Below are 71782 nucleotides of genomic sequence, written 5' to 3' on the forward strand. Positions count from 1 at the left end.
TCTGTTGCTTTGATGTAAAGGCACGATCAGTTAAAGGTTTTTAATGCCGACCTCGTGTCAAGCTTTTATCCTTGAATAAACTGATTGTAGACTAAACCGCGTAACTGTACATTGGGTCCTGCGTACCTCTGAACCACCTAAATAAGCAGGAAACCACCGAGACGTGTAGCCTCCCTAGTCGGCTAATAACCGACGGCCTTCTATCTCTAGAAGGGGCGGCCACATGTCGAAAATGCAGGCGTCATTTGTTTTTAAGAACCAACCACGTTTTGTGAATAGCAGTCTTTTTTTTCAAAATTGTTCCTATGACAAAGTTCTCAATCGAAGCACAATAGATTTTTGCAACTTCACTCTTAGAAAATATATCAAAATGTGAGTTTAGAATGGCAAAAACTAAATTTACAAAGTTTATGCACAAAAATGGAGGTTCTAAATTGTAAAAGAAGATTCTAAAATAATTTAATGTCTTATCTGAAACCGTGTATTATGTTAGTATAAAACAAGAACAAGAGAGGATTTTAAATTTGTTTGAGAGCAGAATTTCACAGTTTCTGTAAATCTACGTCGTGTATGAAACAGTTTTATACGTATAAGAAAACTATCGTCGATTCTATTATTATCGGAGTTTCATCATTCCGAGTTTTTTTTGCGGAGTCTTGCAAAAAATTTGGTCCCAATTGGAGAAATCGGTATAGAAAGATTATTTTTACCACTTTTTTTAACTCATGTTTACACAACTGACCTTTATTTATGACATTATTAGGTTTCATTATTGACACAAAGTAATATACTCCAATAAAATAACGGCAATTTTTTGGGAATTTACTTCAGAATCTTCCCAGATGCACTGACATCTCTATTTCGATTTTCTATTTCTAACTCAAAAATCCGAAAAATCCTTTTTTCATTCTTCTCAAAATCCAAATAATTATAGTTTGCCCTGCCGAATTCACTGCCGTTAGCCAGTTCACACGGTGGCTGATATCTAAATTATAATCTCAATTTTGCCGTCGGGATATCCACGGAACAGATTTCAACGTGTTGAAAATTCAAACGTTTTCAATATCCACTTTTTTTTAAAAATAATAGCCATTTTTTGTTTCCACAGTTGTTTGGTTCCGGATTCATGAAATTGGTATTAAAATAAGAAAAAGAAAGGATTCTCCAAGTTTCGATTTGAGATGGATACCCATATCTTGAAACTGAAATTTTCTGTTTCAGTTGGGTTTTAAGTGTGAAGTCAAATAAATTTTCAATCAATTTGTCGAATATTTTTAATTTTTAAAAAATTCGGTAAAGTTTTGACAGTTGTTCACCAGAATTGAATTCCGACTTCCGACTTCCGGCTTCCGACTTCCATTTTCAAAATTTTACTTCCGACTTCCTTTCTAGAAAAAATCACTTCCGCGCAACTCTGTTGTTCACCTATCGCACATTCAATACTGAAGTTTCTTAAATTTATATAATGGAACAGGAAATCTGAAAACTTGAACCACGCAGTTTTGACATCTTAACTTTGTTCATTTTTTTTTTCAAAAATTGATGTGTGGGGAGTTTAGAAATTGCTCTAATCGTATCAGTTTTCCTGGAAGTTGCCCTCATAACTTTTTCAATTCCAAAATCTCATCCTGAACAACAATTCATCCTATTAAAAATGACATTCATTTAAAACAAATCTTCATTTTCCATCTTTCTCTTCCTTTTGTTTCAATTCTCAATTCTTCCGAGAACCGTCTACCTACATATCTACCGTTCTCATCTATAAGACCCTCCCTCTCTCTATTTTTTTTTCACCGTCGGAGAATAAAAGAGACTAGAATTCTATTTTCAGGGGTAGAACGAACTAGGACACTGATACCATCTATTTTCATTTAATATGGTGAGTTTTCGGTGGTTTGACCTACAAAGAGTATTTACATAAAATCTGTTTCACCATAGTCATTTTCTACACACATTTTATTATCTATCAATTGTTTGTAGATGTGCCGCTCAAAAATGATCTACAGTCAGTCCACTATCATAATCAGTCTGCTTGCATGTATCTTGATCATAAACATATTGAGTTGCTTCTCAGTATTCAGGTTGGGTAAGTATTTTCACTGTTTTGGATTCTTCTTAAATCTGAAAATTTTTGAAATTTTTATTAATATTCTTTTTTTTAGAACAAAAATTCGAAGCAGACGAGCTAATTGATATCTACAATCCTAATGCTCTGAAAGACCTCCGTGCGAAGTACAATCTGAAAGCAGATAAGTACAGTCTGGAACTGTCTCAAGTAGCTAGAGGAGCAGATCACAAGAGATTCTTTGGAAAAGTGAAGCTGGAAGCATTCTGTGCGATAAAAGAGAGGATAGGAGATGTTGATGATGGAAGGAAATACGTTTGTAATCCAAGAGCAGTCAGGAAAGATAATTGCACGTGAGTTTGTAAAAAATAGTGCGTAGTAATAGAGCATTCTGATTTCCAATGTAGTCTTCAAATCAGAAATGTTAATTTCAATGTTTATAAACAGTAATTTTTTGAAATTTCACCAACTCTACTTATGACCAATTTCAATCTAAAACTAATCACACTTGTGTCTCAAAACTATTTTCTCTTTCAAATTTTTCGATCTATATCTCTATCGGACAACCAGTCTGACGGCATCAATGTACACACTGAGACGATTTTTCGGATCCTTGTTCAGAAGAATATCTCAATTCAACATCTTCCTGCCATTCTCCACTTGAATAGAACAACAAAATAGACAGTCCTGTTTTAATTTACAAGGGAATGTTGAAGATCTTTTCAGGCTTTTGTCAAAAAAATAGACTGAAACCCATAGTTGTCAAGGCCCGGGCCGGCCCGGCAAGGCCCGGCAAGGCCCGAAGGCCCGGGCCGGGCCGGGCCGGGCCGGGCCGGGCCGGGCCGGGCCGGTGGAAAATTTTCAAGGCCCGGCCCGGCCCGAAGGCCCGGCTTCAAAAAATGACCCTTTTTTTTCCATTTTTTTTTTTCGAAATTTTTTCAATTTTTCATCGGAAATGTGACCATTTTTAACTATTTTTCAGAATTTCTTCTAATTCTGACTGATAGTCGAAAATTTGACTTTTTCGCGAAAAAAATCAAAAAAATTCAAAAAATTTAAAAAAAATTTGAAAATTTGACTTTCGCGCCAATTTGCCCGGGCCTTCGGGCCGGGCCTTAAGCCCGGCCCGGCCCGGGCCTTAAGCCCGGCCCGGCCCGGGCCCTGATTTCGCCGACAAGGCCCGGCCCGGCCCGGCCCGGGCCGGGCCTTGACAACTATGCTGAAACCTAAACGTCTACTACAATGGTTCTTTGTGAATTGAGTCTGATTTCTTTCATTTTTGAAACAGTTCAAGTTTTGACTGTTTCAATACGTTTAGTAATCCACAGTGACTTGTTATCAAGAATATCTTTCGATCTTCGTATTGTTTCGAAAATAAACATATATCCATTCCAGATTGATCTCCCTCGGCCTCAACAATGCAATTTCCTATGACCAGCACATTCAAAATGTGACAGGAGGACATTGTAGGATACTTGGAGCTGATAAGGATCCACAGAACATTACAATTCAAGAAGCATATGAGAGAATAAATGGACAACTGTTTGTTGGAATGATTCCGAATGAAATATCCATTTCGAGTATGCTGAAAAAGGCAGAGAGAAGAGAAGTTGAGCTATTGAAGATTGATATTGAAGGAGGGGAGCATGAGGGTCTTGAGTCATTCATCAGAGAGTATCGAGTTTGTCAGGTAAGAGCATTTCACCATCTGAAAAATTATACAGAAAAAACGTTTCTTTTCCAGATCTTCATAGAAGTCCACGGAACCCCATCTGAGCACCTGAAAATGCTGCAAACCATGGCAAAGTGAGAAACTATTCTCCAGATTTCAAAAAATCCAACATTTTTCAGATACAACTTCCGAATCTTCAACGTCGAACCCAATCCATACTGTTCCAATTGTTGTGAATACAGTCTGATTCAGGACAGTTGCATGGATCAATATGGAGTGTATCCGTTGGTTCCAATTGTGCCGAAAGTTGAATTTTAGGTTATTCAGTTGTTTGACAAGTGTAATAAATTTACTTTTTCTGATCCTCTCATTTCACAAATTGAATGAATTGTTCAGCAAATGTTTTTTCGCTTTTAATAATGCTGTTTCTACATCATGCTATGTAAGCTAGCGAGTTGTATGTTCCAGTTTTTTTATTCAACAATTTTCAAACTTAATCTATGTGACCATTGTACTTGCGTGTTTTATGTTTCAGCGGTATTCAAAATCTTCAACGCTGAATCTAAGTGACCAAGATCCAAAAAAATGAAAGAAATGATAGTATTCCGTGATAAAATAATTGCGAAACAGTAACCTGTCCATATTTATAATAGGGATCACTCTCAGTATTCACAATCATTTCCAAATAAAAAGCAGAAAATAAAAACAATCGTTTTAATAAGAATATCAAATACAAGCAGTTCTCATTTGAAACTTCCAATATTTTACATATTATATTTTTCCAAAAATAAAAGACTTTTATAGAAGGGCCGCACCCATAATATTCTCGGCCAATAAAGTGTTGAGATATTTGAAATCGAAGGGTGTGTCTCGGTTGGTTCCGTTACTTTTTCAATTTAATTGACCTACAAAAGTCGTATAAATATTGGAGAACAAGCTGACATATTCAGAATTTTTCTGTTTCATTCAGTTTTTTTCTAAAATTTTCAAATGGAAGATATGTTTCTTTGTAGTTTTTCTTACAAAAATGATCGATAGTCCGTCTACCGTCATCATCAGTTTACTTTTATGTTTCTTGATCATAAATATCGTGATTTGCTTCTCAGTATCCAGGTTGGGTGAGTATTTTTCACCGTTTTGGATTCTTGTAAAATTTGAAAAAGTTTTGTTATTTTATTTTTACGATTCCTCTTTTTACCCACTTTTAGAACAAAAATTCGAAGCCGACGAGCTAATTGATATCTACAACCCTAATGCCTTGAAAGATCTCCGTGCGAAGTACAATCTGAAAGCGGATAAGTACAGTCTGGAATTGTCTCAAGTGGCTCGGGGAGCTGATCACAAGAGATTCTTTGGAAAAGTGAAATTGGAAGCATTTTGTGCGATAAAAGAAAGGATAGGGGATGTTGATGATGGAGGGAAATATGTTTGTAATCCAAGAGCAGTCAGGAAAGATAATTGCACGTGAGTTTGTAAAAAATAGTGGGCAATAAAGGTAGTTATGGATTTCGAACAATGGTCTCAAAAAAGAAATTGTAATTTCACCGTTTTGGAGCAGTGATTTTTTGAAATTATCCGAAAAGAGTTAGTGTCACATTTGTAGAACCAATTCTCAATTTCATCAAATTAACTTTTGTCTTTCTTGAAACAAACTCATTTTCGTTTTTTCAACTGTCTCGCTTTCAAATTTTTCGATCTATATCTCTCTCGGACAACCAGCCTGAAGGCATGAGTGTACACACTGAGACGATTTTTCGGATCCTTGTTCAGAAGAATATCTCAATTCAACATCTTCCTGCCATTCTCCACTTGAATAGAACAACAAAATAGACAGTCCTGTTTTAATTTACAAGGGAACATTGAAGATTTTTTGAGACTTATGATCGGAATTTCATCAAAATTTAGTAAAAACTAGTATTCTTTCATTTTTCGTCGGAAAAATAGGCTCACTAAAATAGTTCTTTGTGAATTAAGTCTGATTTCTTTCATTTTTGAAACAGTTCAAGTTTTTACTGTTTCAATACGTTTAGAAATCCCCTGTCACGTTTTATCAAGAATTTTCTTGAATCATTGAGCACGTTTTAAAAATAAACATAAATTAATTGCAGACTAATCTCCCTCGGCCTCAACAATGAAATTTCCTATGACCAACACATTCAAAATGTGACAGGAGGACATTGTAGAATACTTGGAGCTGATAAGGATCCACAGAACATTACAATTCAAGAGGACTATGAGAGAATAAATGGACAACTATTTGTTGGAATGATTCCGAATGAAATATCCATTTCGAGTATGCTGAAAAAGGCAGAGAGAAGAGAAGTTGAGCTATTGAAGATTGATATTGAAGGAGGAGAGCATGAGGGTCTTGAGCCATTCATCAGAGAGTATCGAGTTTGTCAGGTAGGGGATTTCAACATCTCGAAAATCTGAAACTGACAAACTTTGTCATTTCCAGATCTTCATAGAAGTCCACGGAACCCCATCTGAACACCTAGAAATGCTGCAAACCATGGCAAAGTGAGAATCTATTCTCCAGATTTCAAAAAATCCAACATTTTCCAGATACAACTTCCGAATCTTCAACGTGGAACCCAATCCATACTGTGTCAATTGTTGTGAATACAGTCTGATTCAGGACAGTTGCATGGATCAATATGGAGTGTATCCGTTGGTTCCGATTGTTCCGAAAGTTGAATTTTAGGTTATCCACATGATTTTTTTGACAAGTTAAACTTATTTTGTCTGTTTTTCCTATTTAACAATCAGAATAAACTTTCTCATAAATGTTACTTCGTCTGATTTAATTAATATGTTTCAACAGTATTTTATGTGCATAAGCGTCTTGGATGATGCAGTGGGGGAGATGGAAATCGTCATACTAAAAATTACTACATGTTCCTCACAAAATTCTTGAGTTCTTCCACGAACAACTGTTTACAGCTGGCAACAATTTCAACACTAAATCTACGTGACAACAAGATCATCTCTACACACTTCGTGACCTCAATTTTTTAATCTATCTTATTCAAATCGATTTTCGAAAAGTAACTTGACCACTGATACTTGATAAGGATGAATCATGGATAGACAAATAAAGCACCTCGGAGCTCGGTACCCATATCAAATTTGTTTCATGTTTAAATTGAAACTGTAGTTCGGTTTTTCCCAAAAAGTTATTTTCTTATTATTATTATTTTTTAATTCTAGTTCCGCTCCGTATCCAGAAGATAATCTCGATTTGACATTTACCTGTCATTCTCCAAAAGGATAGAAAACAAAAAAGACCCTGATTTTATTTTCACAATGGAAAGAATATTAAAGATCTTTTGAAATTTTCGTAAAAATTAGTTTGAAAATGTAGTAGTCACAGGTATTTTGGGATTCCACTAAATAAATTAATAATATCAAATTTCTAATATCTGATATTTTTTTATTTTTGAAAAGGGATTTGTTTTGAATGTTTCAAAAAGTTCAGAAGTAAAAAAAAGAAACGGTTCTTAGCGATTTAGCGATGATCCGTTTAGGAGTACTATTATGGAGCTATCAATGTACAAAACAAAAATGAGCCCGCTTTGTAGAGCCCTGAAACCAGAATATTTGTCAATGGATTGTTAGAAATGACGTTTTCACTTCGAACAATTTTTGTTTTGGGAATTTATTACAAACTAAACCACCTCGACCATTCTAACCACTGTACGAAATTGGACGTCAAATCAAATTCGATCAAATTCGCACATTTTCACAATACTGAGAAACAGTAGCAACTTTTTCCTTTCCAGATCTTCATGGAGGTGCACGGAACCCCATCTGAACACCCGAAAATTCTACAAATCATGGCAAAATGAGGTTTTAAGATCAGATCGCTACTTGACATTTCTACAAATACTCTATAAAAATTTTTTGCTACATTGAATCTAAACCTGAATTTGAGAGACTCACAAACGGAAGTTAAGAAATCGAATTAACTGATTGATTTCTGTTACAAAATTATAGCGAAACAGTAACTTGAACATTGATATCTGATAACGATACACATTATGATTTTAAATTTTTGTGTGCAAGGAAAGCTCGCCACACCCCCTTGCGGCGGCAACGCGACAGTTTTCGAAAAGGGGCGTGACCGCCGCTAGTGAGCGGGGCGAGTTTTCCTTTCACAGAACAATCTGATGTCATAACTTATCTTCATAACATTTTTTTGAAACCAATACTCAAAATTTTCAAACTTTTCGGATTTAAGGTATCCATAGAGTTCATTTAACTCAGAACCCATATAAAATGTATTTCCTGTTTAACTGTAGTTCGTTTTTTTCCTAAAAAGTTAGGTACTTTATGGTTTAACGGGTGTTTATTTAATTAACGGGTGTTTATATAATAGACGGGTGTTTTGAGAATTAACGGGTGCAATACCAAAATCTAAGAATAAACGGGTGTTTATAAATCATTTTTTCAGCAGTTTTCATTTTTTCTATTCATTCACTGGTTTACCATTTTTTGCTATTTTCTACCGTTTTACATACAGTGCTGGCCATAATTCTATCCCCTTTTGGTTTTTTCAGCATAACTTTTTATTAGTTATCCGATTGATCTGAAAATTTTTCAGCCTACGGTAAGCATCTATACGCAAGATTGCAGACAGAAATTGCATCATCCAATAAAAAATTTTTAGCGTTTTTTTCGATTTTTCGATATTTTCACTTTTTCACGTTTTTCACTTTTTCCAGTTTTTAATTATTTGTGTTTTTCTGAAAAGTCCAAAGTGCATGTTCTGACTTGAAAGTTGATGTTTAGGTATGACTAGACCAACAAACAACAAGAACTTCCCGCTTTCTGTCAAGACCGCCATCTTTCGTGGTCATCTGAATGGACAGTCAACCAAGATGCTTGCTGCTCAGTTTCAGTGCTCACCTTCAGGAATCCGTAAACTTATCAAGAGGTGTCTTGATCAGGTAAATGTTAAAAAACACTTGTTTAAATCATACAAACGTTTAGAACACGTTTGAGCTGGCAAAACACCCAGGAAGACCTCGAAAAACCACCCATGTGATGGATCGCAACATCATCCGAGCGTCAAGAGAGGATCCTCGTAGGACCTCAACGGACATCCAAGTCGTCGTGACTTCTCCGAATGAACCAGTACCATCCAGAAGAACAATCCGAAGACGTCTCCAAGCTCAAGGACTTCATGGAAGGCGTCCAGTCAAAAAACCGTTCATCAGTGAGAAGAATCGCAGAAGCCGTGTTGAGTGGGCAAAAGCTCATTTGAGCTGGGGACGTCAGGAGTGGGCAAAACACGTCTGGTCCGACGAATCCAAGTTCAATTTGTTCGGCAGCGACGGAAACACATGGATTCGTCGTCCGATTGGAACCAGATTTGATCCAAGTATCAAACACCGACAGTCAAAATGGGGGTGGATCGTGCATGGTTTGGGATGTTTTTCCAGCCAAGGCATGGGTCCTCTACGAAGAATCGTTGGTCTCATGGATCGATCCAGTATGAAGATATTTTGGAGAATACGATGAGACCATGGGCACTTCAAAATGTCGGCAGAGCTTACGTCTTCCAGCAAGACAACGATCCGAAGCATATTCTCCATGTTCGCTCGTGGTTCAACGTCGTCGTGTGGACTCTCTGGAGTGGCCAAGCCAAAGTCCGGACTTGAATCCGATGAACATATGGGGAAGAGCTCGAACGTGACTATCTGGAGTTAGAGCACAAATGCGGACCAAAAATTCGCGCAACTCGAAGCCGCCTGGATGGCAATCCCGAAGTCGGTGATCGACAAGCTTCTGGACTCGATGCCGAGACGTGCCAAGCCGTTATGATTCTCGTGGATACGCAACGAAAGTGTATTGAACTTATAAATTTTGTTTCTGGTCATTTTCTTTTTTATTTTCATTTCCGTGACTCTATTTAGCCGATCTCTTATTTTTGTTGATTTTCTTGGTTTTTTGAAAAAAGATGAAATTTTTAAAATTTTTAAAAATATTTTAAAACCAATTTGTTTTTACATATTTTTTACCTTTATACACATTGCTGCCAAGTTTCAGATCAATCGGATAACTAATAAAAAGTTATGCTGAAAAAACCAGAAGGGGATAGAATTATGGCCAGCACTGTACATACTTTCAATTATTTTGTACGCAATCACTGGTAATAGCATCCTAGTATTGCACACTCAAAAAGGATGAAGGGTTGTTACTCAATACGCAGTACTGTATGTGTGGAAACATTTTTAACACATCATTTTTTATTAGAGGAGGATATCCGCAATTTTTTAAATGATAGACCAGTTTCAGAACATTGTTGATGCGAATCTCTGAGCTGGAGCGTAGTGCTGGATACTTCAGTACAAGAGTGAGAGACTTGCTATTGGAATTATCTAGCTTATTATCTAGTTTCGTCTAGGAATTATTTAGTTTCCATCCAGAAATTATCTAGTTATCTAGAAATTATTTAGTTTCGTGGATTTTTGTTTTTCCACCATTGGTAGCGGATTCTTGTGTGAATCTGGGAATATAGTTTTATTTAACTGATTTCGTGCATTTTTCGAGGTATGAGTGTCTCCTAGAGGTTGCATTCGTGGAATAGTAAGGTGCTCATTGTTCCGACGCTTGTGGTAGGATGAAACCACGTCAGGTTTAATACGAGAATGACAACAAGGGAGAGGCCCAACAACAATAATTCAACGGAAATAATAATTTATCATTTGGAGGATTTTTTGCTTTGGTAGACTGGACCATGGACGGAATCCTTGGAGACGGGAGAGCCGAAACTGATGTAGTGATAAGCCAACGGTAAAAAACACACTCGGTGAAGGTTGAGAAGAGTTGGGAGAGTGGTTAGACTGACGATTTCCCTTCCTTATATGCACAGCAAATGTAGGGCAGATTGTTATCGTCAGGTTACCAGGTTCAGGTCAGTGACACGTCCAGAATAGTGATGGTCTCAGTTCATGAGTTCACTGGTCACGTTGACTGTTGTAGTCGGAGTTCATTTCTCAGACATTGGTGACATTCTCTTTCCATGACTCTGGGGGCCGGCAAAAGTGTTGACTACCGAGAAGGTAGTCGCGTTACTTGATTTGGCGTCAAGTAGATTTTTAATGGATTGTACAGATCAAAAGTAGACAGGGGTGTGCGGAACGGAATTCGGAATTCCGAAAAATTCCGAAAATCGGCTCATTTTCGGAACGGAATTCCGATCGGAATATTCCGAAAACAAAATTTCGGAATGAAATTCCGATCGGAATATTCCGAAAACAAATTTTCGGAATGGAATTCCGATCGGAACGTTCCGAAAAAAATTCGGAATGGAAGAGAAAGTACTGTATTAAAGGCGCATGCGCACTTTTCATGACGGGTCTCGAACAGATTTTTTTCCGCAGTTTTCAGGCGGTTTTTTTTTTAAATTTTCGTCTTTTCGCAGTGTTTTTTTAAACAAAAAAACGGTTTTCAGCATTCGATATGGGTAAATGGGACAGTCTGTTGAAAAAAAATTCCGAAAGTCCGAAAATCGGAATATTCCGACATTCCGAAAATTCGAAATTCGGACAATTCCGAAATTCCGAAATTCCGAAAATCCGAAATTCGGAATAGTCCGAGATTCCGAAAGTCCGAAAATTTGAAACTCGGACATTTTTTAGTGTCCGAAATTCCGAAATTTTCCTGTCCGCACACCCCTGAAAGTAGAGGGAACGTTTGCTTTATGCTCTCTTTTCTGGTGGAGTTTGCTATGGCACGACTGGTGGGTTGGTCTGCCTGGACATATTTCTTATACTAAACGTTGGTCTGCCTGGACATATTCTTATACTAGACGCACAAATATTTTGAAAAGCAGAGTCAGAAGACGGATATTTTTACTGTGGAACTATTTAAAAACTGAAAAAGCGGCGAAATTTGCTTTTCGTATTGCTGTACTTCAGTCTTTAAAGGTGAGCTTTTTGTCAACCAAAAATCCGAGATCTCGGACACACCTTTTTTTGTAAATTTTCTATACTCTGTAATTACCGTAAAACTACAGTAACCCACCCAAATTTTTTAGGGATATATAATAAGGTGTCAAAGTTGTTACCTCCTAAGTCTAGTCACCCCTTTTTTTAGTTTGGAACCGTTTTCTATGTTTTGGGTTCCGGTACCTACAGTAATCCTACAGTGATCAGGTACCCGTAGTTCAAAAAATTGCTCGGTGGTTCATGAGTATAGCCACGGTTGCGATCACGATTGGGCAGAACGGCAGTTGAGTTATTGTCCGAGCGAGCAAGAGCGGTTGAACTGACGATTTTGTTTCCTTTATGCGGCAAACCGAGGACGATCGTTATCTTGAGGCCTGCACAATCAGAGGATAGAACCACGCAAGTAGTGGACAAAAGTTGTTGAGTATTTCCTCCGAATGGTAAAAGGTCATGTATCACGCATTGAACCTATTGCTAAACTTTTCAAAGCCACTTTCGTTATATATTTTCGAATTTATAGAACCCATAGAGTTGTGAGGCTGGTTAATCAAGGTCGTAAATCGATGGCTAATTAATTCCACGACAAATAGACTATTACCAGTGATTGCGTACAAAATAATTGAAAGTATGTATGTGAAACGATAGAAAATAGCAAAAAATGATAAGCCAGTGAATTAACATAAAAAATGAAAACTGCTGAAAAAAAGATTTATAAACACCCGTTTATTCTTAGATTTTGGTATTGCACCCGTTAATTCTCAAAACACCCGTCTATTATATAAACACCCGTAAATTAAATAAACACCCGTTAAACCATAAAGTACCAAAAGTTATTCATCACAGAAATTGAAGATTTCCATTTTTATGTCAGTTTTCGTTTTATACTATTTCAAGCATCTTTTAAACTTCAATGACCTGTCTAAAAACAATAAGCCGCAGCATCCCCCCTGCAATCGTAAATAAACAATGATTTTTCTCTTCCAAAATGTGACAAACATTACTGTATTGTTCTAACAAAAATAGTATTTTTTCACTGTTTCACCAATGTCTTTTGTTTGGAAAACTAATAAGAAATTGTTATGACTAGAAAACATTGTTCAAAATGAAAATTGACATTCAAAATTTTTCTTGAAATGCAATGCGCATGACGGAAATGAAATACATTTCACGGAAGACGGTAAAAGTGGAAAAACGAAAATGCTCTAGTAATCATTTCTCAAAGATCAAAGCAGTTAATAAATCCATCACCGCAACAATTTTTACGGCTTATTGAAAACAAAAAGCAACAAGAATTTGTAACTATTTCAAATTATCCGTTAAAGATTGGACGAATCATGAATAGGCATTAAGTCCAGTCCACTTGTTCGTGACATTCTGCATTATTAAGCGTTTGTTTAGATGCTGGTATATATCACTTCATAGTTATCAGATAAATCAAATTCAACAAAATTTGTTTCCTATTACTCATAATAGAATATTCTAACTTTCAGGTCAATAAACATTGCAGTTAAATTTCAAAACAAGAGTGAAGTCTCGGCAAAAACATACGTTGAAAACTGAAAAGCAAAAAAGCAAGAATTTCTTCTGAAAATGATATTGCACATTTTTTCATTGATTTGAAACCAAAAAATGAAATTTTCAGTCTAGCAATTAGTATTTGAATTAGTCGGATTTATGTTTGTTCTGAAACATAAAGTTGTTGGTTTTGTTTAAAGTAGTATCACAACTTGGTTATACGTTTTGCTTGATAATCCCTTCATTATGAAAATAATCTTAAAATGATTACTCAGCAACATCACTATGAACCAGATCCTTAAAAAAACGTATTGTTTCCCACTGAATGAAAACTATTAAATAAGAGAAATGCATTCAGACATTAATTTAATGAATCTGATAAAAATTCCTGCTACATCCTTTTTATGTTATTTCAAAATATAATTTATTAACATTGATAAGATCAAATCTTCGTTTGTGTACGAAAACAAAATTGAAAGTTCCAAAGGACAGAAAAAAAAGAAAGTTTATTAAAATGGAACGCAATTGTTTGTATTTTCGCTTAAAACATCTGTCATTAACAATAATCTCATTTTGTAATTTAATAAAACACTAAAAAACATCAAAAGTTACAGTTGATGGCTTGAGGACAATCTCAATATGTGAAAGGTTTTCTATTGTTTATTATTTATTTTCTCTTGTTATACAGCATTAATTCCTTTTGACGATAAACTTTTATCCCAATTTCTTGACCATTTTTCCTTTTTTTTTATATCCCAAAGTTCTCAACACTAAAATCTTCTTTCCAATGTGATAAAAACACTGTTTCCCACTGTTTCAAGCTATTCATTAGTGTTATACAAAACTTGTTGTGTATTATAAGTCGTCATAAGCTCAACTTAATTTAAAGAAGCATTTGATAAATTCTTTTGTTCCATGCTGAAAAATAGGAAAAATTTTAAAAACATCTTCAGTTCCACTTTCATTTCTAATGAGTCTTTTTTTTATTCCCAGGATCGCTCCCAGTGAAAACATTTTCAAACATTATTAAAAGTTTATTCGTACGGAATGAGATTTTTTGAATCCACCAGTCACAAAGGAAAAGTAAAACATTAGGGCACAATGTGAATCACTAAGGTTAGTGTGCTAACTTCCGTGATTAGGTGCCACCGCGTCTGTCACGGCCCTGGCCGGACTGATTCCCAAATGTTCATCGACCCGATCGACCCAAATGAAGCGACTTTTTCCTGAAAAACATGTTTTTTCAACCGTCATTTTTGAAAAATGAGTTTTTGAGCCATTTTGAGCTATAATTCCAGTAAATAAACAAAATTGAGTACGTCTACAGTGAATTTAGTGATAAAAAGTACTTGAAAATTATTTTTGGGGATATTAAATTCAAAAAACCAAATTCTCCCCGGCCGACGGGCTTCTCAAATGACAAGTATGGGGCAGAGTTGCATGGAAGTGAAAATTTCTTATCCGGAAGTTGGAAGTCGGAAGTGATTTTCCTTATCCGGAAGTCGGAAGTCGGAAGTTGGAAGCGATTTTTCTTATCCGGAAGTCCTACTAGAAAAAAGTTCTAAACTCAAAATATTCCGTTTCGTGATCAAAATGTATTATTGGAAAAAATCACTGGTGTTATTTTCAATAGATATGTATGTGGTTTCACTAAGTATGGAACAGAGTTGCGCGGAAGTGATTTTTTCTAAAACGGAAGTCGGAAGTCGGAAATCGGAAGTAAAATTTGTAATCCGGAAGTCGGAAGTCGGAAGTAAAATTTATAATCCGGAAGTCGGAAGTCGGAAGCCGGAAGTAAAATTTTCAAAACGGAAGTCGGAAGCCGGAAGTCGGAAGTAAAAAAACGCCCGGAAGTCGGAAGTCGGTATTAGATTTTTTCGCAAAGATGCAAAAATTCCTAGAAAAAGTTCATAAAATTCGCGAAAATCAGTGAAAAATTAGTTTTTGGCTGAAGAAAAGCCTATTTTCTGCCCTTTTAGACCATTTTTCCTTGTATTTCTGCAAAATATACTTTTCGGAAATTCCACAATTATGGAATGACGGAAGTCGGAAGTAAACATCCGAAAACGGAAGTCGGAAGCCGGAAGTCGGAAGTAAAATTTTCAAAACGGAAGTCGGAAGCCGGAAGTCGGAAGTAAAATTTTCAAAACGGAAGTCGGAAGCCGGAAGGCGGAAGTGAAAAACAGCCCGGAAGTCGGAAATCGGAAGTCGGAATTCCGCGCAACTCTGGTATGGAAATTCAAGGCATGCAAGTATAATCCCATTGAGCTAATTTTCTAATGTTTTTTGATACTGATCTGCTGTAAAGAATAGGTTACGTGAAAATTCCTTATCTTCTATATTTTAATTTCAGCGAAATACCACAACTTATCTAGAATGTATAGTTTGTTTTTTTTTTTTCAAAACTTTAGGTTTCAATCAACTATCTACAAATCAGAGCGTTTCATAAAACGATTAGTTTCAATTTTTCGTTCCTATCTTACTCGTTTGAGGCTTTTTTTGATAAACAAAATGAAATCGATTGTGATTGGTGTTGTATGAAGGTTTCATACAAGACAAACACAAATTTAGAATACAGAAAGGTAACCCGAGAATAAATACAAACTAAACAACCAAGTCACGTTCATAAAATGATTAATTAGACTTTTTGCATCAACTGAAACAGTAAGTATTTCCATTTTTATTGCGTGGACAGTTCCACTTCAGTATGTTCTCCGTTTCATGTCTGTGAAATCAAAGCTTGGTATATTTTTTAGAGTAAATCTTGTCTATTCAACTCGGTTTTATAAATAAGTCATTTCTCGAGTGCGCACGGGAAAATTGGGTTTGAAACAGTTCCAATTCTTGATGTATTATTTTTAGACAACAAGTCCAAATCCGTACGCATGACACTAAAAAAAACTAAACCTCTTTTTTCTTTGACCCGAACGCAAACCTTCATGTTTGGTCCTGTTTTGTGCTCACAAGAAAATTTAAAATTTATAAAACTTTCAGCTCAGTACAACACGATAGTAATGATTGCAAAACTACAGGAAATAGAAATAATTCAACCAGGTATCTGTAAAAAGTTTATTTATTTGAAAGCACTGAAACATAAACTATGGTTCAAAACATTTTGGGATATTATGCTCGTGTTTCGCAAAAATTTATTTAAACTCCTAATGGTTACCAAAGTATCGGTCGATCTATATGAAAAGTTTGAAGTGGATTAATAGTTTTGTTGAAACTGTTCATTCATTCTCATAAAAATTATCTTCGATTTTAAGCTGTGCTAAAACAAGCAAATTGGTAACAAATTTATCAAACATTATAGAATAAATCATTATCTGGATATTTCAAACAAATATTTACCCAGTTGGAAAACTGCAAAAAAATTATAAATATTGATAATCAAGATACATGCAAGCAAAGCGATAATAATAATAGTTGGCGTACTGCATATCATTTTTGTTTTCTGAAAGTATAGATGGTCAATAAGTTCGGCTAACAGAAGAACATCTAAACATTTTCAATAAGAATAGATTGAAACAGACAGCTTTTATTTTTGAACAGGTTGTTACGGGTAATAAACTTACTATTATCAGATTTTTAGAACTGATGCGTTTAATTTCTTCCTAGTTTACATATTTGGTCTTAAAAAGTGACTGCCTATTCTCTAAGATAAACAAAATAGGAGGAGGAGAAGGAGGGATTTCAGATCCGGTATAGAGATACTCCATTTTGAAACTTTTTTGTATTTTTTATTTGAGAACAAAACAGGATCAGATATGTCTAGTTTGAAGTTTGATACAGATCAGAATGGTAGAGAGATGTCGCAGGAAGATAGTCTTTCGATCATATGAGAAAACTATTTGACACTCAAAAAGACAGAATTGTGTGTACATTGATGCTAACATTCTTGTTTTCTTGAGGAAAAAGTATAACAAGCCGAAAGGCGGTACATATTTGTGGAGATTACAAATCTGTAAATAAATCAGTTTCTAGTTTTCAGTAAAAACGGATAAAGATTTGATGAAACTGAAACTAATTAGCTTAATGTCTTTCTCATGGTACTCAACACTGTGTTGAAGCAAATTCAATCTGATCGGTAATCAGACGAAAATTATAGTCCAAATTACAAAAACAGAACAAAATAAACGATCTTTTTGAACTTCAAGCTTGTTCCTTTCTATGTATTCGTTCAAAACTGAAACTGTTTCACTTCAGTCATTTCTTTGGACAAGTCAGACAGCATTAATGGTTGGAGTGTGCGTTCAGCTTCTATACAGTCTCCACTTGGGATAGTTTTAGACAATCTTTTGGTGTTAAAATGTATATTTTTGAAAGTTTTCAGATTTTCAGTTCAATTCAAGGGAAAACATTCTACATGTGCAAAAAACATTTTTACAGATTTGAAACATTTCGAAGAGGTAATGCTCGAAAGAAACACATTTTTTATACAAGAATTCGGTGCTACTGGAAAGTGGAGAACGATACAAACTTAAGTAATGGTAGAAAATAATGTTAACAGTGTTTATCTGTTTCTCATAACAAGTTTTCGAAACAGTAAAACTATTTTAAGCACCGACCTGAGCAAGCTATATCTGCGAAGAATAATGAAAAACCAATACGCCAGCCAGCAATGAAAAACCAATACCAATACATCATCATTTGGATCTCGTGTTTATTCATGAGAATAATTAATTCGAAAGATTGGTCCCATTTTGAAAAAGAAATCAACCGCCGACAGATTTCTGTTTCACCTCGTTTGTAAGCAGTACTTCATTAATTGAAAAAGCAATCAAAGAAGCTATTATAGTTTATTGACAGGGGTTATTCAAAAGTTTTCAGTTTCACGTAATGCGTGAAACTGTTATCAACATGATCATTGATTCTGTTGTATTATAAACCATTTGGCTACCTTTCTAATAAGTAAAGCTGATTAATTATGAAAATGTTCCTAATTTCACAAACTTTAATTTCTAGAGGACAGTATCAATTGGAAGGGAGTCGTACAAGAAGTGTTGTGCAAAAAAATTGAACATCTAAAGAATATTATCTGACTAACAATTATCTAGCAATAAAAGTAATCTGAAACACTAAAGTTTTGGACTATCCAATCACATTGCTTTCCGTGGAAAGACAACTTACACCCTTGCTTTCAAAGAAAGAAAGCATTTTCGAAGTCTTATCTTATCGCTACTTTAAAAAAAATATACGCTAATCTTAGAACATAATTTTTTTTTTGATGTGACTTCCTGTTTCGTCTGAAAGACTGATTAGTTTTGTTTAACTTTATGTTTTAACAAATGACAAAGTTTAGCAAATTCAAAATGAATTCATAAACAGCTTTTTTATATCAGGGAAATGCGGTGAAAAACAGTTTGTCTTCCAATTTCGGTTCCGGTTACGCATTTTTTCAGTGTGATGATACATAACATAGAGGCAATTCAACTTCAAAACACACTGATAATGCCCAGAGGATTCGTTAATGCTCAGAGAAACCAATATAAAAATTTGAAGAAAACTGGAATGATTGAAAAATAAAAATTGTTAAAAAATAAGAACTCTCCCTGTTCAGTAACTAACTGTTAGCATTTGATTCAATGCAAAAAAGAAGAATTGTTAAAACAGGTTTTTTGTTTCATTTCTTCTGAAAACTGCAAAAATTAATCTGTAATACCAGAAAAGCAGCAAATGCAGTAAAATAAAAAATTCAAGATTACCAAAAAACAGAGATCTATTATTTTGCAGCTATCCGATTACGACACGGGTAAATTTTTCAGGTCGATGACTACTTATTTTTGAAACCAATTCATAGAAATAATTTTTTATTGATATTTAATTAACACAATAATTGAAACTGCGTGCTCGGAATTAGTTGTCTATGTGAATTTTTCCAAGATGCACAAAAAACACTGATCTAATGATTTAAATGATGTACCATTAATTTATAAATTATTGATATAGACTCAGTCAATTTTTGAAATCGGTCATTCTCTGATGAATCTATTTCCGTAAAGTAATCGAAAAGCGCTCGAAACATTGAGAAACTATTTCTTATTTACTTTTTGAACAAACCAGTTTAAGAATTAGCGTCTCCAAATAATGTTCATATAATATAGGCTGCCAAATAACGTGGTTGAAACCTTTAAAGTATAATTTCTACGGATTTTTTTCATTTCTAGAAAATGAAAGGGTCATAGTAAAACAGCAGTAAATAAGGTGTTATATCACTTATCACTATAACAGTATTTGCGTTACAACGCATGAAATTTTCTTTTTCTGGCTAATATCAGACTTGTCAAAAATCGGGCCGGCCCGGGCCGGGCCTCGGGCCGGGCCGAAATTTCTCTTGGCCCGGCCCGGCCCTGTCGGCCCGGATTCAAAAATGGGTACCCATTTTTACCATTTTTTTTTGAAATTTTTCGAACAAAAGAGTAAAAATGCTTAAATTATCATGCATATTCACATTTTGATTCAATTTTAAATGTTTATTCGAAAACCATACTTTTTTCAAAAAATTTCAAAAAATTTCCAAAAATTTCCAAAAAAAAGTTCAAAAACAAAAAATGTTTCAAAACGGGCCGAGCGGGCCGGGCCGGGCCGAGATTTTACCTGATTTCGGCCCGGCCCGGCCCGTGACAAGTCTGGCTAATATGATTTGATTTCGGTTTTACAATATGTGATACTTATTTACTGTATTGTAACTGATAATGTAACCGGAACAAATACCTCAGATGTCGCTGTTTTCTTCAATATGAGTAATGTTTAATTTATAATACAGTGATCAGTTCGAGAGAGAGAAATATATTGAAAATGCTGGAAAACTCAGAAATTAAACAAAAAACACTGCAGCACAAAATTATTTTTAAACTAAAAAAAATTAGTTCAAAATTTCATCTCTAGTAGCACCAACTACAAGCGTGGGAAGCTTTGACAACAACTTTTCTTACGTTACCTTTACAGAAAAACAACAACTACCTATGATTTTATTAATTCTTAAAAATGTTCTATTTCGTACACAACACAAAAATTGTTCACTCTGATCTTCTCCGTTGAGTAAGTACTACAACATATTTTCAACAAGATAATCACAAAATTAACTGTAACAGTAATTTCCGGAATATAACCGTAATCCATATTGTTCAATTAAATAATTCATAAACAATTGGAAATTGGTTCACAATTATAACAACTAGAATTTGATTTTGATAGTAAACTTATTGTCGTCTGATTGTTATGAAGATAAAGATGTGAATGATATGAACAAATTGTAACAGCAAAAGTTAGCTTTATTTCAAATTGTGTCAGTTTCATGAGTATCATTTATGCTTTTCATTTATTTTACCCTGATCATGATTATAAGAGTCAAAATGGAAAGTTGCCCGCCTTGGCTGTCAAGAGTTTTTTGGTGGGACACTAGTAAAATTTAAAGGAATATAAACAGATTATTTCAGCTTATGGGAAACCAATTTTATTAAAAAACCAAAACATGATACGAAATGGAAATCTGACACACAACTGAAATTGTTTATGAAAAATATAGAGCACTACCCTAACCTTTAATTGAAAGCCTAAAATTATAATTATTTTATAAGTGTTACTTTTGCAAAAAAACAAAATGTGTTTCAACTTCAAAACTTGGTTAGGTCAAACCGATAAACATTCGATTTTGACAATTATGTATGCTGGAGATGAACAACGCAGTCAATGTGTGTGCCAAGGCAACAACCGGAGCTGACTTCGTCTTGGTCCCAACAATCGATTTGTGGCAACAGGAGACGGTACAAAATGCATTCCACGCAATGCTCGGTGACAATCAGTTCGGACCTGTAAGGGATTTCGATAGATTCGACAACCAAGACAACAACCGCTGGTTCCGTGAAGAGATCCCACGGTACAGAAACGGGAACGAGGAAGAGGAAATGGAGGACGAAGAACGCACCGCGCAGCTCTTCGAAGAAGACATGTGGTTTGGTGTCTTAAGATCCCAGGACCTCGATCTAGCTCTCTACTCCCCCGTGCCACGATCCATGCCAACACTCGCTATACACACCCAGTGGATGCTCAGCTTCTTGACTCAGAAGAATCAGCCAGTCATCGAGAGAGACAACTTCGCGATGATTCAATACTACCCTATAGTCAGAGCTGCCATGCAGGTAATGGTGGAAGTCCGGCAGAACCCAGTCAACACAGTCGAAGTCACACTTTACGATTGTCCGGACGAAATGGCCGCAGCAGGAGCTTACGGACATCGGTTGGTAATGCCCACATTAGAGCTGTTCGCCAAGTTTCCAGCACGACGCTGGAGAGTATGGCTTCAGTATACTTGGGAGCAACTCATGACACAACTGGAAGAGGAAACGGAGGATTGCGGATGTCAGACAACCAACTTCCAGGAGATTCATCAAGAGCCATAGCTCGAAGTCAACAACATCCGCTAATCTTTCAATTCTTTCATTCAACGAACCGCAACCCAATCTTGTACCATATGTTTTACTCGTCTTACTTGTCTTCGTAAAATCCAATCAAATAAATTTGAATTGAGATTAAATCTGTGTTCCTGTTCTTAAATAAATAAGACAAAAGCTAAACAATCGAGGATATTCGACTCACAAAAGATCTAATATAGACATAACTTCGCGCCACAGCGCTGACTGCTGCAACTATTTCTAATAGAATCAATATGCCTAACTGGCCCGAGTAGTAACATTTTACCTGAAATCAGGGGGAAGATGCATTTATGTATCGGACACCGACATGAAGGTTTACTCTGATCAGCTTCTGCAAGAGGATATACATATTGCGGACCTGTGGTCGCGCTGATCTGCAGATTGTAGGAGCTGCTCTTCAGTTTCAGTCTCCGAAAGGAAACTGAGGAATTTCCACTATAAGTAGGCACCCTAGCATTTGCGAACCTACGGTTCCGATGCTCGACGCTTCGAAAGTCAGTCGGAGCCGGTATGGACGGGTCCTATGAAGCTATGTTGCCCAGATGATTCCGACTTTCACTGGAATCGGACGGGTGCGCGGTGACTTTCCACCAAGAGTTGCGCAGCTCTCGGTTACTGAAGTGTCTCAATCCCACCCCAATCATTCAGGGTATTGCGCTGCTTGTGCAATATACAAACATCCAGCAGTTTCACCGCTGTCTGGACATACTCTGTAACATCCATACATACAGTCTACACATACACAACATCATGTACGGGTGCAAGGAGGAGCGCGCGTATTTGTTGTGAGTGCATTGAATGGATTTTCCATCTTTTCCGAAGGTTTTTTGGGTGCATTCAAGGCTGTCGCACGGCCGGCCGCGGCCGGCCGCGGCCGGCCGAGGTAGGGCCGCGGCCTCGCCCGGCCGCGAGAAGAAAAAAATAAAAAAGCCACGGCCGGCCGCGGCCGGCCGAGGCCGAGGCCGCGGCTTTTTTTTCAAAGTTGCAAAACTTTGTCGTTTTTGAAAAAAGTTTTGCTGGTTTTTTGTTTTCTGGTACCAATCTGACAACCGGGGTTCGATCCCCCCTCGTGCCAAAACTTTTTTGTTTTTTGTTTTTGACATTCTGGTACCAATCTGACAACCGGGGTTCGATCCCCCCTCGTGCCAAAACTTTTTTGTTTTTTGTTTTTGACATTCTGGTACCAATCTGACAACCGGGGTTCGATCCCCCACTCGTGCCAAAACTTTTTTGTTTTCTGTTTTTGACATTTTGGTACCAATCTGACAATCATGGTTTGACTCCACTGGCGCCTTGGTTTTTGGTTAAAATCTAAAGACCAAAGTTGCCTTTCCGGAGAAGGACTGTTCTGAAAAGAGACACTTGTAATCTAAAAATGTTTTTTTTTGTTCTGAAATGGTTTCAGATTGGTACCAAAAAGCAAGAAATAAAATGAAAAAAGTTTTGGCACGAGTGGGGATCGAACCCCGGTTGTCAGATTGGTACCAAAAAGTCAAAAACAAAAAACAAAAAAGTTTTGGCACGAGTGGGGATCGAACCCGGTTGTCAGATTGGTACCAAAAAGTCAAAAACAAAAAACAAAAAAGTTTTGGCACGAGTGGGGATCGAACCCCGGTTGTCAGATTGGTACCAAAAAGTCAAAAACAAAAAACAAAAAAGTTTTGGCACGAGGGGGGGTCGAACCCTGGTTGTCAGATTTGTACCAAAAAGTCAAAAGCATATCAAGTCATGTTTTCAGTTGATATGCTAGAAAGCCGCGGCCGGCCGCGGCTTTTTTGAGATTTTTAAGAAAAAGCCGCGGCCGGCCGCGGCCCTCCACGGCCGGCCGCGGCCTCGGCCGGCCGCGATTTTCAACAGCCTTGGGTGCATTGTCACTCTTTTTACCTTCGCCATCAATGACAACACCCGCACGCACTCCTCGCAGTCACCTGCTCGTCATACCGTCAACTTTATCATTTTTATCTTCCTTTTTACCTTTTTTGGTGCTTTATCAAGGGATTCCGCGATAGAGAGCGTAATAAATGGGTCATTGAATACATGTGTACTGTTATTTCCGGTTGCATTGCTTATCTTACACAAAAATAGCCATTATTCATATTAGATTGCGTGATAATAACGGATTAGGCAATAGTCTCCGACCGCTCTTACTTGCCTTCTCCACAATAGATTTTATAATTTTTTTCTGACTATGAGCAAAATTGTCAAGTTTTGAAAAAATGCAGTAGGAACTAAATTTTTTTAAGGCTTCATCAAATCTTCAACTGCAGATCTTATCATAGAAGTGTAGTTCCAGAAATGTTAGGGCAATTGTTTAGTTTTGACTCAAGAAAAGAAGAAAAAGTTGAAACTGTGTTTTTATGATTTTGAATCACTAATCATTCTGAACATAACACTGGAATACTGTTAAGAATGAATAAAATTTCAAAAAATTACTAGAAAATCACCAATTTCACATGGCTTCCCTGTTCTTGCCTCCACAACTGCCCATATTACAACAATAACCGGAACAGTTCAAAAGCCAAATGAGAAGAGACAGCATGATTGATGTATTGCTTCATGAGACGTTTTATGGTTTTTTTGAAACGTTTAAAATTTATTTTCACCTCACAATCAGCTGAAAGTTTGGACGTCAGTCTTTAGCACTTGCCGTCAACTATTACACATTTTCAGGGAACAATATTGCCGATGTAATAATAACTAAAAAATAATGTTTCAAATATCAGTTTTCTGCATATATACGTTTTTTAAAAAGACATTTCTGTGGTTTTTAATATCAAATTTGATAATCATAACTTCTGAAAAGACAACTCAGAGCTGGTTGTCATTGTTTCTATGCGTTTCGGAATGTGTAGTTTCGAAATGAATCATAAAATCCAGAAACTATTTTTAAACTTTGGACTTAAATAAAAAAAATCAAAGTTGACTCGAAAAATGGATAATAATTCCTGAAATTCTGATAGTGGGTATACATACATATGTAGGGAATTTGAAGCCGATGAATTATTTAAAAAAAAACACTTACGCGCACATGATTTAATGAAATCATAGACTCAATGATATTGTATTTTTTTCTCCAAAAAATTACTGAAATGTTACAATTAGGGATTATCGGTTTCTCGAAACAGTATCGAATGCCACTTTGAATGATGATTTGATAATGTTGTCTATTGCAATTTTAAAAAAGTTCGTATAAGTATACTTCTACTTTTCAGCTGCCTGTGAATTATGAGAACACGAATATCGTATTATTGAAAATCAACAGAATCAAGGACGCCGTGAAAGAGTCCCAAGTTCCTCCAACTCCTGACCCTAATTAGTTAATTAAGAATTTTAAAGAATTTAAAGAATTTTAAGGAGAAGGCATGCGTGGAGGACCGCGAATGCAGTCTGTCCTGATCATACTAGCAACCGAAATTGGACGGGTCTTGAGATAACTCGCTTCAAAATGACAATTGGAGTGGATCACTCTATCAAGTTGTAGATCTCGGTGAACTCTACACAAGTCTATTATCATTTTCACTATGAGTTTAGTGAGAGCCGCTGTAAAATTTGTTTGAGAATCAAGGCCCGGCTTAACTCATTTAATGGCTGTATATATTTTTGTGGTTCATTTTCAAAAAAATTGTCTCTTTCTATTTTTTGAACCATTTCTTTTCATTTTCTGCGGGAACTAATGAATTTTCAAGAAGATGATAGAAACTTTTCAGCCCGAAAAAGACAATGAAAATGAAATTTCAGGAAAGCCGCGGCTTATAACGGCTGACGACGGTTCATTTTCAAACATCCTTGCCGAGTACTACCGAAACACAAACATCGTCTATTGATGCTGTTCGAGAATTCATATTTTCGAAAATTTTTCTTATTTCCAGTATTCCTGAAACAGTAATATTCCCATTTTTCAATAGCTTATGTGTGGTGACCAGCATGACCATCAATTGAGCTCGACAATAAAAATACATTTTCAGTTTCATCTACTTCTGTTAACTGTAACAAACTATCCGACAACATTGTTGGAGCTACGACATAAAGGTTTTCAAAATTCACACATTCATTGTAGAGAACTACAGTGCGCGTCATAAAGATAGCCCCCCTAGCGATTATGTCAGATCTGGCTCAGCCGTAAGTTTTCTTGAAAAATGGGTAACAGCATTCGATTCCTCGGGCGAAATAACCCCCGGGCGCAAAGTTTCATGAATCTCCTACAAAAACTACGGGTACACCATCGAAAACTTGAAAAATAGGCCGCGTCATAAAGATAGCCCCCCTTGAGAATTTTCAATTTCTCCATAATTTTTTTCCGTTTTTTCACTTAAAAACGTTTTCAATCGATAAAATTCGCATTTTTATCAGCGTTATCTTATTTTTTTCCACACTTTTACAGCAAAAATTCTACTTTGAAGAGCCAGTTTATGCTAAAAAGTGCAAAAATCGGGATTTTTGAGGAAAACGATCGTAATTCGCATTTCAAATAGAGGGAGCAATATTTTTGCACGGTATTTTACTTTTTTCGGTACTTGCCTGATAATTTTATCTTACATTTGGCTGAAAAAAGCGGCTCTGAATGCTCAGAGGCCATCCCAATGTGAAGGAAATTCACTTAAAAAGATGGTTTTGAGCTTCTTCAAGATGAAAAACGTTTGAGAATCTGTTTTTGAAGTGGAATCTTTTTGAGAATGGTTTAAATAAACTTTTGTTATGTCACTAAGACATTTCTAAGAGACCTTACCAGGTTACAGATAAGTACTAGCAGTAGAAATCATGGTCAAGTTATTTTCACAAAGGAATATTGTGTTCTCGAATCAATAGTAAGTTTAAGAGATTTAAAATTATTCGAAATGAGTGAAAAAACCTTCAAACAAAAACAATGTTCGTAGTTTCTTTTCAAAAAGTTGTCTACTCATCGTTAAACTCACGATATCCAGTGTTTTACTAGTGAAAAAAGATTTGGGACACTAGATCATGATTTGAAAGACTAGTACTTGTTACTAATTGGTCGAAGTAGTTCAGCTATGTCTTGGCAATAACATGAGACTTGATTCTACTATTTCTTTCAAAAACTATACCATAAAAACAGATTCTCAAACGTTTTTCATCTTGAAGAAGCTCAAAACCATCTTCCTAAGTGAATTTCCTTCACATTGGGATGGCCTCTGAGCATTCAGAGCCGCTTTTTTCAGCCAAAAGTAAAATAAAATTATCAGACAAGTACCGAAAAAAGTAAAATACGTGCAAAAATATTGATCCCTCTATTTGAAATGCGAATTACGATAGTTTTCCTCAAAAATCCCGATTTTTGGACTTTTTAGCATAAACTGGCTCTTCAAAGTAGAATTTTTGCTGGAAAAGTATGGAGAAAAATAAAATAAAGCTGATAAAAATGCGAATTTTATTGATTAAAAACGCTTTTAAGTGAAAAAACGGAAAAAAATCATGGAGAAATTGAAAATTCTCAAGGGGGGCTATCTTTATGACGCGGCCTATTTTTCAAGTTTTCGATGGTGTACCCGTAGTTTTTGTAGGAGATTCATGAAACTTTGCGCCCGGGGGTTATTTCGCCCGAGGAATCGAATGCTGTTACCCATTTTTCAAGAAAACTTACGGCTGAGCCAGATCTGACATAATCGCAAGGGGGGCTATCTTTATGACGCGCACTGTATAATGTAATTTAAAAAAAACCTTTTCTATATTTATTTAGTTATTATTTTCGTTCCATTGATATCTGCTCTGTAACATTAATTTTAAAATTCAAAATAACTTTACTTTCGTTTCAGATGTCTACTGTTTTATTACAAAACTATAAAAAAAGAAGATGATACAAAAGTCAGTTATCGAAATGGAATTTGTCTCTGGGAAAACTAGTAAAGAAATAAACCTCGTTCCGGAAAAATGACATGTTTGTGACAGTGAATGCTACAAAAGTGTGATACAACAGTAATTCTTTTCCTGCTTCTAGAGAGACATAAACATTCATTCTTCAAAAAACGAACGCTATCAATTCCGCTCCGAATCAAAACGCCCTGATTGATATGACTTCGCAGAAAATATTATATGGCACAGTGCAAAAAAAAAAACTAACTCGGTTCCAAAATGAACTCGTCAGACAGATGAATAGCTTGCTTATCTCACTATCAGGGAACTGTGAAAACAGTTCATCTTCCAGTTCCAGTTCTAGTTACGCTTTATTTCTGTGATGATTCGTAATATAGAGGCAATCCAACTACAAAACACATTTCCTTCGCACCGAAGATTCGTTTCGAAAACCATCGCTCAATATAAAAATTTGAAGAAACTGGAGATATTGAAAAGTAAATGTCGTTAAAAAATGAGAACTTCCGTTGTTCAGTAACTTACCATTTGATTCAATGCAAAAAAGAAATAATGTTGCAACTGGTTTTTTGTTGATTTTCTTCTGAAAACTGCAAAAATTACTCTGAAATACCAGAAAAAGCCGCGAATGTTGTAAAACAAAAAATTCAAGATTGCCATGAAACAGAGATCTATTATTTTGCAGCTCCGATTACGACACGGGTTTTCCAAGCCCATTACTGTTTATTTTTGAAATGGAAGAAATAAAAATAAACGTTCATTGATATTTAATTGTTACAATAATAAAAACTGCGTGCTCTGAATTAGTTGTCTGAATTAGTTATTAGTTGTGAATTTTTCCAAGATGCACAAAAAACACTGCTCTAATGATGTGCCATTAATTTATAAATTTTTGATATAGACTCATTCAATTTTTGAAACAGACAAAAATTATGTTTCGTACATTCTTTTTATTGTACACTCTCTGATGACTTTCATTTCCAGAAAATGAAAGGGACATAGTAAAAGAGCAGTAAATAAGGGATTATATCACTTATCACTATAACAGTATTTGCTTTACAACACATGAAATTTTCTCTTTTTCTGGCTAGTATGATTTGGATTTGACTTCGGAAAATAGAAACAAATTATTTCAGCTTACGGGAAAACAATGTTATTAAAAAACCAAAAGATGATAAGAAGAAAGCTGACCAACAACTGAACTTGCTTGTGACTAAAATAGAGCTCCACCGTAATCTATACGCGATTGACCGCAGAATAAACATCCTATATTTATAATTATTGTGAAAGTGTTACTTTTGCAAAAAACAAAATCCGTTTCAACTTCAAGACAAAACATTCGATTTTGACATTGTATATTGTTTTTCTGAGAAAAATTGTTAAGTTTTGAGAAATCACGCCTTTCAGTTTTCGGTGAAACAATTGAAATTTCATGTTTCAATGCAATGTGAACAGTCTTCACGTTTTTTCTCGATATTGCGATTTTCTCGATATTGTCGTCTCGCATATGCAACTTGTATGTTCACAATTGTACAAACAAAAGAGTATGTTAGCAAAGCACTGGTAAAAGTGTTTTAAATTGAAAAATTACAGCAAGATCTAAATTTTTAAAGCTTCATCAAATCCCCAACTGGAGATCTTATCATAGAATGTCAGGAAAACAGTAATTTAGTTTTGACTTAAGAAAAGAAGAAAGAAAAACAACTGTGTTTTTATGACTTGAACTCACCAATCATTTTGATCGAAACCCTGGAATACTGTTAAGAATCTGTTAAAAAGATGAATTTTTAAAAAAATCACAAGAATAACAGCCAATTTCACACTGCTTGATTATTATATAACACTTTTATTAGGAAACAGACCTTTTCGTTTTTTATATGTATGTAATATCGTCAACCCAGCACACTTTTCCGTTGATACAACTTTTACTTCTTTTTTGAAATTGTAACTTTCACACAAAAAATAAGAGTCTGTCTATTTTCTCCTATCGCATTCATTGAAAAAATCGACTTCAAGATGAACGTTGTTTTTTCAATAATGTGCCAGACGGTGCTAATCCTAATAATTGAAAATTTTGTATAATTATGAGATGGCTTATCGAAACAGTAATCTCACTAGGGAAGGTCACCGAGTCAGTGTGGAGTTATGGGGCGTGACCTATATCATTGGAAAGCTGAGAAAACGCTGATTCAAAATATATATTCAGTTTTTGCCTTCGAGGTCTGGTATTCGAGAAAAACGAGGTCAAAGTTTGGACCCCTAACAAGTCATTACATTACCGACGTGTGTAAAATATCGGCAGCGTGGTGTAGGTGGTAGCAGAGGTGGTCAATGCGCAACCACTTTTTGGTTTTTTGAGTTTCGTTTTTTGAATCGGGAATTGATTTGTTTTCAAAGTTCTGTTCAAATAGATAAAAAGAGAAATTTTAAAAAACCAACAAAAAAAAACTTGGTGGCCGGCCGGGATTGAACCAAAAAGTGGTTGCGCATTGACCACCTCTGCTACACAGGTGAACCGCTGTGGATCCTATATGTGATCGCGCGGTGGCGTATATGCAGCTAGAAAGAATCAGGGTTGTGTCCTATATGTGTCCATATGGATCCACGCGCGGTCGGCCGAAAACGTGTGCCGCATATGGATCGTATATGGATCGTATATGGAACCTATATGGATAGCATAATCAGCAGTAATTCTACCAATCACATTTGGTTGATTATTCTGTATGAAACACTAGAAAGACATAATTCATTGTTGTGATTGTTATGTAATGCTATAATGTTGTTTTACTTTTCCTTTTTCAACTTGTTCACTTTCCATTTCTCGGACTTGTACATTTTCTCCGTTTTTTCTCAAAGTTCTTCATTTTTCAACAGATAATGGCAATATTTCGTGAAAAATTGAAAACCACACAGGATTTCATATTTAACAAAAATTAGATTGGCGGTTATAAAACAATTTTTGATGCTCGAGTTTTTCTTTTAACTCTGAAAGAAAAATTATACCCGTCGATGAAATTCGAAGTCTTGTATTTTGACTTTACTTCGGTATGACAACTGCTTACTTTCTTACCTTTAAATCCACCTGAAAAATATGATTTCTTATCATACCGAAGTAAAGAAAAACACAAGAATCGAACTTCTCAACACAAAGTAAAACTCAAAGTTTCTTGAGAAAACGACAAGTTTTCTATTGAAAAAAGACATTTCCGCAAATTTAAATATTTTTATTTTTACTTTTGAAGTTTGCCATTATCTGTTTTCTGCAAAAAAAATGAAGAAAATCGGTGAAAAACTACGAGAAACAGAGAAAATGGGCCCGGACTTATAAAAAATAATGTCGCGTAGATTTACGGTAAACAACACGCCCACGTGTAATTCCGGAGTGTCGTTGCGGCGGCCGGCCGCTAGGCTCAAATATGGACCATATATGGAACGTATATGGATGCTATATGGATGCACGCGCGGCCAGTACAAGGAAAAGACGACAGCACATATACGCCACACGCGCGGTCCACGTTTCATTTGGGGACACATATAGGACGCTATATGCACACTTTCACATATAGGATCCATCGCGGTTCACCTGTGCTACCACCTACACCACGCTGCCGATATTTTACACACGTCGGTAATGTAATGACTTGTTAGGGGTCCAAACTTTGACCTCGTTTTTCTCGAATACCAGACCTCGAAGGCAAAAACTGAATATATATTTTGAATCAGCGTTTTCTCAGCTTTCCAATGATATAGGTCACGCCCCATAACTCCACACTGACTCGGTGACCTTCCCTAGTCAGTTGCATATATCTTGATTGGACCGAATTTGTTCTAGACAGGCGACATCAAAAAAATAGCTTTGAAAAGTATACCGTTGACGAACTTCCGATTGAATTAAGTCAAAACTGTATTCTTATTTCCCTTAAGAATTGAAACAGTGTTATTTGTTTTTTTTTAGCCTGTGGAGCTTGACTATGAGTTTAGGTGTTCTCCACAATGATGGTTATGGATATTATTGTTCTCAGTCCAAAGTTTGAACGTCTGTATTCAGCACTTGTCTTTGAACAATTATTTATTGCCGGGCAACCATAATGCCGACTAATCCAGAGGACTTCATTGAATTCAGTATTTACTGAAAACTAAAAAATAATGTTTCAAATATCAGTTTTCTGTAGCAGCAATAATTTGAGATATTCAAAATGAGTCAGACTTGAATCTAAACATTTTTCAACTTTTTTCACGATTTAAAAGAAAAAAACAAACGTTTTCCCTAAAAATGCATATTTATTACAAAAATTCTGATAGTATGTATGTATTATAGAACGGATCAGATTTTCAATATCCAAACTGCGTAAAATACGGAACACGGTGATAATTCAAAATTATAAGAACTTTGATACTAATAAAAGCGATGTCTATAATAATTTATCAGCAATTTGAAACCGATGAATTGTTTTTAAAAAGGACTTACGGACACATGATTTGAAGGAAGCATTGACTCAATGATATTGTATTTTTTTACAAAATAAGCTGCTGTAAAAAATTATAGTTGATGGTACAATAGAACATTATCGGTTTCTTGAAACAGTATTGAATTCCACTTTGAATGAATGATTTGATATGTTGTCTATTCAATAAAAAATGTTCAAATCAGTAAACTTCAGCAAACTATGAGTTATGAGACCGGCAACCGAATTTCGTTCCATTGAAGAGCAGCCGAATCATGGGAGTCGTGCGCCAGCTTTTGAAATTCACAAAATGTTATTTCAGTAAAAAATTTCATGTTTCTAAAGTATGTTATTCAAGAACCATTGTGCAGCTTTTCCGGTGTTTGGAAGAAAATTGTTTATTTATTGATAAACACTGTGGACTGCGCTCAAAAAGAGTCAAAGGAGCACCAGTAAATTGGTGAAGGGAATTTGGTGACTAAGTGAAACGTAAATTCTTATTTAAAAAACACAGTTTCTTTCGACTTTTGACTAAATATATGTTTTTTCACTTGTAAACTGTGAACATACTTTTCTTGAAATTGAATTCAAGAGGATTAAGGATTAATGTGATTTTATATGAAATTATTTCTGTTTTGGGTGAAACATGAGAAAATAGTGTTAATTTCATATGGTTATGAAATTAAGGTTTTTTTTGCCTTTTTTGAATTCTTTATCTAGAATTACTTTGTACTTTATTATCAGTTGGTTTAAAAAAATTTCGCTGTCACAGTTTTCTGTGAAGAAAAAAAAATGATACTTCGAATTAGTCAAGTATTATGATCTGCGCACATCGGGTAATGAAAATTGAAGAATGAAACAATTAATGTTTTGAATGTCGAAAAATTTATCAGAGAGAGAATCTGGAATCACTTTAACAAAGCAATGCATATAGCTAATATTTAATGAAAAAAACGCGATTCCGACAAAAAAACTATCATGGAGCATAACATATTTTAATTTTTTAAAGGGAAAAAAAACAGTAAATTTCATTAAGACAAACCTGATTTTTGAAAGATTGTTATATTAACGGAACACTAAAAATCAATTCCTCTCTAAATTATGTCAGTTTGCTGTATCAGGAATATTTTGAATAACGTTACTACTGAATTCTCAACGTTTTGGTGTTTCCAAATTCCCAGCATTGCCTTTCTTGTATTAGCACGGCACGCTTTGACAACCGCGCTCTACTCAAAGAAAATTGCGTAAGAAATTGAGAGACTCGGAAAAAATAAATATTTCTCCAGGGCATTTCGTGGAAGCGCTTTGTAAGAATTGTGCCAAGCTTATAACTAAAATAATTTTCATGTTAAATTATGTACAAAATTTTTGATACGACAGTCAACAATTATTTATTTTTCAAAGTGACAAAATAGCTTCAAGAAACAGTAAGCTTCATGATCACTTTTAATTATAATTAGGTTAACAAGAATTAGAAACCAATAAATATTCCTTGCATTCTTCATATTAGCACGGCACGCTTCTTACAATCGCGCTTTACCGAAACCAAAGAAAACTGTGTGCGAAGTTTTAATTATTCACTTTATCTGGCTATTTCGTTGAATATCTATCTTTTTTCATTTAACTAACCTTACTATTAGTTACGGCTATCTCTTCCCCTTGCCATTATGTCTGTATTTACTACCCACCGTTTTACTTTTTTCCTCATTTCCCGATTTCTAAATATCATGTCCTCCTTTATTTTTTTAACTCGAAACTGTCTCGTGAGGGACAGTTTCTAGTCTTTTGTATCATTATGTTTTCCTTTTAGTCACAATAAATAAATAAAATAAGTTGAGAGACTCAGAAATGAGAAGAAATTTTTCAAGGGCATTTCGGTGGTGCGCAGTTGTAAGAACTGTGCCGAGCTAATATAAGGAAAGTTCAAAAAGAACTCAGTAAAGCTGAACTTCTCTTTAAAATATATCAGTTTACTGTGACATGAATGATTTGAATAACGTAACTTCTTAAAATGAGGCTCTCTAGAAAATTTTTATATTAGATTATATGGGTATTCAAAAACTTGAATTTACCTGTCTTTAAAACTTTCCAGTTATATAGTGAGAAAAAAAAGATCAATTTGAAAAATCACCTTGGATTTATTCATCGAGGAACTTATAATCAATTAATTATGTACATAATTATAAGGAGAGTTTAGAGTATTTGAAGAAGGAAAAATGCAAAACTTGAGAAGAACCACAAATAAAAATTGGAAGAGACCGGCAATTTAACAAGGAAAAAGAAAGGCGGGAAGGAAAAATTGAAAGTGAACAACCGAATAAAACTATTATAAATTATATGGAATGCACAAAATTGCGGACATACATACATTCGAGTATCTCAAGGGGAGAAAGTGAAAGCAAGGAAATCATGGATTGGCGCTACAAATAAGGCAAAAAGGAAAAAAAATTAGTTGGTATTGAAGACGTTACCAAGATTTCTTCTGCCGACATTCATGAACATCTCTCCGAGATCGTTAGTTTTGGTGGTGTTGATTTCAGCCATCATTTGTGCGTGAGCCGCGCGAATCAGGTCCATCTTTTTTGGATCCTTTCTGGCTTTCCGCATTACATCACGATGAATTGCCATCATATCTGCTTCAAAGTCTTGGAGATCCTGTTCTGATGGAGCTGGGTTCTGAAATTTAAACATTCAAAATATGATTCTAATGTTTGGAGCATAGTTGTCAACCGAACGCGAAAATCGCTTCAAACTGAGTTATATGAGCTGAAAAATATACCAAAATACACGTCTTATTAGGGAATGACTTGCACAATGGTTGGAGATACAGAACATGATATATATTGGCGGAAAGTTGACGTTTCACTGATTTATATCATGTTGTGTATCTCCAACTATTGTGCGAGTCATTCCCTAGTTAGGAAGTTTTTTATCCCTAATATACTAAGAGTCAAATGACTGATTATTAATCTACCGCGGGCCGGGTTAGAAAGCCTTTTTCGCCCAATTTTGCGTTTTTTTGGCATTTTATCCCGACCCGCGGTACATTAACGACTATTTATACGGCCCGTAGGTGGGTCACAGACTTAGTTCTCGGTGAGAGCTACATTTTGGTATATTGTTCAGCTCACACGACTCAGTTTGAAACGAGTTACGCGGTTAACAAGTACGGCTTTGATAACTTACAACAGACGCAGACGAATCGGGCTCCATTGGTCCGGATGTGTCCATGGTTTGATCGGCGGGAACGAAAGCGAACGATGCTTTTGGCATTGTCGCAGGGAGATACGAAGCGGCTATTGTCGACTGATCTGGTACAACTTCAACATTTCGACGTTTGGCCGGTGTAGCTGAGTAATACTCCGCCTTGATGGCGTTCAGAGGCAATGTGGGTCTGAAAAATGATTGCCTTTAAAGTTTTAAGAAAAAATAGAAGAAGAAGAAAACTTACTTAACACTTGCTGGTGTGGCGGGTGCTGGTGTGGCGGGTGCTGGTGGCATGAGGTCCTCATCGTCATCGTCGTCACTATCATCCTCGCCCAGATCAATGACAATCGGGGCTCCATTTTCATCAACAAGGTTCGCCGATCTCATTTTCTTTTCCATCTTCTCCGTGCGGAAGGCTTTTACAAATGGATAAGTCGGCCATGCCCATAGCTTCTCCTCAACCTCCTTTGGGGAAAGCTTATCCGTTTTGATATGCTTCAGAAGGCGGTTGTAGAGGTGCTGCTTTGCGGATCGAAGGCAATCCCTTATGATTGAGGCTGAAAAAAGTACAAAAATATAAATAAAAATAAAAATAATAGAACTTACGATGCACGACGAGTCCCGTTCTTTTATACACTGAGACTGCAGTTGTGCAGTACCATTTGTGAATATTCGCTCTATTCTTGGCACCTTCCATTGGATATTTGGTGCTGGAGTCCAGAATGATCCACTCGAGCAACTGCTTACTGTTTCTGGAGACAACAGTCGCCCACTTTTGCTCCTGCACATTTGGAGCTTGAATTGCGAACAGGTACTGAGGCATTGTCATGTGCGCACCGGGATTCTCAACTGGCAGAGAAGGAAGGACGACGTGTGGTGGTACCGGAAGTTCTTCCCAGAGTGGACGAGCGACGGGCTCTTGTTTTGGCATGCGCATTTCAGACTGCATTCTGGAAATGGAAATTAAAGAGTGGAAAAGAAACAGGAAGTAAGGATGATGATGAACGGAAAGCGGAAATACGAAAGATGGATAACGAAATTCGAAAACGGAAAATTTTGGGGGCGAAACCGGAGGTTTCAAAACCGGGAATTCCAAAACCATCACATTTCGCCACCAATTGTGAAGAAAATCCCTTTAAAAAAGGATGAAAAAAGGATGAAAAAAGACCCATCCATCATAATTGTAAAAAATTGAATTAATTTCTTTCTTAAGAGCAATAAAACGTGATTTTTGGGTAGAAAATAACTTTTTGATACAGTAAAACCGGGTTTCAGAAAATATGATTTTCAGCTATTTTAGCCAGCAAATTTTTTTAAATGTAACAGTTTTAAGGATAAAGGATAAAGGATAAAGGATAAAGGATAAAGGATAAAGGATAAAGGATAAAGGATAAAGGATAAAGGATAAAGGATAAAGGATAAAGGATAAAGGATAAAGGATAAAGGATAAAGGATAAAGGATAAATTATAAAGGATAAAGGATAAAGGATAAAAGATAAAGGATAAAGGATAAAGGATAAAGGATAAAGGATAAATTATAAAGGATAAAGGATAAAGGAATGGGTAAAGGTAAACGGTAAAGGGAAAAAGAAAAAGGATCAAGGATAAAGGTAAGGTTTCACGTTTCGTGTCAAAATGTCATGGTTTCAAAACGTCTCAAATTTCAAACGTTGGTTTCAAGATGTCCTGAAGCCATCTTTTCGCTACCGCAGTAAAGCGCGGATGGGAAAATTATAGGAAGCAACGTCAAGTATTCAGTTTGAATTCAAAGTCTAGCGCGACAAAACCTCGCGGCAATATTGCCAAAGTGGGAGGAGCCAATTAACCCCTACACACAGATCACATTTTCAAGGAAAACAGAGTACTAACTACTATCCCATTGGCAGAGGAAGAAAACAAGGGAGACACAGGAGACGAGAGGGTCTTGATAGAGAGTGTACGCTCTACAACAGCGAATCGTCGACTTTCGAAATAAATATTTAGAAGAGAGACCGATGCATTCATTCATGCGTAGAGAAACCCAATGAATGGAGGGAGCAGAGAAACACACAAACATATAAAGGGAGAGATTGTGTGTAAGAGAGAGAGAGAGAGAGAGAGAGAGAGAGAGAGTCAGAGAAAATTGCGAAAGACAAGAATATTCTTCTTTTTCCTCTTTTACTCCCATGCGGCGACAGCTGTTGGAAGTTAGGAAAAGTGAGAGAGAGAGAGAGAGAGAGGAGACGTGCAGAAATGTGTATGAGAGAAAAGATTTGCACGCTCCCGCAACTAGGACACACTATGCGTTTCTTTTTCCTCTCCATCTTTTTCGCTCTCCGCTGCTGAGAGAAGAGAGAAGACAAGAGACAAAGTCGCTGCTTTCTTTCTAAATCGATAGAAGAGAGAGTGTGTAAAATGAAGAGAGCGAGACGCAAGGAGTGTCGTCGTGTGAGGAATTGAGAGACGGAGAAAAAGTGTTTCGATGGAGCGCACTAATCAAAACAGTGCAGCGTCAGTAAGGATGAAAATTTTTGACGATCTTGAAAGAATAGCTATTGGAAGACATCGTGCGAGGCGCAACGACCCCAACGAACAAATTTGATTTTGTTTTCCGGTCCTCGAGCACATTTCTTACATTTTCCGGTCCTCGAGCACATTTGTTTTCCGGTCCTTGAGCACGTTTTCCGGTTCTCGAGCACATCACGCGTTGCATGCGCGTTGCGGGTCATATTGAAAGATACGACAAATAAACGTAAAAATCCTTGGCAAGTCTTTTTTGGCACCGTGCCAACCTTGGTGCGACGGAGCGCGTTTCTGCGAAGCACTGCTGTGTGCGTGACCATGTGACAGCGTGACAAAATTGGCTACGGCAGTGTTGACGCCGCGCGCAACCAGCATAATCCATCTCTTTTTCCTTCCTTGCATTTCTCTTTCCCTTTCCTTTCCATCCATCATATGGACGACCACTCTTAACAAGGAGCACACTATTTCCTTTTTCTCTATCCCTTTCTTCGTCTTTTTCCATTTTAAATTCCATCAATGTCGACGAGCGCTGCGGAGAGGAAGGAAAAGCCGCACACATTCAAACAACCAGCCTTCGTTGCTGTCTTTCTAAACTAATGGAAAGGAGAAAAAAGGAATTAAGTGTGTTGAGAGACGCAGAGAGAAAAGATGGGAGTGTTCGGTGGAGCGCAGTTGTCAAAACAGAAGTGAGAATGCGAAAAACAGTTATGCACGGTAGTGGTAATTACCGGCTTAGGCCGGGCCATCAGTTGCTGGAGAGCTTATTTTGTGAGGGGCTATTAAAGTGTTTGCTCAGAGAGCAGTCACAACTCGGGTATGGTCAAGCAAGGTACAGTTATTTCTCTACAGTACTGATTTTAGTACTGGATCATCCGCACATCCCACTGGTTTGCGTGGTTGCAGGGCGATGATCTGTAGAGAGCTGTTACCAAGCCAGCCTCAACACCTTCAATAAATTTCTCCATTCCCAGGGTTCCTCTTAGCCAAAGGTGCCGGATATTAAGATCTACTAGCGTCTGGCCGAGTTACCCGCCCGGTACCTCGCGGCCTTCCCGTCTGTCATCGACTTTGCAGTCTCAAGAAGGTGCTCAAACTTGGGTAATTAAACCAATTCATATAGGAAAGATATAAGAATATAACATAAAAGATTCAATAATTAACAATAACAAATGGGGGTGAAAAATATGAAAGTAAAAGATGGTTTCGATATAATTCGATAGAATTCAATATTTATATGAATGAGACAAGGAAGCAGGGTCTGTAAGTGGCATGTATACATTCCCAGACAGAGCGGGGGAGAAAAAGTTTAATAAAAATATGACTCAATTCAATTTCGATTGATCTGGTAGATAAAGGATTTTTTCGTTATTAAATTCCAAAAATGCTCGGTGTTTGATCTTGGAAGTTAGGATAATGTGCTCGATTGTATACTTTACACTCTCCCACTTTTTCCCTCCGCTTCCTCTCCCGCTCCCAATCAGATGATTCATAGGATTGAGCCTTGAATCATTCTATCCTTTCTATTATTAATATTAAATTCTTCCACCCACTGATCTATGTTTAAGCTCCACCTCTGGTCAGTATAAAAGCCGAGGCGAGCGCCTATATTTTATCTTCAATAAATATTATTCCCACAGCTAGTTTAACACAGATAAAATACAATATACAATAAAAAGAAATTATACCAAAAAGAGACCCGAATCGGGTTCACACGGTCTCCCACACTGCGAAAAGTTTTTTTCACGTTTTTAATCAATTTTTCAATTTTTGCACTGAAAGTACAGTACTTTCAGGTTTGCAGACGTCGCACTAGATGAAAAACGTCCCATCCATCACAATTATATCAATTTCTATATCATAAGCAAGAAAACGTGATTTTTGGTCAGAATATAACTTTTTTGATACAGTAAAACCGGTTTTCAGAAAATATGATTTTCATCTAAAAAATTTTAAATGTAACAGTTTTAGAGCGTCCTCAAGTACGTTTCCTACAATTTTTGTTCGATATATCGCCTGTCTAAAACATTTATATTCACTTTTCTGAAAATCGGTTTTTCTGTATCAAAAAGTCAATTTCAGACCAAAATTCTCGTTTTCTTGCTCATACGATTTTTTTTCAAATTCAACTTTTACAATTCCGATGAATGGGACCTTTTTGATCCATTGCGACCTGAAAATACTGCATTTTCAGTGCAAAAAATAGAAGAATTGAACTAAAACGTGAAAAACTCGTCTTCAAGTTTTTTGCAGTTCTTTTTTGGCGATGTGGGAGTGCGAGTACTGCAGAAAAACGGCGGCGTGACCATGTGACAAAATTGAGTGCGGCGGTGCTGGCGCCGCACGCAACCAGCACACATCATCTCTTTTTCATTTCTTTCATTTTTCTTTCCCTTTTCTCTATTTCCCTTCCTTCCATCATTGTGGACGAGAACTGCAAAGGGAGAGAGAAAATTCAACGGCGCGCACAACTAGCATACACCATCTCTTTTTCCTTTCTATCATTTTTCTCCGTCTTTTTCCATTTTGAATTCCATCAATGTCGACATCGAGGGGAAAGGAAAGAGAGACAGGCACACTCAAACAACCAGCTGTCGTTGCCTTTCCTTCTAAACTAATGGAAAAGAGAAACAGGAAATTTAGTGGGTACGTGGCAAAGTGAGAGACGCAGGAACAAAAGATGCAAGTGATCGGTGGAGCGCGATTGTCAAAACAGATTTGCGTTAATCAGAACTATTAAAATTGTTGACGCCCAAAACAATATCAGTTCTAAAGAAAGGCAAAGCAAAAAACAATTATGGGAGTACGTAAGACGGAAGGATGAAACCGGAACACCCATAGAATACCGGTCAAAAAGTTGTAAACTTTGGTCGTTTTCAATTGATATTCTCCAACTTTGAAAGTGTGTTACGGTATCACTGATGGTCCCACAAAGTGAATTATGTAAAAACCATACAGAACAAAGTGAGAGCTTTTACTTTTGTAGTTGACAACTTTTTTGTACAGACATTCTCTAGCAAGTTACATTTTCAGTGCAAAATAAAGCGATTTTTGAGCTGTCTGCTTCAAATGACCATAACTCATTATGGAGTGTCCGTACAAAAAAGTCATCAACTACAAAAATGAAGCTCTATATTTGTTTTGTGGGGTTTATACATAATTAATTTTGTAGGACAATCAGTGATACCGTATCACTCTCTTAAAAGTTTGGTCATTTTCAACTAAAACAGGTCAAAGTTCGTATATTTTATCACGGCACTTTAAGTGAAAAACAAAAGTGAGAAATGCGTGCGGCGCACTGTCGCACTTAATTTTGTCACGTAGTCCTATGGTCACGACAACAACAGTGCGAGGCGTAAGGCCGCGGAAACGCGCTCTGTCGCACAACGTTTATTTTCGTATTTTTCAAGGAAAACCGCGACGCGCACGCAACGCGACTCGAAAAAAAAACATCAAACTTGTTTGTTGGAGATCTTTTGCCTCGTAAATTTACATGTTTTAAATAAAAAAGAAGGTTTAAAAGGGGGATTATACAGAAACACACCGAGAGACCACAGACACAAAAAATGGTGAAAAAGGGAGAAAGAAACGAGGACAGCAAGTATATTTACTCCCATGAGGCGACCGATGATGAAAGTAAGGAAAATAGTGAGAGAGAGAGAGAGAGTGGAGACGTGCAGAAATGTGTACGAGAGAAAAGATTTGCCCGCTGCCCGTGGCAAGGACACACTATGCATTCTCTTTCCCCTTTCTCATGTGTCTCTGTCTTTTTCGCTCTGCGCTGCGGAGAAAGAGACGACAAGAGAGAAAACACACTCTTCAAACAATCCTCGCTGTCATTCTAAACTGATGGAAAAGAGAAAATTGGAAATTGGAGAGAGCGTGCAAACGTGGAGAGAGCGAGACGGAAGGGGAGTCGTTTGCGTGGCGAATTGAGAGATGCAGAAGGAGAATTGATGTTTGTTCGGTGGAGCGCACTTATAAAAACCGTGCCGCGTCAATAAAGATAAAATTTTTTGACAAGCTTCAAAGAATAGCTATTGAAAGGGAAACTACGGGTTGGGGACGCTGAGGGGTAAGGCGTAATGTCCGCAACGAACAAATTTGAATTTTTTCCGATTCGCGTTGCGTGCGCGTCGCGGTTTTTATTAAAAAATACGTAAAATAAACAAGTGAAAACCCTTGGTCTTGGAATTTTGTAGACCTTGTTTCAAAAAAAAAACTTTTAAAAATTTCGACATTTTTTTTTCAATTTTTGCTGATTTTTCTGAATCTTTTCCAATTTTGAATCATAGTCGAAAATTTCGACTTTTTCGCGAAAAAAATACAAATAATTTTAAAAAAATTCGAAAAAATTGAATTTTGAACTTTGCCGTCATTTATCCGCGCCTTGACAATCACTATATTTCTGCCAAAACCCTGCTCAATATGCCCTCAAAAAAACGGCGCGACAAAACCGTGCGGCAATGTTGCAAAAGTGGGAGGAGCCAATTAATCCCCTCACACAGCTGTCTCTTTTGAGGAGAGCATAGTATTTACTTCTATTGCATTGGCAGAGAGAAAGAGAGAAAAGGGAGACACAGAAGACGAGAGTGTATGTGAGAGAGTACACACTCTCCAACACGAGTCGTCGTATTTCGAAACAAATGTGTAGAAAAGAGATGCATTCATGCGGAGAATTCCAGAAAGTCAAAACGAAATGCGGAGAACTGAAGTCGATGAAGAATAACCAAAATGATTGAAGATTGAAGATCTAAAATGGAAAATGTGAAACATAGACAAAATAATTTTGCCAAGTTAAAAAAAAAATAAATGAAATTTTCGATTCCGACAAATTCAGTTTACATGTTTTCAAATCAGAAAATATGGGATGTGAAAAAATCGACAACAAGAACACGCGCACACATGCAAAAATATGAAAATATTGAGTGACCACAGACAAACAGGACACATTCTGACCGTCGGTTAGAAGACAACATGTGTAAATAAATGTTCCGGGGACAACCATTTTCTTATTGACATTCTGATTGAGGGGAGCGAGAAAAAAAACATTTAGAGTGATCAAGAAAAGGGTGCCCAGCAGAGCTGTGCGGAATTCCTTTTTCCTTCTTCCTTCTTCCTTCTTCCGGGCATTTTTTCACTTCCTTCTTCCTTTTTCCTTCTTCCTTTTTCCTTCTTCCTTTTTTGAAATTTTATTCCTTCTTCCTTCTTCCTTCTTCCCTTTTGAAAATGTTTTTTTTCCTTCTTCCTTCTTCTTTCTTCCGTTGAAAAGTTTACTAAAATTTTGTAATTTTCGACGGAATTTTGGTGGTTTTTGACGGAATTTTGTATGAAACAACATCAAAATTCGTTTTCAGAGATGACTAGAAAAAAGTTTCCTCAAATTTGTCATTTTCAAAATTAACTTCCGATTTCCCGGTTCGGAACCCAACTTCTTTCTTCCTTCCTTCTTCCTTCTTCCGGGCTTTTTTCACTTCCTTCTTCCTTCTTCCTTCTTCCTTTTTGAAAATTTTCGTTCCTTCTTCCTTTTTCCTTCTTCCTTTTTGAAAATGTTATTCCTTCTTCCTTCTTCCTTCTTCCTTTTTGAAAATTTTACTTCCGCACAGCTCTGGTGCCCAGAGAGAGAGACAGCGCGATTCAGATGGTGAGTCAGCCAGATAGAGGTCGCCCACTCTCACCACGGGGGCATAATAACAAAACAAATGGAATGTGGCTTGAAGAAAAGTTTTGATTGAAGAAAATCATATTGGATTTCGCTGATGACAGTGAAAATTGAAGAGTTTACACTACAACAAATAACTTCAAATACAACAGGTCAAAAGTTTATGATTTTGGTAAAACAGAAAAACTTTAACACTGTATACGAATGTTCTCTAGATGCTCACAAGTTGTGTCACAACCAGGCTTGGTCGGAGTCGGAGAATCGGATAATCCGATTCTCCGATTTTCCGACTTTTTTCGGAGAATTTCTCCGTCGGATAATTTCTCCGTCGGATAATTCTCCGACTTTTCATTTCGGAGAAATTATCCGTCGGATAATTCTCCGACTTTTCATTTCGGAGAAATTATCCGTCGGATAATTCTCCGACTTTTCATTTCGGAGAAATTATCCGTCGGATAATTCTCCGACTTTTCATTTCGGAGAAATTATCCGTCGGATAATTCTCCGACTTTTCATTTCGGAGAAATTATCCGTCGGATAATTCTCCGACTTTTCATTTCGGAGAAATGATGATTAAACATGTTTTAGAAAGGTTAATTCTGAAAAACGCAACAGAAAATTCCTTTTAGAACCATTTTTGGGAACATTTTTGGATTCTCCGTAATTATCCGAAATTCTCCGATTCTCCGAGAAAAAAAGTCGGAGAAAATTTCGGATATCCGATTCTCCGACTTTTTTTTTCGGAGAAAATTTCGGATATCCGATTCTCCGATTTTTTTTTTCGGAGAAAAAGTCGGATATCCGATTCTCCGACTTTTTTTTCGGAGAAAATTTCGATTCTCCGATTCTCCGAAAAATTTTTTCCGACCAAGCCTGGTCACAACCAATGAGTTGAGATTCCTGTTTCACAGCTTTAAAAACTGAAGGAAACGGTGTTATTTGAGATGTACAGAAGATTATGTTGGTAATAACAAAAAGTTGAATGTTTCATTTCGAGATAGTGAGATCTGATATTTTATAAATAAAGTATTTTTTACAGTTTTTATCACTCACTGTTTGGCGGTCCTCTGAGAAATTGAACGTCCCTCAAATTTATGCGCTCGAAGGGGAACGAGTTGATACGTCCTGCGGAGTCATTGAAATGAACCGATTTTTGTAATAGCTTGAAAATCGCGTCAACTTGGAATCATATATTAAAATGTTTTCATGTAATCGATACAATTTTCGAACAATTACCTTTAATGAAACAACTGAAACAGTAACTTTATGATTTGTATAAAAATACGCATTAATTGTTGAAAAACTGATGGTACAAACAAATTGCAAGGAAGAAAATTGAACGATTTAACAAAAAATAAATTTTGGAAAGGAATGTGAATATGAAAGTTTCAAACGGTGAGGTAAATTCAAACGGTGAGATGGGGGGATTTGCTGTACCAATAATTCATGTCAAAACTCATTCGGGAACCTTCACATCTTTAAAAATCTCCGCCAATCCTAAGAAGACCGATTCCAAACTTTTAGCCGGAGTCTTCTTCTCGATAGCCTTTGTCACCTCCAGCCCGGCGTCCCTGGCAGCTCTATAGACCGTTTCGTTCTTCTCGTGTATTCTCAATAGTTTTCGGTTGAGATACTTCATATCCTCGTTGAAATGGTATTGATCGGTTTTGCTTAGGAGGGCCTGCAATTTTTTTAGATATTCATTTACTGTGGACTGTAAACTTACAGTAGGCATGATCATGCTTTGCTGGTTTCCAACCGGATCCCTGTGCTGTGGGAACCCAAATTGGTTCATGTTGTGAGCTTGAGCCTGTTGGTAAGAAGGGCCTGGCATCTCTGGGGAATAACTTAGCATATCTTGAAGCGATGGGCCACAGTGAGGAACTAGATGTTGATGAGAAGACCTCGGCGAGTGACTCGAAGATAGTCCAGACATGTGATGAGATGGACCTGACACGTCTGGAGAAAAACCAGGCACGTGTCGGGACGAAGCTGGCAAGTCTCTCTGCATTGGCTTATACTGAGCCTCCTGATGTTGACTAGAAACTGCTGGCACGTGTCGAGAGGATTCAGATGTGTTTGGCTCGAAGAGAGGAATTTTCTCTGGAAGCTCTCCTTCTTCTTGCTTGACTTGAAGAAGAACAGAGCGCTTCAAGGCGGATGGAGCTTTCTTGATGTTGTTAGCAGGGATGGATCTGGAAAACGATATGTATAGGAAAGAGAAGTCCAGAGTTTGCGAGATGGCTCAGTGACTTTTTTGAAAAAAATGCTCCAGAAAAATGCTCTAAAAATGCTCTAGTTCAAACAAATTGCGTTCAAAGGAGGATGAGTTGGAACCAGAGCAGTGCAAAAAAAAATTTCGGTTTTAATGGTTTTCGAAAAAGTTTACAGTGAAAATTTTTTCGATTGATACTTTTCGAAAAATAATTTTTGGATAATTTTCAAAATGAAATATAAAAATTTAAATAGAGATTTTCTGGAGGTCTGTCCGCGAAATACACACAGTTTTCCTGCAAATTCAAGGTTTTTGCCTCTGAAAAACTCAATATTTTCAGACACTTTTTTTGAATATTTCTTTTCAAAATATATAGAACAATAGGTGAGGAAGAAACGTTATGAGAAAGACAGACGACGTCTAGAGACGTGTTCTGCTATGCAAACAAACTTATTGATCGGCTCGCCAACGATTTTCATGAGAAAACCTTTCATGTGTATACGTATGTGCAGAAAAGTCAACATCTGGGAAGGTGACCCTGAACAGGTGGAGGTAGAAAAACGACGTTAGAGGTACATGTTGGTGTGAGACGGCAAAAACGAATAACAAAAGAATGTCGGAAGGCAATGGGATTCAGAATGACCGATCAACAGTTAAACAAAATTACCTGCTTCACAAATTTTCGATTAGAACAGATCTCATTGACTTTTCGTGACATTTACTGTTCCCTTCAAAACAGTAATTGTTGATAGATAAAAACCAATTAATAGATCAGCTGTAAAGATTGTGAACGGCTAGAAAGTTGGTAGTATTTCTGTCGAATTTGATAACGCCTATTTACAAAGGGTATACCTCTTTTCAAGACCTAGAACAACTCCTTGATCTTTCCAAGAACTTAATAAAAGTACATAAGATAAACAGAAAATCCTACCTTTAGCTTTTCACTAATGATCCTTATGTGATTCCATCAGTTAGTTTTGATCAATTTACTGTTCCATTTGAAACAGTAATCACAGCGAGATAAAATTCAAATGTTGAATTCATGGTATGTATATAGATTTAATCAAAACACTGATGCACATAGAATCCTCGAATGACTTCATGTTCCAGATTTACTTGAAAGTTCCAGCATTATTGTAAAGAATAAATTGACTGTAATATGTACTCTATTTAATCTGGAAAATAATTCTAGTTTGCATATGTTTCGAGTTAAACAAGGGGAGTTTTATTCAAAGTTTAACACATGTCCAAATTATCCGATTCCTTTCCTGCTTACAACTCCTTTTTTGGTGAAGGCACATCCGCTGAAATCAATACTACATCATTGCTAAGACTCCCAACTCTCAACTTACGAACACACCGCTGGAACGTTCCAATCCATTTCCCATCCTCTCCACATTGATAGATCCTCAGTGGTTGACCTGCCCACTCCATTTTATAATATTTGATGCAGAGATGAATGACTCGCTCTCCAGGTGCGTAGAACGGCTTCAGCTCCGCATCGGTCGGACGGTTCGTGAAGCGTCGGTCAATGTCGGGCATCGGACAGGTGGCTGATGTTGGGGGCGGAGTCGATGTCGTAGTCGAGGTGGTAACCGAAGAAGAAGAAGAGACCGGGGACTTTGTTGTTGGCTTGGTGGTCACTTTTTGGGAATCTGTCGCTTTCGAGTTTTCGGAATTGTTCGAAGCCTTTGTAGATTTGGATGTAGTCGTTTTCGTTCCATCTGGTTTGCTGGAAGTTGTTGCTCCAGCTCCTTTTGTGGTTCTATTGCTTGACGGAGCAGTTGTAGACGTCTTCACCGAACTTGAGGATTTGGTTATTCTATTAGTTCCACTAGTTGAGTTAGATCCAGATGATTTGGTAGTAGTTGACGACCCTCCAGAACTTGTTCCTGTTTCCGGTTTCTTTGAAGTTGAGGAAGTTTCGGAGGAATCAGTAGTTTCTATGTTTGCAGATGTCTGAAAAAATTAATCAAATTCAAAAGTTTTTAACCGGAAACTTACAGTATGACCAGTTGATCCAGTTCCTTGTGTCGGTTTAGTCGTTGTTGAGCTACTTGAGGATTTTGTGGAGGAGCCCATGGAACTGGAATCATCTTTTCCAGTTGCCCAAGAGGTCGATTCAGACGTTTCAGCCCTTGGTTTAGATTCCGTAGTCCCTGTGTAGTCAATGATATGTCCGCTGATGGTCGGTTTCTGAAAAAGGAAATTTGGGAAGACAGTGAGCCGAAAAACATTATTATTACTCACCGGATAAGCAGTACTCGTTGATCCAGATCCCTCAGTTTTTCCAGTCGTGACAGTACCAGTTCCTTGCGTACCACTGGTTAAAGTAGACGGAGTCGATTTTCCGTTTACTGTGGGTCCAGGAGTAGCAGTTGACTGAAAATATAAGCTTAGATTAGAAGGATTTATAAAAATATAGACCGTTGTTCCAGTTGCGGAAGTGTCCAGTTCGCCAGAACCGATTGCTTCACTACCAGCGTTTGTTGTTGTTGGCGTCTTGGTTGATATCGATTTGGTTGGTCCAGTGACGGTTTCTGTCGACGTCGTTCCAGTAGAACCAATTGCAGTTGCAGATTCAGAATGAGTGGAAGAAGGTGTGGAAGAGCCAGTCGTTGTCGTCACATCAGCAGATGTTCCAGTTACGTCGATCTTGCTAGAACCAGAAGTGGTCGGTGTCTCAGATGAGCTGGTTTCAGAAGTGTCGGGTGTGGACTTTGCGGTTGGATCTGTTGATTGGTCAGAGCTTGTTGTACCAGCTGACATTCCTGAGGACGTGGGACGTTCCGTTTCATCAGAATCCGTTGACATTTTGGAAGATGAAGTGGACACAGTAGAGCTAGAACCGTGGCTTGGCGTTGTTCCTGTTTCATGAGTTCCAGATTGGTTCTCACTTCCGGTAGTTGAAGAACCAGCTGACATTCCTGAGGACGTTGGACGTTCCGTTTCATCAGATTCCATCGGCACTTCAGTTGTTTTTGAAGACGAAGAGGACACAGTGGAGCTTGAAGTTGTTCCTGTTTCATGAGTTCCAGATGTGGTCAATGCAGCAGGATCTGTTGATTCACTTTCACTTCCGGAACTTGTTGAACCAGCTGTGATTCCTGAGGACGTCATAGTACTGAAGCTTCCGGTTTCATCAGATTCCCTCGTCATTTCAGTTGTTTTAGGGGATGAAGAAGACACAGTGGAGCCAGTAAAACTGCTGATCAGATTGATCAGAGGAGTTGTGAAGCTTTCGGTGGACCAGGATGATTCAGATGTTTCCGAGGGTGTTGTGCTTTCACTAGTCTCTTCAGGATCTTTAGAAGTTTCAGAGTCATCGGAGATGGTTGAGACAGTTGCCTTGGCATCAGCATCAGTAGTGGTTGCAGGGGTTTCTAAACAAAAAAAGTTGCAAATAGGTCGTGTTACTTATAGACGTCACCTTTATCCGTTGTTGTCTCAGGCTCGTTGGAAAAAGAACTTGTCTTACTCACTGTGGTGACCATGTCTTCTTGCTCGACAGCAGTTGACGTCACAGTGGAATCTAAAATTATGTATTCGTCTGTGATTTTTAAGTTGTTTAAGGTTTTACCTTCCGTCACACTCGTTGTTGCAGTCGAAGTCTTCTCGGTTTCCTTGGATTCTGTGGTGGTGGTGACTTTTGAAGATATCTTTGTTGTTGTTGACTCATCATGCTCTTTTGTGACCTCATTCTCGATAGGCTCTTCTCTCTTTGGTGTTTCACTTGTAGTTGTTGAAGAGGATCCAGCAGTAGTAGTTGTCTGAGTTGATGAGGTGCTGGATGTGGTTGAGCTCTGGTAATTTTTGGGACTGCTCAAAATATCTCCAAGATCTGAAAAAAGGTTTTGAAAGAGGAATGTTTATTAAGATGCTTACTTATTGTAGTTGATTCCACGGTAGTCGATTTTGTTGTCAGCTCATTGCCATTAGAAGGGCCTCCATTATCTCAAAAGATTCGATAGAAATGTATATTTATATTTCAGTTACCATTATTTTCAGTCTTCCGTGTCATTTTCTTCTCCGTTGAGGTTTCCGCTTCACTGGTCGTCGATGTAGATGTCCTTGTAGTATCTCCCGATGGGAATCCTCCTTGTCCTGAAAAAAGAAATCAATCAAAAGAAATTTTAAAATATACCTACTTTTCTTTGTAGTCGTGACTTCAGATGTGACTGTCGTCGATTCGGTTGTTGTCGGTGTCGTTTGAACTTCAGTTGTGGTTGTCAAATCTGGAAAAAATGAATCATGACCCAGCTAATTATTTGAGACGTACCTGAGCAATTGGTCCATATTGGGGTCATGTAAGGACAGGCGTTTGGGATGCAAAACAAGTAATTATACAGTGCTTCTGCTTTATAGTCTTCCTGGTAAGATTCCAGGTGTAAATGATCCGGAGAACCATTTTCCAATGCTGATTTCGCCGCTTCATTACAACAACCACCAGTATATTCTACAGATACCAAGTTTTCTGGCCCAACTGCATAATAACTATTGAAAGGCTCATCAAGCCAATAACAATCCAACTTTTTTGTGGTAGTGACTGGACTTGTCGTTGTTTCTGTGGTAGAGGAGGAAGTAGTAGTTTCTGAAAATATTTGTTTAATAAGCAATATAATAAGTTTGCACTAGTATCTCCAAAACAATTTAAACCTCAAAAAAAGAATTCATAAAACCTACCTGAGCAGTTATCCCAAACTAGATCCATTCCAGGGCAGGCGTCTTCAATGCAGTACAACAGTTTGACCAGAGCTCTCTGTTTCAAAGAAGTGATATCGTCTTCGTACCACGCTGAAAGGCCAGGCCCTGATGCCAACTTTTTTTCCATCTCTTCAATTTCTGTTTGGTAAGAACTGTTTTTTAACATTTCTGCAGCAACATTTGAGCAGCATGATCCATTGTAAGTGAATGTCACTTTTCCAGTTTTCTTATCGGTAACGTTGAAAGGATCGGAGAGCCAGGAGCATTTGGTTTCTGGTGTTTCAGTAGGGTTCTCTTAAATATGAATTCTTAGGACTCTCGATAATAAAAAACTTGTTAACAGATAGAGCTGTTCTCCATTCTTTAGTAAATTCAGCTAATGGTAATGAATCTAAATAAACGACAACATCTTCCAGACAGCAATCTCCATTATAAGAAATGGATTTGTCGGAAGCTTGATAACTTTGATTACGATCGAGAAGCCACGCGCAATCGAATTGCCACATGGCAGTTGAGACAAACGAATGGTGTAAAGTTTTGAAAGTTGAAAAAGGTGGGAGAAGACGTGGTAGAGTTGACAACAGTTATGGGTTTTGCTAGTGACTGAAATAGGTCTTGATGTCTCTAATAGTAACGGAAAATACTTTGGCTTTTTTGCGCCTAAATCCAAGGCTGTTGTACGTTGGCCGATGTTGGCCGATGTAGATCCGCGGCTTTGGCCTACCGCGAGAAGAAAAATGAAAAAGCCGTGGTTTTTTTCAATGTTGCAAAACTTGGTTGTTTCTAAAAACATTGTGTTCGCTTTTTTATTTTTGCTATCAATCTGAAATCGAGGGTTCGACTTCCACTGATGGCAAAACTTTTTTGCTTTTTGTTTTCGACTTTTTGGTAGCATTGATGAAAGTTGTTCAGAGTATTCTGAAGTATCAGAATCTGAATTAAAAAAAAAGACTTCAGTCCTCCTCTACGAAACCTAGGGTTATTTTAAAACGGAACAGTTTTTCAATTTTCACTGATGCAAGTTTGTTCTCTGTAAATTAATCTTTCGCTAATTTTGGAATAAGAAATCTTTCTTTAGAAAACTGTGAGTAAGAAAAACAGTCTAAAACGCTTTTGACTACGACACATGCAAAATATCTTACCTTCTATCTCCGACTCGTCTCCTCGTGCACACAGCCCAATTCCGATCAACAAAAATAAAAGAAAAATTCGCTCGCGGCTCCGATTCCACAACATGACTTCAAGTTCGCTTTCGAAGTCGAATGAGAAAGTTTGGGGGATCGGAAGGGCGGCGAGTCGCTTCTCTACTAAGCAACGTGGTACTTGAGACTGACTCCACCCCAGTTGTTTATAGTGGTACATTTTGTCGAAATTGCTAGGCAATGAGCCACTTGAGAGATGCCCGCTTTTTTTGTGAAACTTTCGTTTCGTGTTTTTCACATAACTGGGGCACTTGAGGAGCTTTTTAGAAAACGGCATAGGGTTGAAGTAATAAAGACAAACTGAAAACAGAGAACATTGACATTACAGGGCAAACGAATTAGGGAAATTGAACGATTCGCAAGTTTTTTCTGTCGGGGCAACACACTAGCCAGCACTTTTTATGAAATCAGTCGGTTTACGTCGCCTTACGGCGAGTAAACCTCCTTCTCAACACCACCGTTTTGGGTGTTACGCTGGATAAATAATCCGGAAACGGACGACACGTTTGGATTCCTCTATTTTTTCGGAATCCGATGATATCCAAAAATTCTTTCACGTCGCCACTTTTTAGAAAACAAACATACAGGCGCTTGCGTTTGTTAATAGTAAGGATATCATCACACATTAGTTGGCATATTTAAAAACTGTAAAACTTGATTTTTGAAATAAAAACACTTTATCAACTCAAAAGTAACTGGGAAATAATCAGTCATCATATGCAATCCAGTAGCCGTCAGATCTGAAATTTTAATGAGTGACTGTTGAAAAACTTTCATTCTTTTACCCGAGAGCATAAATTCTAATTTGAACTGCGTAGGTAATGTCATCACTAATTTCATAGTCAAGCTGCATGTCGTAAACTGAAGCATTCAAAAGTATAACTCCTTGGTTCACGTTTTCGTTTTTCTAAAAAACGTGTTTGAAGAAAAAAATCAATACACATAACTCAACTGGAAAAGTAATATCTTCATTCATCGTCAGATTGCCGTTTGTAAACTTTAAATTCAGAGAAGGTTTATCAGTTTTCAGCGCTAAAAAAGAAATATAAGATGTTAGCTATAATTACACTAACCTTGGTAAGTTACTACGTAAAAGATTTTTTCATGACGAGGTACTGTCATTTCTGGTAAGGAGATTGCTCCGTTTAATGATAAGTTCACGTTTGCAGCGTAAATCAAGTTGACGTTGTATAAAAACGGTGAGTATATGAATAACTGAAAATTATTCGATTTTTCGGTCCACCGTTATCTCAAGGTTTACCCATGGATCAAATGAGCTATCTTCACAGTAGAAATCCCATCCGTTTGTTTGAGTGGTCAGACGTCTGATCGTTTCCGGATGAGAACCTCCAGATGAAGATGAAGAAGCAGCGATATAAACATAAACACGGTATTTTCTCATTTGAGCTACCAACTCTGTGATATCCTGTTCGTTTGGAGAACGTTTCAGTAATATAAATATTCGAGAACCACAAATTGGAACTTGAGTGTTATTGATAAACTTAGAAATGACTTTCAATACATCACTTCCAGTTTCTGGACTCGTGAACCCTAATGAGGGGTCGGGAAGTTTAGATCCAATTGCGGTTGGCCATTCTCTGGTAATTCATTATTTTTATACATTTTGCCTTAATACTTGACTATCGGTAGTAAAATATTATTATCAGACAGCATTTCCCTATTGAGAAAAAGCCAAATATCTAGGCTTTCCATCCGGTCGGATGTTTCTGCGGGCCCCGGCGATGACTATTCTTAGCGCTGCCTAAAGTAGAGTGGCGTATCGTCGCAACAAAAAAGTTCCGACAATTTTTAACAAACAGTGCAAAATTATTAAAAGGACTTATCAAATTTTGCACTAAGCCAGCAAACACCGATGAGGAAAAAATGTCGGAGCTTTTTATTTCGATAATATCAAAATTTTTACTCAAAATGGAAGCATACATACATATACCGTAAATACTGTATTTTAACAGCACCTGTAATAGAACGGCACCTGTATTATAACGGCACCCCATCTATACTCAGAGGGGCGGGTCGGGCGGGCATTTTGGCGCCATATGTATTAAAAAATTGAAATTTTGAAATTTTCTATGGCTCCCATATATTTGCAAACGCAAAATGATCCTCAGCGCACCACCTGTGCAGCAATTTGGAAACCAGGGGTTTTGAAGGAGAACTCGTGTGTGAACTGTTGAAAAAAATTATGCCTGACCACTGGTTTTATGTGTTGCTTCTTGACAGAAAGATAAAGAACACTTACTCATATTTTTGGTGATACTCTATGGTTTCTTCTTGAAGAACGTCAAAACGAATATTAGCTAATGTTGTAAATTGAGGAGACCATGTGTCTTCAAGCAAAAAGAATTCAGCCATTTCTTGCACTCCTGCTGGGTCTATATCATTGGAATATGCAAAAAGAAATGTGGTGTTAGTTTTGGGAGTGCAAAGCTCTTTCTCTGAAAAAAACATGATGTTGATTGAAAAGAAGACGATTCCAAACGTATCTCCATAACACAAATTGAAGTCCAGTTAGTAGAATTATACATGCGTTGCCCATCAGCAACGATCCACGTTTTAGTCTTTGCATCACAATTTCCTAGAGCTTGGGACGGTAGAAAAGTCTCAAATGAAGACGTTTTTCAACTAGGAACACAAGAAGTAGAAACTCACGGTCGGATGTATATATTCAATGTCATACAGAGTGTAATTAAGTTGACACCGAGTCCAGGCAACGCAATTACTGATGTATTGCACAGTTGGTGTGACGAGTGGACGTTGAACAACGTAATCATACCAAGGGTTCTCAGACATCTGATCGATGTTGGTCCTGTCCAGAAGTGTGATGGAACAAGTACATGGCGGGAACTTGACAACAAGACATGAGTTAATTAGCGTCGGAATTAAAGAAATAAGTAGGTATAAACCGATAGCTTTCATGTCGAGCGAACTGACTGATGTGGGTGATTGTTAAATAGAGAACGCTTTTTTGGGGGTGTAATTACATATGCATTGGCAACTCATTTGAATAATCAGCTGGAATCATCTGATCAGAAGATTATAGAACAATCAGTTTCTGTTCCACTATTCATTTTTGTAATGTTATTATTTTTTAACAGATTATGATTCTGATTCTACAGATTATGATTTTCTGACTCTACAGATTTTAGATTATGATTCTGACTCTTCCTCTTATGTGTACCTTCTCTAACTTCATTATTTCGTTCTTTTTCAGTTATAGATTTTCTTTAAGTTCAGGAGATTGAAAAAACAGAAAGACGCTTTTCAGCTAAACAAAGGGTACTTGAGACGGACTCTTCGAGAGTCATTTACGGTGGTACGTTTTGAAGAAGATTGCTATGACAATAGACCACTTGAAAGGAGTCCGCATTTTTTTGGAGTTTATGCTTGTTTTCAATCTGCATGACTTAGAAATGTAACATTTTATGTATGTTGGCTTTTTAAGAGGGATTGAGTTCGAAAATGAGCACACCCGCATGGAAATGAAGAAACAGCGATACAATCGGAAGTCTATCGCCTACACATTGCCTACTGGATCCTCTTCTCAACTGCTCACAGCGACAAGTCATCTATTATCGCCAACGCCAAGGATACAAAGGACCACCCATCGTCGTCAATGCATGAAGAGATTCCTCTAACATAGGTGACTCTGAACAGGCCGAGCAGAAACATACAACACACTGGAGTTTTCTGAGAGACTTCTGATGAGTTTTAAAAATGAATGTGGAATTGAAAGACTGTTTCAGACCTTCGATATGTATTTATTTTTGAAAAAAGTCTAGTTTTTGACTCAAAATTTGAAATTCAATCAAAAAGTGAATATGCATGATAATTTAAGCGTTTATACACGGAATTTTTGATAAGACGAAAAAACTCAAAAAACATCAAACTTTGAAAAAAAAAACTATTCACACTGACAAACTTTTAATCTTGTGTAGAAGTTTAAGAGCTCCACTCTCTCTCTCTTCACATCAGCAGAAAAACAAGTAGAACAGAACACGTGATGGGTAGACGAGTAACTCGTGAAGAACACGTGAAGAGGGTGTTGACGTTCGGTTTGTTGTGTTCTCTTTTAGAATAGAGAAGTAAGAGAGATCACAGAGAAAATGAAAATGGAATTGGAAATGAGTTGGAACGAAACGCAGAATGACTTGAAAAATGGAGAGAAAACTTTTTTGCTGTATCAAAATGTTAATATTCACAGAAGGTTTCAAAAAGTTATCTATTCGTAGCAGGTTTTGACATTCTTTCAATAATTATAGAGTATATTATTCCTAGTTTCTCAGCGTGAAAAAGGAATTTTTCAATCGAGCATTTTGCACTTAACAATTCGTCGAATTTCAAAACATAAAAACAAAAATACAACAACAGGAATTTCCAAAAAACCCAAGTTGTCACATATTTTCCCTTTGAAACTGGAATTAGTCATTTTTATATTTTTTGAGATGTTTGTTTTCAGTTTCAGTGGTTAATTTTATTCTCCCAAAATTTTGATCCTTACTGCTCGTATTGTAGGATCAACTCAAAATAAACAAAAATCGTTTTATTTGGCTTTGAAAGCGTCAATTTGAAAGGAACGTGTTCATAAAAATTCTGTTTCAATTTCATTATTTCAAGCTGGGTAATTAGGTATTTATGTTATCTAGAAGAAACAGAGTTGAGCGGAATGCGGTTTTTGAAATGGTGGAAGGCGGAAAACGGAATAAAATATAATTTTTCAGCAGACGAATTAGGCCTTAATTTGTTGCAAAAAGTTTCTAAAAATGGTTAAATTTGTGTTAAATTTGGTTTTTTGATGAAAACTTATCGCTTTGCTGCAAAACACCTATAAAAATATTAGAATATCAGTAAATTCGAGTAGGCGAACAAATTCTTCGAACTGATATCCTCTAGGCGGAAGCCGGAGAAAATCTTAAAATGACAGTAGGCGAAACTCCGTTTAACACTGTTCTGGAAAGCTTTTTCTTTCAAATTAAATGTGTTCGCTAGATCCGCAGGTCACGATGTCTGTCTGTATGTCTGTGTGTCCGTCATGCGTGTCCGTTTCTCTAGTTTCTCCATAGTAGCCATAGGACGTATAGAGAAAACGGAAGGTGTTACTTTTCAACTCATACTAGACTACTTATTTTTAAAAGCGGGGAGGGCTTGAGTCGTGTTGAGGTTTTTTCTCGAAGTTTCCGTTTCAGTTATAAAATTTAAAATTTTCAAAAATCCAATATTCACTTTTGATCGTTCTAACATTTCTAATGAATCAGTTCACTAATTCCAATTCTCATCGTCAAAGTTTTCTTCTTTATCCGTCTGTATGTCTGCCTGTTCTTCCTATGTTCCGATTGATCTCGGCATGTTTGGAAAAAACGTACAACATAATATTTAAGTGCTGTCATTCTCGAATCAGTCATTTCGGAAACTTTAGAAATTGTATTTTAGCCAATTGAGTGATACTGTTGTTTTGTTATAGTCTAAAGGTGAGAAAGTTCAAAAATAGTCAGATGGAGAGTTCGATTTTCGAAGTCTGCAAGAAAAAAATAACTTCTTTATTATTAAAAATGATTCTTTATATATTTTCTTCAATTTGTTCTTGAATCGGGAACAATTATTTTGATGTTCATTTACAATAGTAAAATTTCACTTCATTTCTGGTTCTTCGTCTAGTTTTCGTACCAGTTTATTTCGTTATTCACGTGAGTAAAAGTGACCAATATGACTTTGAAAGGTAAACTGTTTCAATATCTTTCTCAGCAAGTCTGAATTTATTGAGAACAATACAAATATATTGAAAATTGAATATTAACAGAAGCTGTAATTTTTTTTCAGTTTTAATCAGTAAACTTTAGAAACTTACACATTTCTTCTTGTTAACTACTTGTCTTTCTTTAATCGCGAATGACATTTGTTCCACATGAGAACAAAAGGATCTGGGAGAATATTTCAATTATTCTCAAATACGTAAATCCGAAGAAAACTTGGCAAATGAACAGAAATTTTTATTGAATACCAGTAAAATTCGGTAAGTAAGGTTTATAAAAATTCAGAAAATGCTTTTCTTTTTGTTTTTCTTAGTTTTTTCATGGGGTCTCTTGATTCAAAAATCGATTCAGAACGGTTGTTAAATTCTATTAGGGGAGATCAGGGCAACATAGTCGTCAACTAGGGAAAAACACAGACTTCCCTGTATTTTTTTACTGCACGTCAATTTTTTTACTGAAAAATTCCTCAAAAACCTTTGTAATCTGCAAAAAAATCAATCCTAAGAAGATTTTTTTCCAAAAAATAATCGAAAGTTTTCGAAAAAAAATTAAATGTTTTCAATACTGAATTTCCGGACCGATCAGGCCGGGAGAATTTTTTAAGCCTGGCCCGTTGCAGGTCTGGAAACAAAGCATCTTATAAGCATTCTATACAAAGTTTGATATTCTGTTTCGCAAGTTTTTCATTTTTAAATCAAAAAATTCCAATCACTTACAAAATTTTTATCATTGATAGAATAATGTCAGTTGCGTATTCTTATTAAATTTCTGAACCGAACTATTTCCTTTTATTCCATGTTCTCTTCTTTCCGCGTGAGTCACTATGCCTATCTGTATGTCTGTCTCTCCTGCAATCCGTCTTTTCAGAGAAAAGAAAAGTTCAACGGCAGAAATAAAGCGTTCAGTTCTTTTTTTTTCCAGTAATTAGCAAGCTAAACAATAAATAACTTCAAAAGTACATGATCTTAAAACTGAACAATATTTTAGTAATATCTGTCAAAAAACTCAAAATTATTATCCAGATTTTGTAACAGCAATCACTTCCCAAAACTAACCAATTATCTTGATTGTTCAATCCCATCTCTATGTCTCTCCGTCTTCCTTCTACCGCGATTTACCTTTCTCCCCATGTGAAAAAAAATTCTGGGAAAACCAACAAAACCTTCTAGAACATTCTAATTACTCTCAAATTTGGGACCGTATTTTGGGATCGAACTCGAAAAAGTTAAACATTTTAACAGGGTTATGAAAAAACTCCACTGGATTAAAATTTCTATTACCATACTTTTTTTTAACTAGAAAACTGAAAAAGCAAATTAATTTCAGATCTGAATACTTAACACATAGTAATCACTTTTATTGATTACAGATAAATAATGATAATCCATACTCCACTCATTAATCCTGTCTAGAAAATGCATAAAACCCTCAAGGGATTGGCAATAACAACCAGGAAGTAGAGATGTATGGGGGGCCAAGCCAATTATTGTGATACCCTGAAAGCCTTCTGAAATTATATCTGAAAATTGATTATCTTGATCTGGAAGCATACAGGTACACCCTAAAAACATTAATTCCAACTGGAATTCTCTTCGAGGCCACTTCTCAGCAGTCTGAAAGGACATTGGAAGTGACGGAGACATAAACAACCCCAATCGGCGGAATGAGGCGGCGGACTTCAAAGAGGTGTAACTCGAAAAGTAACCGTTCAAATTTTGAAAATTTTATATTTTCTGAAAGCCAGAAAGATTACGCATCGTTTCATGTAAAAATATCGGTATGTTGTCGCTGGAATTCCGGAGAGATATTGAGTCAAAGTCGGAAGTTAGAGTTACTTTTCTGGAAAACTTGGTTATTTATCAGGATAGCGAAGTGGAGTGGTGATAAAAGTTATATAGGCTTGTCGGAAATGTCTCTGGCTTTCCAAAAATCTGGGTTAGAATTCCATATCTTTAATCTCCGAGCTGAAAATCCAATTTTCCCGAGCTCAGGTCAATTTGAAACCAAAACTTTGACTTTGAACGCCCGTATCTCCGTCAAACTTTGTCGAAATTTTCCGGATTTTTGATATGTTATAGATAAAATTTCTGGCTACAACTTCACACTTCTAAATTCTAAAATTGTCATCGTCTTCCAGGTAGCGCGCCCCCATTCCAGACCCCTATCCTCCACTCCAACACTCTGCTATTCGGTGTGAGGAGGAGAGGAGAAATGTGTCCCGACAGGGGGGTTGGGCGGTTGTATATATATAAAGGGAGGAGGACGATCCAGTCATCACTTTCTCAGTGTCACTCTCTCACAACCAACCCTCAAGAATGTCGGATTCCGCTCAAGTCGCCGTTGCCGCTGCTGCTCCAGCCGCCCCAGCTCCAAAGGCTAAGGCCACCAAGGCCGCCAAGCCAACCAAGGTCGCCAAGGCCAAGGTTCCAGCCGCCCATCCACCATACATCAACATGATCAAGGAGGCCATCAAGGAGCTCAAGGACCGTAAGGGAGCTTCCAAGCAAGCAATCCTCAAGTTTATCTCCTCCCACTTCAAGCTCGGAGACAACGTTATCCAAGTAAGTTGTTTATTTCTTTATTTTAATAGTCTTTTCCATAGTATTAGAAACTTTTTGCAAAAAATCCAAGTCCACATTTCCTAACCATTCCTTTCTTCCAGATCAACGCCCATCTCCGTCAAGCCCTCAAGCGTGGTGTCTCCAGCAAAGCCCTCGTTCAAGCCGCCGGAGCCGGAGCCAACGGACGTTTCCGTGTCGCCGAGAAGGCCGCCGCCGCCGCCAAGAAGCCAGCCGCCGAGAAGAAGGCCGCCACTGGAGAGAAGAAGGCCAAGAAGCCAGCCGCCAAGAAGCCAGCAGCAAAGAAGGCCGCAGCCACTGGAGAGAAGAAGACCAAGAAGCCAGCAGCCGCCAAGCCAAAGAAAGCCGCCGGAGAGAAGAAGGCCAAGGCACCAAAGAAGGTCTCGAAGCCTGTTGCTAAGAAGGCCGCCAAGTCTCCAGCCAAGAAAGCCGCACCGAAGAAGGCCGCCGCCGCTAAGCCAGCTGCCGCTGCTAAGAAGGCTTAAATGATCCCCATACCTTTGTACATTTTCCCCCTCATTACCTCTGTTCAATCGTATTGATGTACTGGATCTCTTTTTTCTTTTTCTTACTTGAAACTCCCACCTTCTCACTCCCTGTAAGCTGACATGCTGAAATCTTGCGGGTACTTTCCATTTTATTTCCTCTTTATACTTTTTTCATTAATTCTGACGTCTAGAATAATAAATAATTATAAAATCCAAAAAAACTGTGTTGGTGTTGTCTTATTTCTCTCTAAAATTTCAGCAATCTTTCAGATTTCTCTCAGACTTCTATGTCATCGCATTCAGAAGATCCACTTTTTCAGATGTCTCATTACTTCTCGGTTATCTTTCCTGTTCTCGGATCCAGAAAAACAAGATGTCATAGGAATTTATTCTAATCTTCTTCTTCTGAGAGGTCGTCACACAGAATTCTCTTCCCCCCTGTCAGGACACACCTCGCCTCTCCATCTTCCTCCGAATAGCCTTGTTCATAGTGGAAGGATTGAGTTGCAGATTGTGTGCGTAATTGCAGATTGGAGCTGAAAATCTTCTCCGTTCTCAATGTCAGGTTATAGCCAGATATTTTATCTATAACATATCAAAAATCCGGAAATTTTCGACGAAGTATGACCGAGATACTGACGTTCAAAGTCAAAGTTTTGGTTTCAAATTGACCTGAGCTCGGGAAAATTGGATTTTCAGCTCGGAGATTAAAGCTATGAGATTCTAACTTTGATTTTTAAAAAGCCAGAGACATTTCCTACAAGATCATATAACTTTTATCACCACTCCATCTCTCTGTCCTGATAAAAATCCAAGTTTTCCAGAAAAGTAACTCTAAATTCCGACTTTGATTCAAAATCTTTCCCGATTTTCAGCGACAACCTATCAATATTTTCATATGAAACGATGCGTAATCTTTCTGGCTTTCAGAAAATATAGACATTTCAAAAATTGAACGGTTATTTTTCGAGTTACACCTCTTTGAAGTCCGCCGCTTCATTCCTCCGTTTGGGGTTGTTTATGTCTCCGTCACTTCCAATGTCCTTTCAGACTGCTGAGAAGTGGCCTTGAAGAGAATTCCAGAATTGATATTTTTAGAATTGATGTTTTTATGTTATATCGATATGTTTCCATTATCTGGGAAATTATTGTATCTTCAGTTTAGCTAATTAACATTTTCCGGTGGTTAGGAATTTTTGTTAGAATACTCTGAAAAAATGTTGGTTTAAAAAAAATTTCAGTTTCAGTCATTCCATTTTTTATGAAATCTTTTCTTCGATCATTAATAACGACTTTCTCTGCGAACCAATAGTTTTGAGTTTAGTAAAATTTTCCACCGTTTTTTTTTTTCCAAAAAAGTTAAAAGTGGTGAAATTTTTAATTCCGCTTGTCATACTCGTTTTTTTTTTCAGAAATCTTTAGAATCAAAATTGTCTGAGACTCATCTCAATTTTTCCTGTTTCACCCTGGAAATATCATTTGCTAAAATTCAGAACTATCAATATCAAGTTTGCCGGAAAAGGGTGTATAAAAAACTTCCTCCCTGTCGGGACACACCTCGCCTCACCATATTCCTCCGAATACCCCTGTGAATAGTGGAAGGACGGGATCCCAAATAGTGTGCGTAATTGCAGATTAGAGCAGAAAATTCTAAAAGTTGTTTATGTGGACTTATAGCCCGATATTTTATCTATGACATATCAAAAATCCGGAAAATTTTGACAAAGTTTTACCGAGATACGGGCGTTCGAAGTCAAAGTTTTGGTTTCAAATTGACCCGAGCTCGGGAAAATTGGGTTATCAGCTCGGAGATTGAAGCTATGAGGTTCTAACTCAGATTTTTTTCCTACAAGACCATATAACTTTTATCACCAATCCACTTCACTATCCTGATAAAAATCCAAGTATTCCAGAAAAGTAACTCTTACTTCCGACTTTGACTCAAAATCTCTCCGGATTTCCAGCGACAACAGACTGATATTTTTACATGAAACGACGCGTAATCTTTCTGGCTCTCAGAAAATATAATGTTTTTCACAATTTGAACGGTTACTTTTCGAGTTACACCTCTTTGAAGTCCGCCGCCTCATTCCTTCGTTTGGGGTTGTTTATGTCTCCGTCACTTCCAATGTCCTTTCAGACTGCTGAGAAGTGGCCTCACAGTGAATTCCAGTTAAAATCGACATCGAAATTATATACGTCTATTTCAATATTATGGGAAATTATTATATTCTAAATTTAGTTAGTCAACACTTTTTTATATGATTTTCTTCTCAATCAATGGGCTCATGTGTTACTGTTTGAAAAACAAAATTTGAATTTTGTGATGTTTTCTCGATTGTTTTTTTTTTAAATATTTGGTGGCCCAAAAATTTGAAAAATCTGACTTTCAGATATGAATTTGAAAAAAAGATATATGGTTATCTGAAAAACATGTTCTAGTTTCTGACGTTGAATAGATATTTCTCACAACTTGACAATATTTTGATATGCTTACTGTTTCTGGTTTTCGAGAACATCTGAACTTTTCAAATTCTGACACTGGAATCTCTGAATTATGGATCCTTTCCAATTTTCTTTCCAACCCAACTATTTATTTCTCGTGCCATGTAATCTACAAGGCAACTGTCACCATTTGGTTTTTGATAGTAATGTACTCGGGTTTATACAAATACATACCATATGACGGGGAAAATTGGCAGTGTGCCAAGAGAAGGCTACGGCCCGTCCGGCAGTATTGGTTAACAGCAAGGAAGAAAGGAAAGGGGGCGCGGTCCGCGAGGATTTTTTTCAATCAGATGAAAAACGTTTTTAAACTAATGAATTTGGTTATCCAATGATTAAAAATAGATAAAAACCAATAAGAAACAGTCAAATTTTACAGTTTTTGAGTGTCAAAAATTTAAAATATTTTTAACTACTTTTGATGATAAGTTTATAACGAATCAATTCAAAATTTCATTATGATTCTTTGAATCCCCAGTTTTTTCAAGATAAATGGATTAGGTAACGGTTAAAAATAGATAAAATCAAGTTATGAAGGATAAGAAACATTAAAATTTTCCTTTATCAATGTTTCAAAATTTCACATTTTTTACTACTATTGATGATAAGTTTATGACAAATCAGTTTAAAATTTCGTTATAGCTGGTTCAGATCCTTTTTTTTAATTTCTTGGCTCCACAAGTAACGTCCGCAAAATACTTGGCACGCTGCCAGGTTTTTTGCGCGCTCGGCTACACACACAGACCGACCGAGGGAGAGAAGACAGAGGTCTTGGAGAAGGGGGGACTGACCGCGGCGGTTTCCCTCACTGTTTTGGATAGAATCAAGGAGAAAGAGGGAGAGCGATAGGGTCAAAAATTGTAAACTATTATTGAAGAAGCTGGAATTTTCAACGGTAATTGTTTGGAATTTGAAACATTTCTAATTTAGCAAAAACCTCTGTTTCGAAGCTAACAGTTTTGCTGTTAGTTACTTGTTACACATTGATGAGTTTTCATTGAATTTTGATTATAGAACTTCACCAAATTATTCAAAATTTGGGTTTTAGAGACAACCAAGGTCATGACTTTGACGCTATCATTATATTGCTGCTGACAGTATTTTATCCTGACAATCTAGTAACACAAACAACGAAATCTCATGGTGACGTCATTAGAAATCTTGACAACATGTCAAGATACGATACGCAGTTTTTACCTCAATATTTCAAGTCTTACAGGCATTTGATTTGAGTTATTGTAAGAACGATAATACAAAATAAACTGCAATATTAAAAATTTCAAAACTGTTTTTTGTAGGAAAAACTATAGAAACAGTAGGATTTTCACCTTTTCTTTAACATTTTTAGGTAAAAAATTTTCGTTTTTACGAGAATTTCCTTTTTTTATAGAAGCAAGTATGAAAATTCTAGATATTACCATCGTACTGTCCGTTATGAGGGAACTCATACAAAACATGAAACTTCAATTGTTCGATATATTGGTGGTGTAAAAAGTAAAATGAAAAAAGAGCGTCACGCTGGTAATTTGACACGACGATTTTCCGACTTTTTCACATCTCATGTTTTTAAAAATGTGCAAAATTTTGCAGATTTTGAAGTTTCAGCCAATTCTCAACCCTGAAATGAAAAAAGCAAACAATTATCAATTTCGCTAACAATTAAGACAAAACAAAACGCCAGAGTGGAAAAAATCGGGTAGAAGCATGAGTGAGAAGAATATTTTTTCAACATTCGTTTTACCTAATAGATCCGGAATTCAAGAAATTCAAAAATAAGAAAAATGAAACAGTTTTTGAAAATGTTTTTGAAAATTACAACGAAATCCGATATAATGAGTGGGTGAAATCGATGGGGCTGGTTGGGAGGCGTGTCTATGATTCAAATTTTGCAAGTGATGGAGTCAACGTCATTGGAGAGGCACACGGAGAATATACGCTAACCCGGATTTAATTTTAGGAATCAAATTGAGAGCAAGATGGAACAGTAGAAAAATTCCACACTTTAACCACTGAAACTGGATAATAGGGACAGAGAGTAGAAATTTTATGAGAACTCCCCTTTCCAGCTACACAAACTGTGTTTCAGGTACTCTAGATACGAGAGACTATCATTAATATCGTATTTTGATCCGATAGATTTATTTCCATAAAAAACTGCAAAAATTACTGATTTCTCAAACAAAGTTGTTCTAGTTCTAACTCATTTAAGCATCAGTTTCACATTTTTGTCTCGTGACCGCTGGGAAAAATTGCGCTCATTCATATTTATTGAGAACAAGAATGAAAATTCATCTCGGATTTCTAAATGTAGTTTTAGCTTTTCTGAAACATTTATTTTAATTTCAGGAGGTGAAATTAACAGTGCTAAAAACCAATGCAAATAATTTTATTAGCTTTCGAAGTGCATTTTTACAGAATTGTCACTGACCGGCCCAATTTTTGACAAGTCCAATTCCTTCCTCATATAAAATCAAAATTGTTCGATTGAAAGTTTGATTGTAATGATGAGAAGGTGAAACTGTAATCTTCCCTATGAAAAACTGACACCAGTTGGGAAATTAAGACATCAACTCTGAAAAACGGGTTTGCTGGAGGTCGAAGACCCGTCGGATGTGTTACAGTTATTTCATGTTGGGAGAGAATTTGTGAAACAGTGTCCTAAAAATAAATTTTTCACGGTTGCATGCGGTAAAAAAATCAATTTTTCTCAAGTTTGCAATGATGATGAAAGAGTGTTCTCTGTGTACCTACTTCCGGAAATACTTCCGGAGAAATTCTAGTTATGCGTCGTTTCGATATCAAATCCACAGCACGATCTTGCAGATAAGCAAATGTGACTTGACCATTGCCAAATAAATGTTTTCATTTCATTTCTATATGTATTTGTTTTTAATGTAATGTTTTTTTTAAAATATTGCAGGAAGTGGAAATTGTACGACCACATCTACTAGCAGACTTGCAAAATATCGGCCCGGCCCGGCTCGGGCCGGGCCGGTAGAGAAAGTTGCCGGCCCGGCCCGGCCCGGTCGGCCCGGAGTCAAAAAATGAGCACAACTTTTTCACAAAATTTTTCGAAATTTTTTGAAATTTTCGTCAAAAATAGTCAAAAATCCTATGTAAACTTGAGTTTTATCGATATGTAAAAACATAGTCGAAAATTCGACTTTTTTGCGAGAAAATCAAAAAATTTTCAAAAAAATTCAAATTTTCAAATTTTTGTACTGTGACCCGGGCCGACCGGGCCGGGCCGGTGAAAATTCTCAAATCGGCCCGGCCCGGCCCGGCCCGGCCCGGCCCGTTGCAAGTATGTCTACTAGGAACAAACTGAAGTTCCCTGCTGTTTTGATTACTTGTTTGCAATTATTGAGTAAGAAAATACATTTCAATATTTGTGATAATTGCAAAACAGGTAATATTTTCCAGAAAATAACATCTTTTTGGTTTTCAAAATTTTCACTATTTCCTTTAAATGCAATAATATATAATCAGAGGGAAATGGACATCTGGCGGAATTACCCTTTTTAAATTTTATTTTTAACTTAAAATTCCTTCAAATTTTGAGCGTAATCCGATGATACTGCTTACAAGAAACTTCTAAAGTCAACGAAACTGTTCATCACTATCACAAGTAGATTTTGGAGATGTAATGCAATTTGTTTTCATGCTTATAATGACTTATAAATTTGAAAAGTGTCATGAAATTCATTGCGACCGGCCGTGTATACAATTCCAACGAGAAGAGCCTGAACGAACTATTATTTTACAGTTACTTGAAACATAAACTATTTTCCTGTGAATTCAATTTTTTAAATTTTATAGCTATAGCTCATCAATTTGAAGTAAAAGCTTTCAAACTACACATTTATTTTGTAGCTTGTTGCAAACCTTACATAAATGTAAATACGAATAAAAACTGTTTCGTGACTATTTTCAAATGAACCGAAAATTAAATAATCCAATTACCACAGTCGAATCAGGTGGAAAATTTGCTGAGTTGATAAAAAGTGGAGGTGAGACTACTGTAGTATCAATGAAGTTAAGGCAAGGCTGTCGCACGGCCGGCCGCGTCCGGCCGCGGCTTTTTCTTGAAAATTTCGAAAAGCTGTGGCCGGCTCAAAAAAGTTTTGGCACCAGTGGGGGTCGAACCCTGGTTATCTATTTGGTTCCAAAAAGTCAAAAGTATATCAAGTCATGTTTTCCCTTGAAACTCTAGAAAGCCGCGGCTGTTTGAAATTTTCAGGAAAAAGCCGCGGCCTCGGCCGGCCGTGATTTCCTTGAGTTTAGGTAACATTTTCACTTTTTCGGAGAGCTATTCACGTTTTTTTCTGCTTCAACTTGACAAGAAATGTTTCAAATTCAATTTTAGTTACTGAGCGGCATTCTTCAAGTTCATGATTACAGGATAAATGAAAGTTTCTAGCAGTGAAAGAAGGAGAATTGTAGCGTCTGTGGTACAGCAAATTGAAAGACCCTCTAATTATGAAATTCTTCTATTCTACCTGATTAGAATAATGTGGAAAGTTTCCTAGCGTATGGACTGATAAGGATGTTCAATCTTCTGATAAATATGTTAACTGAGTTCATCTCCCCCCATGCACATCAATCCAGAACAGAGGAATGTCTTAACTTGGCCATCATCAAATTACCAGAAATCTACCGTTTCAAAATGGGGGTGAAGATTCAGAACCATTCTATTAGATATTCACAGCAAATTAAATAATCGCATTTGATTATGTGATCTTAAATTGACAATCTACTAGGAGACTGGATTTTCCTGATTTTTTTTTTGATCGAAAAAGAAATGTGGCGCATCTCTCAGACACAGTTTCGATTTTTTTGACAATTACACAGCAGAAAAGATATTCCAAAAATCAGCATCCATCTTTCAAATCGCTTAAAAAATTTTTTCACTATTTCGTTTGGTTCATCACTGTTTCAAGTAGTTTTTAGATATGTTTAACGATTTTCTTATATTTAATAAGACTGGCCTTTATAATTCTAATAAGTACAAAATCTTAAAAATGCCACGAATTGACAAATTCTAAATACGATGGTAAAAAGTCATAATGTTATAATTGAGTGTTAACGAGAAAGGCGTGAACAACATTTTGTATAACAACAACTTGAAACGGAAACCATTTTTCTGTGATTTTTTTCAATATGGCTTCTCAAAGTGTGATATTTTGTTCAGAACCTGAAGTTCTAATACAAAATTTTGAAAATGGGTCATGTTTCAATAATAACATTTTTCGTACTTCTACTCGGAAATTATAATCATGAAGTCATGAGTTAGATAAAAACAATTTACAAATTTATCGTGATAAACCAATTACAGCATATGTCTTGCTATTTCCTCTGTAAAAATTAAGCGTTCGTTTCTTTTTTAGTTGCACTTCCTGTTTATCAAATTTGTAGAACCTATTCTAATCTTTTCTTGATCGTTTCTTTTTTTGATCGTTTCTTTTCTGTACTTCTGCTCCGAAGTTACTAGGAGATCACTTTTTTTCTGTTTTTTTTTGTCAATATTTCAAAGGTATGTCTTCAAAACTGCCCGACTCTGAACACACTTCGAAGAAACTACTGTTATAGCTCATCAATGTATATTGAACGTTTTCAAACTACACATTCTCCCCTTTGCTTTTTCACTTGCATATATTTAAAAACTAATAAAATCAGTTTCGTGACTAATGACCCGAAACTTAAGTAATCCATTCCCATAATCGTGTATTGTTGAAAATTGGCTGATATGATAAACAAGTGAAGAGTAGACTACTAGAATAAAGTTTAGGTGAAGTTTTTTTTTACTTTTTCGGAAAGCTGTTCACGTTTTTTCTGCTTCAAATTGACAAGAAATGTTCCAACATTTGATTTTATTTACTATACACTTTTCGTGGATCGTTCATACCGTATGAAAGAAAATTTCGTAAAAATAAATGAACAGCGACACAGTTTTTTATCAAAAGCTATATGATAAACTGTGTAAAAGTGTAAGCCTTAAAACGGCAAAGAATTACAAGCATCTGTTGGCACAAATGATTTTTGGAAATGTTTGGCTTTGACATTATTTCTAGTTGGCTTACAATAAGCACGGTTTAGTTAACGGCGAAATCTCTTCCAAACGATAAGAAATATGTTTTGAAAAAAAAGGTGTTACGAGAAACGGTAAAAATAACGGCTCTACCGCCCGATCGAGGTTCTTTGAAATTATCGAGGTCCTTTGAAATTATCGAGGTCCTTTGAAAATAACGAGGTCCTTTGAAATTATCGAGGTCCTTTGAAAATATCAAGGGCCTTTGAAAATATCGAGGTCCTTTGAAAATATCGAGGTCCCTTCAAAGTACAGGGGTCCTTTGAAAATTGGGAGTACTTTTCTCGCAAACAGCGAATATTGTTTGAATTTTTGTATTTTTTATTGTTTTTTTATAACAGTTTTCCAATTATTATCGTTTATAAGTTTTATGAATATATATATAACATTGTGATACAAACGACGTTACTACGTTATCATGCGTGCATTCAGGCTCCTCCTACATAGTAAATATTGTAGGGCGTTTCCAAATGGAGCAGTCATTGTCGCATTCTTCTCCCTGCAGCAAGCGCTACAGTCGACATGAAGAGTTTTTTGATACTAATTGTTTTGTTGGGACTGTATGGAGAAGTGTCGTGCCGCTACAAGAGCCGCCACTTTCACTCGAGGCAATCGAAGAAGTTCAGCAATGTAGAGGTGAGTTCAATAGGTCAATTTCGGTATATCAAAAGTTCGTGAATTATTTTGTAGAGGGTATTTCATGGAACTGATATTGTCAATCCGAATGCCCCAGATACCAAATACAACGACGCTATCGAAGATCCATCAGTTGGAATCGTCGTCTCAATAGAGTTGTATATACACGAAAGGTAACTGGTTAGAAATTTTCTCCCTGTAATTCATTTTTTCACAGATTGGACATATTTTTCCACGCCAAAAAAACACAAGCTTCCAAGGAGGTTATCCCGCTTCACATATCGATCCGTCCCAACGAGGATGTAAGTAACACAATAATTTACCAGTTTAAATTTTCAAAGTTCAGGCTATTGTCTTCAATTCCCTAATCAGGGACAAGTGGGATCATGAAGAAAGAAGAAGGCTTCCTTTTGAAATTCAATCTTTGGTTTTGATCGATGTGAAATTCGATTATACTGGTTTTTTGGTAAGATAAATCTGATTGTAACCTTTCCAATGTATGAAGCTTTTTAGGTTACAATTAATGATGAGTGGCTGAAAATGTATGAGTACCGGTACCCAGTAACATCAGCGAACTTTCTAACCATCAAAGGTGACTGTTCGATGCGCTCGGTTTCCATATTTGAGGAGAAGGGAGAGGAGACAATAAAAGCAGCCGAATACCAGCAGCAGGAGACGGAGGAAACGGAAAAAGAAGAGAGAGAAGAAAAAGATGAGAGAGCGGATGAAAGTGAGAACAAATAAAGATTGTAGTGCAATTTTTATTCGATTAAGAGAAAGAATAAATGTTAATTCAGTTAAAAAATGAAAATGATAGAAGTTATGAAATGAAATTGAAAATTAATTAGTTTTCTTTGTAGGTTTTTGAGGAGGGCGAGTTTGACGCTTTTTCGTTGGAGGTTCCGTCACTTGAGTGTCCTTCTGCTTTGTAGTTGTCCGTCTCCTTGTAGCGGAAGTCGTTTTGGGGGCAACGGTAGTGGTTTTCGGTGTAGTAGTTGACTTCTGTTTTTTCGTTGAGAACGTGGGAGTAGTGATTGGTTTTGCAGTGGACGAAGTACGTACTGGTCTCCCTCTAGTTTTTGAATTATTCGCATAATGTTTTTGTTCATTCCTGCTTCTCTTTCCCACCACTGCTGTGTCATGTCCCGAAACCATTCGTGGTAATCAGAAATGGTGTTTTCAGATGTTTCGAAGTACGCAGCGGAGTCCTTCGCTGTTTTTGTCGGATTTTCGATCCAATCAGCTGCGATGTACAATACTTTTTGGAGCGGAATACGGAGACCTTCGAAAAATGAGTTTTCTCTGAAAGGAAGTAATAATGTTAATAAAACAACAAAAGTATCACCTGATCGATACTTTACTGGACATCCCGTCGCTTTTGCATGTTGAGCAGCGCCAGACTAGCATATCATTTTTTTTACTGGAATCCTTGACCAGAGACATGTACTGGCTACACCAGTCCTGTTCACACTCGCGTTCGTTTGCGAGCAATCCATACCTGGAATAAAAAATTGAAAAATATTTTGCGAGACATAATGAATAGTGTGATAATTAAACTCACGTCGCCACAAACTCAAGGGCTTTCTCTGTAGTTGTTGGATGATCCATTTCTCCGATGTACTCTTCTAAGTTTCTAGTAGTCAACTCCGCTAGATTGAGAAGACTGTTTGGTCCTGTGACCAAACTTGGGTCTACAATTGTAACTCTCGACTTCTGAACTCTTTTCCATCTGTAATAAAAGCAAAGACTTTCTACAAAACGGTTTACAAAGCAGATAAAATTACCTGGAAAGAGTTCCATTGCTCCACTCTACAGTAAGCAATTGATGCGGAAGAAGAAAAATCAGAATGAAACAGAAAATCATTTTGCCTTCACAATGATTTTTCACCCGCTGTGCCAGCGCTTTTATACTTGATCACCATCTGCTATGAATCGAAAATTTAACATCTGCTTCATTCTTTCGCTGTTGCATTTTGCCGTTTGACCATCTGCCACTCCCAGCGACCATCTGGCCCGTTTCATTCAAATTGATGATTGAATGTTTGAAATTAATGATTTCAGTACAGAAGATGTAATAACGAAATTCAACTCAAAAAAAAAAAACTGTGTACAGAAAAAAATTTTGCAAATAACATTCAAAGGACCTCGATATTTTCAAAGGACCCCTGTACTTTGAAGGGACCTCGATATTTTCAAAGGACCTCGATATTTTCAAAGGACCTTGATATTTTCAAAGGACCTCGATAATTTCAAAGGACCTCGTTATTTTCAAAGGACCTCGATAATTTCAAAGGACCTCGATAATTTCAAAGAACC

General features: G+C 36.8%; 10 protein-coding genes across 10 annotated transcripts; 5 read left to right on the forward strand and 5 right to left on the reverse strand.

The window, feature by feature from the left end:
- Window positions 1–1995: 1995 nt before the first annotated feature.
- Window positions 1996–4055, forward strand: GCK72_012317 (uncharacterized protein; the record flags this gene model as incomplete). Its single annotated transcript, XM_053729010.1, has 5 exons — window positions 1996–2086; window positions 2163–2418; window positions 3461–3755; window positions 3810–3871; window positions 3917–4055. 5 exons carry the CDS (start codon window positions 1996–1998, stop codon window positions 4053–4055), a joined length of 843 nt encoding a protein of 280 aa, XP_053583782.1.
- A 709-nt stretch (window positions 4056–4764) lies between these two features.
- On the forward strand, window positions 4765–6441 carry GCK72_012318 (uncharacterized protein; the record flags this gene model as incomplete). The annotated part of the gene is made up of 5 exons (XM_053729011.1): window positions 4765–4855; window positions 4946–5201; window positions 5846–6140; window positions 6196–6257; window positions 6303–6441. The coding sequence occupies 5 exons, from the start codon at window positions 4765–4767 to the stop codon at window positions 6439–6441; spliced, it is 843 nt and encodes a 280-aa protein (XP_053583783.1).
- Window positions 6442–20874: 14433 nt separating this feature from the next.
- GCK72_012319 (uncharacterized protein) lies at window positions 20875–21609 on the forward strand (the record flags this gene model as incomplete). The annotated part of the gene is made up of 1 exon (XM_053729012.1): window positions 20875–21609. One exon carries the CDS (start codon window positions 20875–20877, stop codon window positions 21607–21609), a length of 735 nt encoding a protein of 244 aa, XP_053583784.1.
- Window positions 21610–34361: 12752 nt separating this feature from the next.
- Window positions 34362–36069, reverse strand: GCK72_012320 (uncharacterized protein; the record flags this gene model as incomplete). Its single annotated transcript, XM_053729013.1, has 4 exons — window positions 34362–34589; window positions 35100–35307; window positions 35365–35677; window positions 35727–36069. 4 exons carry the CDS (start codon window positions 36067–36069, stop codon window positions 34362–34364), a joined length of 1092 nt encoding a protein of 363 aa, XP_053583785.1.
- An 8668-nt stretch (window positions 36070–44737) lies between these two features.
- GCK72_012321 (uncharacterized protein) lies at window positions 44738–50706 on the reverse strand (the record flags this gene model as incomplete). Its single annotated transcript, XM_053729014.1, has 15 exons — window positions 44738–44962; window positions 45008–45476; window positions 46773–46800; window positions 46849–47455; window positions 47501–47692; window positions 47747–47878; window positions 47924–48879; window positions 48927–49028; window positions 49077–49337; window positions 49382–49450; window positions 49493–49600; window positions 49645–49731; window positions 49776–50087; window positions 50180–50492; window positions 50542–50706. 15 exons carry the CDS (start codon window positions 50704–50706, stop codon window positions 44738–44740), a joined length of 4026 nt encoding a protein of 1341 aa, XP_053583786.1.
- Window positions 50707–52108: 1402 nt separating this feature from the next.
- GCK72_012322 (uncharacterized protein) lies at window positions 52109–54213 on the reverse strand (the record flags this gene model as incomplete). Its single annotated transcript, XM_053729015.1, has 5 exons — window positions 52109–52142; window positions 52188–52309; window positions 52489–52617; window positions 52664–52938; window positions 54144–54213. The coding sequence occupies 5 exons, from the start codon at window positions 54211–54213 to the stop codon at window positions 52109–52111; spliced, it is 630 nt and encodes a 209-aa protein (XP_053583787.1).
- A 5272-nt stretch (window positions 54214–59485) lies between these two features.
- On the forward strand, window positions 59486–60234 carry GCK72_012323 (uncharacterized protein; the record flags this gene model as incomplete). Its single annotated transcript, XM_003093444.2, has 2 exons — window positions 59486–59731; window positions 59833–60234. The coding sequence occupies 2 exons, from the start codon at window positions 59486–59488 to the stop codon at window positions 60232–60234; spliced, it is 648 nt and encodes a 215-aa protein (XP_003093492.2).
- On the reverse strand, window positions 59889–60385 carry GCK72_012324 (uncharacterized protein; the record flags this gene model as incomplete). Its single annotated transcript, XM_053729016.1, has 2 exons — window positions 59889–60220; window positions 60322–60385. The coding sequence occupies 2 exons, from the start codon at window positions 60383–60385 to the stop codon at window positions 59889–59891; spliced, it is 396 nt and encodes a 131-aa protein (XP_053583788.1).
- An 8967-nt stretch (window positions 60386–69352) lies between these two features.
- GCK72_012325 (uncharacterized protein) lies at window positions 69353–70210 on the forward strand (the record flags this gene model as incomplete). The annotated part of the gene is made up of 5 exons (XM_053729017.1): window positions 69353–69466; window positions 69521–69639; window positions 69684–69768; window positions 69813–69932; window positions 69980–70210. The coding sequence occupies 5 exons, from the start codon at window positions 69353–69355 to the stop codon at window positions 70208–70210; spliced, it is 669 nt and encodes a 222-aa protein (XP_053583789.1).
- A 161-nt stretch (window positions 70211–70371) lies between these two features.
- Window positions 70372–71330, reverse strand: GCK72_012326 (uncharacterized protein; the record flags this gene model as incomplete). The annotated part of the gene is made up of 4 exons (XM_053729018.1): window positions 70372–70768; window positions 70812–70964; window positions 71028–71195; window positions 71251–71330. 4 exons carry the CDS (start codon window positions 71328–71330, stop codon window positions 70372–70374), a joined length of 798 nt encoding a protein of 265 aa, XP_053583790.1.
- Between the last annotated feature and the right edge of the window lie 452 nt (window positions 71331–71782).

Source organism: Caenorhabditis remanei, chromosome IV (assembly GCF_010183535.1).
Source record: "Caenorhabditis remanei strain PX506 chromosome IV, whole genome shotgun sequence".
Taxonomy (NCBI): Eukaryota; Metazoa; Nematoda; class Chromadorea; order Rhabditida; family Rhabditidae; genus Caenorhabditis; species Caenorhabditis remanei.